The following is a 71,490-nucleotide window of genomic DNA, read 5'->3' as shown; positions in this document are numbered from 1 at the left end:
CTCCTCGAGTCGAGTACCGAGTCCACGAGTCGACTAGCTACTCCTCGTGCCGACTCTACATTTCTCCTCGAGTTTAGTTTACTTCTCGAGTCGAGTACCGAGTCCACGAGTCGACTAGCTACTCCTCGTGCCGACTCTACATTTCTCCTCGGGTTGAGTTCACTCCTCGAGTCGAGTACCGAGTCCACGAGTCAACTAGCTACTCCTCGTGCCGACTCTACATTTCTCCTTGGATTGAGTTCACTCCTCGAGTCGAGTACCGAGTCCACGAGTCGACTAGCTACACCTCGTGCCGACTCTACATTTCTCCTCGGGTTGAGTTCACTCCTCGAGTCGAGTACCACGTCCACGAGTCGACCAGCTACTCCTCGTGCCGACTCTACATTTCTCCTTGGGTTGAGTTCACTCCTCGAGTCGAGTACCGAGTCCTAGAGTCGACTAGCTACTCCTCGTGCCGACTCTACATTTCTCCTCGAGTTGGGTTCACTCCTCGAGTCGAGTACCGAGTCCACGAGCCGACTAGCTACTCCTCGTGCCGACTCTAGATTTCTCCTCGGGTTGAGTTCACTCCTCGAGTCGAGTACCGAGTCCATGAGTCGACTAGCTACTCCTCGTGCCGACTCTACATTTCTCCTCGAGTTTAGTTTACTTCTCGAGTCGAGTACCGAGTCCACGAGTCAACTAGCTACTCCTCGTGCCGACTCTACATTTCTCCTTGGGTTGAGTTCACTCCTCGAGTCGAGTACCGAGTCCTAGAGTCGACTAGCTACTCCTCGTGCCGACTCTACATTTCTCCTCGAGTTGGGTTCACTCCTCGAGTCGAGTACCGAGTCCACGAGCCGACTAGCTACTCCTCGTGCCGACTCTAGATTTCTCCTCGGGGTGAGTTCACTCCTCGAGTCGAGTACCGAGTCCATGAGTCGACTAGCTACTCCTCGTGCCGACTCTACATTTCTCCTCGAGTTTAGTTTACTTCTCGAGTCGAGTACCGAGTCCACGAGTCGACTAGCTACTCCTCGTGCCGACTCTACATTTCTCCTCGGGTTGAGTTCACTCCTCGAGTCGAGGACCGAGTCCACGAGTCGACTAGCTACTCCTCGTGCCGACTCTAGATTTCTCCTCGGGTTGAGTTCACTCCTCGAGTCGAGTACCGAGTCCACGAGTCGACTAGCTACTCCTCGTGCCGACTCTACATTTCTCCTCGACTTGAGTTCACTCCTCGAGTCGAGTACCGAGTCCACGAGTCGACTAGCTACTCCTCGTGCCGACTCTACATTTCTCCTCGAGTTTAGTTTACTTCTCGAGTCGAGTACCGAGTCCACGAGTCGACTAGCTACTCCTCGTGCCGACTCTACATTTCTCCTCGGGTTGAGTTCACTCCTCGAGTCGAGTACCGAGTCCATGAGTCGACTAGCTACTCCTCGTGCCGACTCTACATTTCTCCTCGAGTTTAGTTTACTTCTCGAGTCGAGTACCGAGTCCACGAGTCAACTAGCTACTCCTCGTGCCGACTCTACATTTCTCCTTGGGTTGAGTTCACTCCTCGAGTCGAGTACCGAGTCCACGAGTCGACTAGCTACACCTCGTGCCGACTCTACATTTCTCCTCGGGTTGAGTTCACTCCTCGAGTCGAGTACCAAGTCCACGAGTCGACCAGCTACTCCTCGTGCCGACTCTACATTTCTCCTTGGGTTGAGTTCACTCCTCGAGTCGAGTACCGAGTCCTAGAGTCGACTAGCTACTCCTCGTGCCGACTCTACATTTCTCCTCGAGTTGGGTTCACTCCTCGAGTCGAGTACCGAGTCCACGAGCCGACTAGCTACTCCTCGTGCCGACTCTAGATTTCTCCTCGGGTTGAGTTCACTCCTCGAGTCGAGTACCGAGTCCATGAGTCGACTAGCTACTCCTCGTGCCGACTCTACATTTCTCCTCGAGTTTAGTTTACTTCTCGAGTCGAGTACCGAGTCCACGAGTCAACTAGCTACTCCTCGTGCCGACTCTACATTTCTCCTTGGGTTGAGTTCACTCCTCGAGTCGAGTACCGAGTCCTAGAGTCGACTAGCTACTCCTCGTGCCGACTCTACATTTCTCCTCGAGTTGGGTTCACTCCTCAAGTCGAGTACCGAGTCCACGAGCCGACTAGCTACTCCTCGTGCCGACTCTAGATTTCTCCTCGGGTTGAGTTCACTCCTCGAGTCGAGTACCGAGTCCATGAGTCGACTAGCTACTCCTCGTGCCGACTCTACATTTCTCCTCGAGTTTAGTTTACTTCTCGAGTCGAGTACCGAGTCCACGAGTCGACTAGCTACTCCTCGTGCCGACTCTACATTTCTCCTCGGGTTGAGTTCACTCCTCGAGTCGAGGACCGAGTCCACGAGTCGACTAGCTACTCCTCGTGCCGACTCTAGATTTCTCCTCGGGTTGAGTTCACTCCTCGAGTCGAGTACCGAGTCCACGAGTCGACTAGCTACTCCTCGTGCCGACTCTACATTTCTCCTCGACTTGAGTTCACTCCTCGAGTCGAGTACCGAGTCCACGAGTCGACTAGCTACTCCTCGTGCCGACTCTACATTTCTCCTCGAGTTTAGTTTACTTCTCGAGTCGAGTACCGAGTCCACGAGTCGACTAGCTACTCCTCGTGCCGAATCTACATTTCTCCTCGGGTTGAGTTCACTCCTCGAGTCGAGTACCGAGTCCATGAGTCGACTAGCTACTCCTCGTGCCGACTCTACATTTCTCCTCGAGTTTAGTTTACTTCTCGAGTCGAGTACCGAGTCCACGAGTCAACTAGCTACTCCTCGTGCCGACTCTACATTTCTCCTTGGGTTGAGTTCACTCCTCGAGTCGAGTACCGAGTCCACGAGTCGACTAGCTACACCTCGTGCCGACTCTACATTTCTCCTCGGGTTGAGTTCACTCCTCGAGTCGAGTACCAAGTCCACGAGTCGACCAGCTACTCCTCGTGCCGACTCTACATTTCTCCTTGGGTTGAGTTCACTCCTCGAGTCGAGTACCGAGTCCTAGAGTCGACTAGCTACTCCTCGTGCCGACTCTACATTTCTCCTCGAGTTGGGTTCACTCCTCGAGTCGAGTACCGAGTCCACGAGCCGACTAGCTACTCCTCGTGCCGACTCTAGATTTCTCCTCGGGTTGAGTTCACTCCTCGAGTCGAGTACCGAGTCCATGAGTCGACTAGCTACTCCTCGTGCCGACTCTACATTTCTCCTCGAGTTTAGTTTACTTCTCGAGTCGAGTACCGAGTCCACGAGTCAACTAGCTACTCCTCGTGCCGACTCTACATTTCTCCTTGGGTTGAGTTCACTCCTCGAGTCGAGTACCGAGTCCTAGAGTCGACTAGCTACTCCTCGTGCCGACTCTACATTTCTCCTCGAGTTGGGTTCACTCCTCGAGTCGAGTACCGAGTCCACGAGCCGACTAGCTACTCCTCGTGCCGACTCTAGATTTCTCCTCGGGTTGAGTTCACTCCTCGAGTCGAGTACCGAGTCCATGAGTCGACTAGCTACTCCTCGTGCCGACTCTACATTTCTCCTCGAGTTTAGTTTACTTCTCGAGTCGAGTACCGAGTCCACGAGTCGACTAGCTACTCCTCGTGCCGACTCTACATTTCTCCTCGGGTTGAGTTCACTCCTCGAGTCGAGGACCGAGTCCACGAGTCGACTAGCTACTCCTCGTGCCGACTCTAGATTTCTCCTCGGGTTGAGTTCACTCCTCGAGTCGAGTACCGAGTCCACGAGTCGACTAGCTACTCCTCGTGCCGACTCTACATTTCTCCTCGACTTGAGTTCACTCCTCGAGTCGAGTACCGAGTCCACGAGCCGACTAGCTACTCCTCGTGCCGACTCTAGATTTCTCCTCGGGTTGAGTTCACTCCTCGAGTCGAGTACCGAGTCCATGAGTCGACTAGCTACTCCTCGTGCCGACTCTACATTTCTCCTCGAGTTTAGTTTACTTCTCGAGTCGAGTACCGAGTCCACGAGTCGACTAGCTACTCCTCGTGCCGACTCTACATTTCTCCTCGGGTTGAGTTCACTCCTCGAGTCGAGGACCGAGTCCACGAGTCGACTAGCTACTCCTCGTGCCGACTCTAGATTTCTCCTCGGGTTGAGTTCACTCCTCGAGTCGAGTACCGAGTCCACGAGTCGACTAGCTACTCCTCGTGCCGACTCTACATTTCTCCTCGACTTGAGTTCACTCCTCGAGTCGAGTACCGAGTCCACGAGTCGACTAGCTACTCCTCGTGCCGACTCTACATTTCTCCTCGAGTTTAGTTTACTTCTCGAGTCGAGTACCGAGTCCACGAGTCGACTAGCTACTCCTCGTGCCGACTCTACATTTCTCCTCGGGTTGAGTTCACTCCTCGAGTCGAGTACCGAGTCCATGAGTCGACTAGCTACTCCTCGTGCCGACTCTACATTTCTCCTCGAGTTTAGTTTACTTCTCGAGTCGAGTACCGAGTCCACGAGTCAACTAGCTACTCCTCGTGCCGACTCTACATTTCTCCTTGGGTTGAGTTCACTCCTCGAGTCGAGTACCGAGTCCACGAGTCGACTAGCTACACCTCGTGCCGACTCTACATTTCTCCTCGGGTTGAGTTCACTCCTCGAGTCGAGTACCAAGTCCACGAGTCGACCAGCTACTCCTCGTGCCGACTCTACATTTCTCCTTGGGTTGAGTTCACTCCTCGAGTCGAGTACCGAGTCCTAGAGTCGACTAGCTACTCCTCGTGCCGACTCTACATTTCTCCTCGAGTTGGGTTCACTCCTCGAGTCGAGTACCGAGTCCACGAGCCGACTAGCTACTCCTCGTGCCGACTCTAGATTTCTCCTCGGGTTGAGTTCACTCCTCGAGTCGAGTACCGAGTCCATGAGTCGACTAGCTACTCCTCGTGCCGACTCTACATTTCTCCTCGAGTTTAGTTTACTTCTCGAGTCGAGTACCGAGTCCACGAGTCAACTAGCTACTCCTCGTGCCGACTCTACATTTCTCCTTGGGTTGAGTTCACTCCTCGAGTCGAGTACCGAGTCCTAGAGTCGACTAGCTACTCCTCGTGCCGACTCTACATTTCTCCTCGAGTTGGGTTCACTCCTCGAGTCGAGTACCGAGTCCACGAGCCGACTAGCTACTCCTCGTGCCGACTCTAGATTTCTCCTCGGGTTGAGTTCACTCCTCGAGTCGAGTACCGAGTCCATGAGTCGACTAGCTACTCCTCGTGCCGACTCTACATTTCTCCTCGAGTTTAGTTTACTTCTCGAGTCGAGTACCGAGTCCACGAGTCGACTAGCTACTCCTCGTGCCGACTCTACATTTCTCCTCGGGTTGAGTTCACTCCTCGAGTCGAGGACCGAGTCCACGAGTCGACTAGCTACTCCTCGTGCCGACTCTAGATTTCTCCTCGGGTTGAGTTCACTCCTCGAGTCGAGTACCGAGTCCACGAGTCGACTAGCTACTCCTCGTGCCGACTCTACATTTCTCCTCGACTTGAGTTCACTCCTCGAGTCGAGTACCGAGTCCACGAGTCGACTAGCTACTCCTCGTGCCGACTCTACATTTCTCCTCGAGTTTAGTTTACTTCTCGAGTCGAGTACCGAGTCCACGAGTCGACTAGCTACTCCTCGTGCCGAATCTACATTTCTCCTCGGGTTGAGTTCACTCCTCGAGTCGAGTACCGAGTCCATGAGTCGACTAGCTACTCCTCGTGCCGACTCTACATTTCTCCTCGAGTTTAGTTTACTTCTCGAGTCGAGTACCGAGTCCACGAGTCAACTAGCTACTCCTCGTGCCGACTCTACATTTCTCCTTGGGTTGAGTTCACTCCTCGAGTCGAGTACCGAGTCCACGAGTCGACTAGCTACACCTCGTGCCGACTCTACATTTCTCCTCGGGTTGAGTTCACTCCTCGAGTCGAGTACCAAGTCCACGAGTCGACCAGCTACTCCTCGTGCCGACTCTACATTTCTCCTTGGGTTGAGTTCACTCCTCGAGTCGAGTACCGAGTCCTAGAGTCGACTAGCTACTCCTCGTGCCGACTCTACATTTCTCCTCGAGTTGGGTTCACTCCTCGAGTCGAGTACCGAGTCCACGAGCCGACTAGCTACTCCTCGTGCCGACTCTAGATTTCTCCTCGGGTTGAGTTCACTCCTCGAGTCGAGTACCGAGTCCATGAGTCGACTAGCTACTCCTCGTGCCGACTCTACATTTCTCCTCGAGTTTAGTTTACTTCTCGAGTCGAGTACCGAGTCCACGAGTCAACTAGCTACTCCTCGTGCCGACTCTACATTTCTCCTTGGGTTGAGTTCACTCCTCGAGTCGAGTACCGAGTCCTAGAGTCGACTAGCTACTCCTCGTGCCGACTCTACATTTCTCCTCGAGTTGGGTTCACTCCTCGAGTCGAGTACCGAGTCCACGAGCCGACTAGCTACTCCTCGTGCCGACTCTAGATTTCTCCTCGGGTTGAGTTCACTCCTCGAGTCGAGTACCGAGTCCATGAGTCGACTAGCTACTCCTCGTGCCGACTCTACATTTCTCCTCGAGTTTAGTTTACTTCTCGAGTCGAGTACCGAGTCCACGAGTCGACTAGCTACTCCTCGTGCCGACTCTACATTTCTCCTCGGGTTGAGTTCACTCCTCGAGTCGAGGACCGAGTCCACGAGTCGACTAGCTACTCCTCGTGCCGACTCTAGATTTCTCCTCGGGTTGAGTTCACTCCTCGAGTCGAGTACCGAGTCCACGAGTCGACTAGCTACTCCTCGTGCCGACTCTACATTTCTCCTCGACTTGAGTTCACTCCTCGAGTCGAGTACCGAGTCCACGAGCCGACTAGCTACTCCTCGTGCCGACTCTAGATTTCTCCTCGGGTTGAGTTCACTCCTCGAGTCGAGTACCGAGTCCATGAGTCGACTAGCTACTCCTCGTGCCGACTCTACATTTCTCCTCGAGTTTAGTTTACTTCTCGAGTCGAGTACCGAGTCCACGAGTCAACTAGCTACTCCTCGTGCCGACTCTACATTTCTCCTTGGGTTGAGTTCACTCCTCGAGTCGAGTACCGAGTCCTAGAGTCGACTAGCTACTCCTCGTGCCGACTCTACATTTCTCCTCGAGTTGGGTTCACTCCTCGAGTCGAGTACCGAGTCCACGAGCCGACTAGCTACTCCTCGTGCCGACTCTAGATTTCTCCTCGGGTTGAGTTCACTCCTCGAGTCGAGTACCGAGTCCATGAGTCGACTAGCTACTCCTCGTGCCGACTCTACATTTCTCCTCGAGTTTAGTTTACTTCTCGAGTCGAGTACCGAGTCCACGAGTCGACTAGCTACTCCTCGTGCCGACTCTACATTTCTCCTCGGGTTGAGTTCACTCCTCGAGTCGAGGACCGAGTCCACGAGTCGACTAGCTACTCCTCGTGCCGACTCTAGATTTCTCCTCGGGTTGAGTTCACTCCTCGAGTCGAGTACCGAGTCCACGAGTCGACTAGCTACTCCTCGTGCCGACTCTACATTTCTCCTCGACTTGAGTTCACTCCTCGAGTCGAGTACCGAGTCCACGAGTCGACTAGCTACTCCTCGTGCCGACTCTACATTTCTCCTCGAGTTTAGTTTACTTCTCGAGTCGAGTACCGAGTCCACGAGTCGACTAGCTACTCCTCGTGCCGACTCTACATTTCTCCACGGGTTGAGTTCACTCCTCGAGTCGAGTACCGAGTCCATGAGTCGACTAGCTACTCCTCGTGCCGACTCTACATTTCTCCTCGAGTTTAGTTTACTTCTCGAGTCGAGTACCGAGTCCACGAGTCAACTAGCTACTCCTCGTGCCGACTCTACATTTCTCCTTGGGTTGAGTTCACTCCTCGAGTCGAGTACCGAGTCCACGAGTCGACTAGCTACACCTCGTGCCGACTCTACATTTCTCCTCGGGTTGAGTTCACTCCTCGAGTCGAGTACCAAGTCCACGAGTCGACCAGCTACTCCTCGTGCCGACTCTACATTTCTCCTTGGGTTGAGTTCACTCCTCGAGTCGAGTACCGAGTCCTAGAGTCGACTAGCTACTCCTCGTGCCGACTCTACATTTCTCCTCGAGTTGGGTTCACTCCTCGAGTCGAGTACCGAGTCCACGAGCCGACTAGCTACTCCTCGTGCCGACTCTAGATTTCTCCTCGGGTTGAGTTCACTCCTCGAGTCGAGTACCGAGTCCATGAGTCGACTAGCTACTCCTCGTGCCGACTCTACATTTCTCCTCGAGTTTAGTTTACTTCTCGAGTCGAGTACCGAGTCCACGAGTCAACTAGCTACTCCTCGTGCCGACTCTACATTTCTCCTTGGGTTGAGTTCACTCCTCGAGTCGAGTACCGAGTCCTAGAGTCGACTAGCTACTCCTCGTGCCGACTCTACATTTCTCCTCGAGTTGGGTTCACTCCTCGAGTCGAGTACCGAGTCCACGAGCCGACTAGCTACTCCTCGTGCCGACTCTAGATTTCTCCTCGGGTTGAGTTCACTCCTCGAGTCGAGTACCGAGTCCATGAGTCGACTAGCTACTCCTCGTGCCGACTCTACATTTCTCCTCGAGTTTAGTTTACTTCTCGAGTCGAGTACCGAGTCCACGAGTCGACTAGCTACTCCTCGTGCCGACTCTACATTTCTCCTCGGGTTGAGTTCACTCCTCGAGTCGAGGACCGAGTCCACGAGTCGACTAGCTACTCCTCGTGCCGACTCTAGATTTCTCCTCGGGTTGAGTTCACTCCTCGAGTCGAGTACCGAGTCCACGAGTCGACTAGCTACTCCTCGTGCCGACTCTACATTTCTCCTCGACTTGAGTTCACTCCTCGAGTCGAGTACCGAGTCCACGAGTCGACTAGCTACTCCTCGTGCCGACTCTACATTTCTCCTCGAGTTTAGTTTACTTCTCGAGTCGAGTACCGAGTCCACGAGTCGACTAGCTACTCCTCGTGCCGACTCTACATTTCTCCTCGGGTTGAGTTCACTCCTCGAGTCGAGGACCGAGTCCACGAGTCGACTAGCTACTCCTCGTGCCGACTCTAGATTTCTCCTCGGGTTGAGTTCACTCCTCGAGTCGAGTACCGAGTCCACGAGTCGACTAGCTACTCCTCGTGCCGACTCTACATTTCTCCTTGGGTTGAGTTCACTCCTCGAGTCGAGTACCGAGTCCACGAGTCGACTAGCTACACCTCGTGCCGACTCTACATTTCTCCTCGGGTTGAGTTCACTCCTCGAGTCGAGTACCAAGTCCACGAGTCGACCAGCTACTCCTCGTGCCGACTCTACATTTCTCCTTGGGTTGAGTTCACTCCTCGAGTCGAGTACCGAGTCCTAGAGTCGACTAGCTACTCCTCGTGCCGACTCTACATTTCTCCTCGAGTTGGGTTCACTCCTCGAGTCGAGTACCGAGTCCACGAGCCGACTAGCTACTCCTCGTGCCGACTCTAGATTTCTCCTCGGGTTGAGTTCACTCCTCGAGTCGAGTACCGAGTCCATGAGTCGACTAGCTACTCCTCGTGCCGACTCTACATTTCTCCTCGAGTTTAGTTTACTTCTCGAGTCGAGTACCGAGTCCACGAGTCAACTAGCTACTCCTCGTGCCGACTCTACATTTCTCCTTGGGTTGAGTTCACTCCTCGAGTCGAGTACCGAGTCCTAGAGTCGACTAGCTACTCCTCGTGCCGACTCTACATTTCTCCTCGAGTTGGGTTCACTCCTCGAGTCGAGTACCGAGTCCACGAGCCGACTAGCTACTCCTCGTGCCGACTCTAGATTTCTCCTCGGGTTGAGTTCACTCCTCGAGTCGAGTACCGAGTCCATGAGTCGACTAGCTACTCCTCGTGCCGACTCTACATTTCTCCTCGAGTTTAGTTTACTTCTCGAGTCGAGTACCGAGTCCACGAGTCGACTAGCTACTCCTCGTGCCGACTCTACATTTCTCCTCGGGTTGAGTTCACTCCTCGAGTCGAGGACCGAGTCCACGAGTCGACTAGCTACTCCTCGTGCCGACTCTAGATTTCTCCTCGGGTTGAGTTCACTCCTCGAGTCGAGTACCGAGTCCACGAGTCGACTAGCTACTCCTCGTGCCGACTCTACATTTCTCCTCGACTTGAGTTCACTCCTCGAGTCGAGTACCGAGTCCACGAGTCGACTAGCTACTCCTCGTGCCGACTCTACATTTCTCCTCGAGTTTAGTTTACTTCTCGAGTCGAGTACCGAGTCCACGAGTCGACTAGCTACTCCTCGTGCCGACTCTACATTTCTCCTCGGGTTGAGTTCACTCCTCGAGTCGAGTACCGAGTCCACGAGTCAACTAGCTACTCCTCGTGCCGACTCTACATTTCTCCTTGGATTGAGTTCACTCCTCGAGTCGAGTACCGAGTCCACGAGTCGACTAGCTACACCTCGTGCCGACTCTACATTTCTCCTCGGGTTGAGTTCACTCCTCGAGTCGAGTACCAAGTCCACGAGTCGACCAGCTACTCCTCGTGCCGACTCTACATTTCTCCTTGGGTTGAGTTCACTCCTCGAGTCGAGTACCGAGTCCTAGAGTCGACTAGCTACTCCTCGTGCCGACTCTACATTTCTCCTCGAGTTGGGTTCACTCCTCGAGTCGAGTACCGAGTCCACGAGCCGACTAGCTACTCCTCGTGCCGACTCTAGATTTCTCCTCGGGTTGAGTTCACTCCTCGAGTCGAGTACCGAGTCCATGAGTCGAATAGCTACTCCTCGTGCCGACTCTACATTTCTCCTCGAGTTTAGTTTACTTCTCGAGTCGAGTACCGAGTCCACGAGTCGACTAGCTACTCCTCGTGCCGACTCTACATTTCTCCTCGGGTTGAGTTCACTCCTCGAGTCGAGGACCGAGTCCACGAGTCGACTAGCTACTCCTCGTGCCGACTCTAGATTTCTCCTCGGGTTGAGTTCACTCCTCGAGTCGAGTACCGAGTCCACGAGTCGACTAGCTACTCCTCGTGCCGACTCTACATTTCTCCTCGACTTGAGTTCACTCCTCGAGTCGAGTACCGAGTCCACGAGTCGACTAGCTACTCCTCGTGCCGACTCTACATTTCTCCTCGAGTTTAGTTTACTTCTCGAGTCGAGTACCGAGTCCACGAGTCGACTAGCTACTCCTCGTGCCGACTCTACATTTCTCCTCGGGTTGAGTTCACTCCTCGAGTCGAGTACCGAGTCCACGAGTCAACTAGCTACTCCTCGTGCCGACTCTACATTTCTCCTTGGATTGAGTTCACTCCTCGAGTCGAGTACCGAGTCCACGAGTCGACTAGCTACACCTCGTGCCGACTCTACATTTCTCCTCGGGTTGAGTTCACTCCTCGAGTCGAGTACCAAGTCCACGAGTCGACCAGCTACTCCTCGTGCCGACTCTACATTTCTCCTTGGGTTGAGTTCACTCCTCGAGTCGAGTACCGAGTCCTAGAGTCGACTAGCTACTCCTCGTGCCGACTCTACATTTCTCCTCGAGTTGGGTTCACTCCTCGAGTCGAGTACCGAGTCCACGAGCCGACTAGCTACTCCTCGTGCCGACTCTAGATTTCTCCTCGGGTTGAGTTCACTCCTCGAGTCGAGTACCGAGTCCATGAGTCGACTAGCTACTCCTCGTGCCGACTCTACATTTCTCCTCGAGTTTAGTTTACTTCTCGAGTCGAGTACCGAGTCCACGAGTCAACTAGCTACTCCTCGTGCCGACTCTACATTTCTCCTTGGGTTGAGTTCACTCCTCGAGTCGAGTACCGAGTCCTAGAGTCGACTAGCTACTCCTCGTGCCGACTCTACATTTCTCCTCGAGTTGGGTTCACTCCTCGAGTCGAGTACCGAGTCCACGAGCCGACTAGCTACTCCTCGTGCCGACTCTAGATTTCTCCTCGGGTTGAGTTCACTCCTCGAGTCGAGTACCGAGTCCATGAGTCGACTAGCTACTCCTCGTGCCGACTCTACATTTCTCCTCGAGTTTAGTTTACTTCTCGAGTCGAGTACCGAGTCCACGAGTCGACTAGCTACTCCTCGTGCCGACTCTACATTTCTCCTCGGGTTGAGTTCACTCCTCGAGTCGAGTACCGAGTCCACGAGTCGACTAGCTACTCCTCGTGCCGACTCTAGATTTCTCCTCGGGTTGAGTTCACTCCTCGAGTCGAGTACCGAGTCCACGAGTCGACTAGCTACTCCTCGTGCCGACTCTACATTTCTCCTCGACTTGAGTTCACTCCTCGAGTCGAGTACCGAGTCCACGAGTCGACTAGCTACTCCTCGTGCCGACTCTACATTTCTCCTCGAGTTTAGTTTACTTCTCGAGTCGAGTACCGAGTCCACGAGTCGACTAGCTACTCCTCGTGCCGACTCTACATTTCTCCTCGGGTTGAGTTCACTACTCGAGTCGAGTACCGAGTCCACGAGTCAACTAGCTACTCCTCGTGCCGACTCTACATTTCTCCTTGGATTGAGTTCACTCCTCGAGTCGAGTACCGAGTCCACGAGTCGACTAGCTACACCTCGTGCCGACTCTACATTTCTCCTCGGGTTGAGTTCACTCCTCGAGTCGAGTACCAAGTCCACGAGTCGACCAGCTACTCCTCGTGCCGACTCTACATTTCTCCTCGGGTTGAGTTCACTCCTCGAGTCGAGTACCGAGTCCACGAGTCGACTAGCTACTCCTCGTGCCGACTCTACATTTCTCCTCGAGTTTAGTTTACTTCTCGAGTCGAGTACCGAGTCCACGAGTCGACTAGCTACTCCTCGTGCCGACTCTACATTTCTCCTCGGGTTGAGTTCACTCCTCGAGTCGAGTACCGAGTCCACGAGTCAACTAGCTACTCCTCGTGCCGACTCTACATTTCTCCTCGGGTTGAGTTCACTCCTCGAGTCGAGTACCGAGTCCACGAGTCGACTAGCTACTCCTCGTGCCGACTCTACATTTCTCCTCGAGTTTAGTTTACTTCTCGAGTCGAGTACCGAGTCCACGAGTCGACTAGCTACTCCTCGTGCCGACTCTACATTTCTCCTCGGGTTGAGTTCACTCCTCGAGTCGAGTACCGAGTCCACGAGTCAACTAGCTACTCCTCGTGCCGACTCTACATTTCTCCTTGGATTGAGTTCACTCCTCGAGTCGAGTACCGAGTCCACGAGTCGACTAGCTACACCTCGTGCCGACTCTACATTTCTCCTTGGGTTGAGTTCACTCCTCGAGTCGAGTACCAAGTCCACGAGTCGACCAGCTACTCCTCGTACCGACTCTACATTTCTCCTTGGGTTGAGTTCACTCCTCGAGTCGAGTACCGAGTCCTAGAGTCGACTAGCTACTCCTCGTGCCGACTCTACATTTCTCCTCGAGTTGGGTTCACTCCTCGAGTCGAGTACCGAGTCCACGAGCCGACTAGCTACTCCTCGTGCCGACTCTAGATTTCTCCTCGGGTTGAGTTCACTCCTCGAGTCGAGTACCGAGTCCATGAGTCGACTAGCTACTCCTCGTGCCGACTCTACATTTCTCCTCGAGTTTAGTTTACTTCTCGAGTCGAGTACCGAGTCCACGAGTCAACTAGCTACTCCTCGTGCCGACTCTACATTTCTCCTTGGGTTGAGTTCACTCCTCGAGTCGAGTACCGAGTCCTAGAGTCGACTAGCTACTCCTCGTGCCGACTCTACATTTCTCCTCGAGTTGGGTTCACTCCTCGAGTCGAGTACCGAGTCCACGAGCCGACTAGCTACTCCTCGTGCCGACTCTAGATTTCTCCTCGGGTTGAGTTCACTCCTCGAGTCGAGTACCGAGTCCATGAGTCGACTAGCTACTCCTCGTGCCGACTCTACATTTCTCCTCGAGTTTAGTTTACTTCTCGAGTCGAGTACCGAGTCCACGAGTCGACTAGCTACTCCTCGTGCCGACTCTACATTTCTCCTCGGGTTGAGTTCACTCCTCGAGTCGAGTACCGAGTCCACGAGTCGACTAGCTACTCCTCGTGCCGACTCTAGATTTCTCCTCGGGTTGAGTTCACTCCTCGAGTCGAGTACCGAGTCCACGAGTCGACTAGCTACTCCTCGTGCCGACTCTACATTTCTCCTCGACTTGAGTTCACTCCTCGAGTCGAGTACCGAGTCCACGAGTCGACTAGCTACTCCTCGTGCCGACTCTACATTTCTCCTCGAGTTTAGTTTACTTCTCGAGTCGAGTACCGAGTCCACGAGTCGACTAGCTACTCCTCGTGCCGACTCTACATTTCTCCTCGGGTTGAGTTCACTACTCGAGTCGAGTACCGAGTCCACGAGTCAACTAGCTACTCCTCGTGCCGACTCTACATTTCTCCTTGGATTGAGTTCACTCCTCGAGTCGAGTACCGAGTCCACGAGTCGACTAGCTACACCTCGTGCCGACTCTACATTTCTCCTCGGGTTGAGTTCACTCCTCGAGTCGAGTACCAAGTCCACGAGTCGACCAGCTACTCCTCGTGCCGACTCTACATTTCTCCTTGGGTTGAGTTCACTCCTCGAGTCGAGTACCGAGTCCTAGAGTCGACTAGCTACTCCTCGTGCCGACTCTACATTTCTCCTCGAGTTGGGTTCACTCCTCGAGTCGAGTACCGAGTCCACGAGCCGACTAGCTACTCCTCGTGCCGACTCTAGATTTCTCCTCGGGTTGAGTTCACTCCTCGAGTCGAGTACCGAGTCCATGAGTCGACTAGCTACTCCTCGTGCCGACTCTACATTTCTCCTCGAGTTTAGTTTACTTCTCGAGTCGAGTACCGAGTCCACGAGTCAACTAGCTACTCCTCGTGCCGACTCTACATTTCTCCTTGGGTTGAGTTCACTCCTCGAGTCGAGTACCGAGTCCTAGAGTCGACTAGCTACTCCTCGTGCCGACTCTACATTTCTCCTCGAGTTGGGTTCACTCCTCGAGTCGAGTACCGAGTCCACGAGCCGACTAGCTACTCCTCGTGCCGACTCTAGATTTCTCCTCGGGTTGAGTTCACTCCTCGAGTCGAGTACCGAGTCCATGAGTCGACTAGCTACTCCTCGTGCCGACTCTACATTTCTCCTCGAGTTTAGTTTACTTCTCGAGTCGAGTACCGAGTCCACGAGTCGACTAGCTACTCCTCGTGCCGACTCTACATTTCTCCTCGGGTTGAGTTCACTCCTCGAGTCGAGTACCGAGTCCACGAGTCGACTAGCTACTCCTCGTGCCGACTCTAGATTTCTCCTCGGGTTGAGTTCACTCCTCGAGTCGAGTACCGAGTCCACGAGTCGACTAGCTACTCCTCGTGCCGACTCTACATTTCTCCTCGACTTGAGTTCACTCCTCGAGTCGAGTACCGAGTCCACGAGTCGACTAGCTACTCCTCGTGCCGACTCTACATTTCTCCTCGAGTTTAGTTTACTTCTCGAGTCGAGTACCGAGTCCACGAGTCGACTAGCTACTCCTCGTGCCGACTCTACATTTCTCCTCGGGTTGAGTTCACTACTCGAGTCGAGTACCGAGTCCACGAGTCAACTAGCTACTCCTCGTGCCGACTCTACATTTCTCCTTGGATTGAGTTCACTCCTCGAGTCGAGTACCGAGTCCACGAGTCGACTAGCTACACCTCGTGCCGACTCTACATTTCTCCTCGGGTTGAGTTCACTCCTCGAGTCGAGTACCAAGTCCACGAGTCGACCAGCTACTCCTCGTGCCGACTCTACATTTCTCCTCGGGTTGAGTTCACTCCTCGAGTCGAGTACCGAGTCCACGAGTCGACTAGCTACTCCTCGTGCCGACTCTACATTTCTCCTCGAGTTTAGTTTACTTCTCGAGTCGAGTACCGAGTCCACGAGTCGACTAGCTACTCCTCGTGCCGACTCTACATTTCTCCTCGGGTTGAGTTCACTCCTCGAGTCGAGTACCGAGTCCACGAGTCAACTAGCTACTCCTCGTGCCGACTCTACATTTCTCCTCGGGTTGAGTTCACTCCTCGAGTCGAGTACCGAGTCCACGAGTCGACTAGCTACTCCTCGTGCCGACTCTACATTTCTCCTCGAGTTTAGTTTACTTCTCGAGTCGAGTACCGAGTCCACGAGTCGACTAGCTACTCCTCGTGCCGACTCTACATTTCTCCTCGGGTTGAGTTCACTCCTCGAGTCGAGTACCGAGTCCACGAGTCAACTAGCTACTCCTCGTGCCGACTCTACATTTCTCCTTGGATTGAGTTCACTCCTCGAGTCGAGTACCGAGTCCACGAGTCGACTAGCTACACCTCGTGCCGACTCTACATTTCTCCTTGGGTTGAGTTCACTCCTCGAGTCGAGTACCAAGTCCACGAGTCGACCAGCTACTCCTCGTACCGACTCTACATTTCTCCTTGGGTTGAGTTCACTCCTCGAGTCGAGTACCGAGTCCTAGAGTCGACTAGCTACTCCTCGTGCCGACTCTACATTTCTCCTCGAGTTGGGTTCACTCCTCGAGTCGAGTACCGAGTCCACGAGCCGACTAGCTACTCCTCGTGCCGACTCTAGATTTCTCCTCGGGTTGAGTTCACTCCTCGAGTCGAGTACCGAGTCCATGAGTCGACTAGCTACTCCTCGTGCCGACTCTACATTTCTCCTCGAGTTTAGTTTACTTCTCGAGTCGAGTACCGAGTCCACGAGTCAACTAGCTACTCCTCGTGCCGACTCTACATTTCTCCTTGGGTTGAGTTCACTCCTCGAGTCGAGTACCGAGTCCTAGAGTCGACTAGCTACTCCTCGTGCCGACTCTACATTTCTCCTCGAGTTGGGTTCACTCCTCGAGTCGAGTACCGAGTCCACGAGCCGACTAGCTACTCCTCGTGCCGACTCTAGATTTCTCCTCGGGTTGAGTTCACTCCTCGAGTCGAGTACCGAGTCCATGAGTCGACTAGCTACTCCTCGTGCCGACTCTACATTTCTCCTCGAGTTTAGTTTACTTCTCGAGTCGAGTACCGAGTCCACGAGTCGACTAGCTACTCCTCGTGCCGACTCTACATTTCTCCTCGGGTTGAGTTCACTCCTCGAGTCGAGTACCGAGTCCACGAGTCGACTAGCTACTCCTCGTGCCGACTCTAGATTTCTCCTCGGGTTGAGTTCACTCCTCGAGTCGAGTACCGAGTCCACGAGTCGACTAGCTACTCCTCGTGCCGACTCTACATTTCTCCTCGACTTGAGTTCACTCCTCGAGTCGAGTACCGAGTCCACGAGTCGACTAGCTACTCCTCGTGCCGACTCTACATTTCTCCTCGAGTTTAGTTTACTTCTCGAGTCGAGTACCGAGTCCACGAGTCGACTAGCTACTCCTCGTGCCGACTCTACATTTCTCCTCGGGTTGAGTTCACTACTCGAGTCGAGTACCGAGTCCACGAGTCAACTAGCTACTCCTCGTGCCGACTCTACATTTCTCCTTGGATTGAGTTCACTCCTCGAGTCGAGTACCGAGTCCACGAGTCGACTAGCTACACCTCGTGCCGACTCTACATTTCTCCTCGGGTTGAGTTCACTCCTCGAGTCGAGTACCAAGTCCACGAGTCGACCAGCTACTCCTCGTGCCGACTCTACATTTCTCCTTGGGTTGAGTTCACTCCTCGAGTCGAGTACCGAGTCCTAGAGTCGACTAGCTACTCCTCGTGCCGACTCTACATTTCTCCTCGAGTTGGGTTCACTCCTCGAGTCGAGTACCGAGTCCACGAGCCGACTAGCTACTCCTCGTGCCGACTCTAGATTTCTCCTCGGGTTGAGTTCACTCCTCGAGTCGAGTACCGAGTCCATGAGTCGACTAGCTACTCCTCGTGCCGACTCTACATTTCTCCTCGAGTTTAGTTTACTTCTCGAGTCGAGTACCGAGTCCACGAGTCAACTAGCTACTCCTCGTGCCGACTCTACATTTCTCCTTGGGTTGAGTTCACTCCTCGAGTCGAGTACCGAGTCCTAGAGTCGACTAGCTACTCCTCGTGCCGACTCTACATTTCTCCTCGAGTTGGGTTCACTCCTCGAGTCGAGTACCGAGTCCACGAGCCGACTAGCTACTCCTCGTGCCGACTCTAGATTTCTCCTCGGGTTGAGTTCACTCCTCGAGTCGAGTACCGAGTCCATGAGTCGACTAGCTACTCCTCGTGCCGACTCTACATTTCTCCTCGAGTTTAGTTTACTTCTCGAGTCGAGTACCGAGTCCACGAGTCGACTAGCTACTCCTCGTGCCGACTCTACATTTCTCCTCGGGTTGAGTTCACTCCTCGAGTCGAGTACCGAGTCCACGAGTCGACTAGCTACTCCTCGTGCCGACTCTAGATTTCTCCTCGGGTTGAGTTCACTCCTCGAGTCGAGTACCGAGTCCACGAGTCGACTAGCTACTCCTCGTGCCGACTCTACATTTCTCCTCGACTTGAGTTCACTCCTCGAGTCGAGTACCGAGTCCACGAGTCGACTAGCTACTCCTCGTGCCGACTCTACATTTCTCCTCGGGTTGAGTTCACTCCTCGAGTCAAGTACCGAGTCCTAGAGTCGACTCGCTACTCCTCGTGCCGACTCTACATTTCTCCTCGAGTTGAGTTCACTCCTCGAGTCGAGTACCGAGTCCACGAGTCGACTAGCTACTCCTCGTGCCGACTCTAGATTTCTCCTCGGGTTGAGTTCACTCCTCGAGTCGAGTACCGAGTCCACGAGTCGACTAGCTACTCCTCATGCCGACTCTACATTTCTCCTCGAGTTGAGTTCACTCCTCGAGTCGAGTACCGAGTCCACGAGTCGACTAGCTACTCCTCGTGCCGACTCTACATTTCTCCTCGAGTTGAGTTTAATCCTCGAGTGGGGTACCGAGTCAACGAGTCGACTAGCTACTCCTCGTGCCGACTCTACAGTTCTCCTTGGGTTGAGTTCACTCCTCGAGTCGAGTACCGAGTCCACGAGCCGACTAGCTACTCCTCGTGCCGACTCTAGATTTCTCCTCGGGTTGAGTTCACTCCTCGAGTCGAGTACCGAGTCCACGAGTCGACTAGCTACTCCTCGTGCCGACTCTACATTTCTCCTCGAGTTTAGTTTACTTCTCGAGTCGAGTACCGAGTCCACGAGTCGACTAGCTACTCCTCGTGCCGACTCTACATTTCTCCTCGGGTTGAGTTCACTCCTCGAGTCGAGTACCGAGTCCTAGAGTCGACTAGCTACTCCTCGTGCCGACTCTACATTTCTCCTCGAGTTGAGTTCACTCCTCGAGTCGAGTACCGAGTCCACGAGCCGACTAGCTACTCCTCGTGCCGACTCTACATTACTCCTCGAGTCAAGTACCGAGTTCACGAGTCGACTAGCTACTCCTAATTCCGACTCTACATTTCTCCTCGAGTTGAGTTCACTCCTGGAGTCGAGTGCCGAGTCCACGAGTCGACTAGCTACTCCTCGTGCCGACTCTACATTTCTCCTCGAGTTGAGTTTACTTCTCGAGTCGAGTATCGAGTCCACGAGTCGACTAGCTACTTCTCGTGCCAACTCTACATTTCTCCTCGGGTTAAGTTCACTCCTCGAGTAGAGTACCGAGTCCACGAGTCGACTAGCTACTCCTCGTGCTGACTCTACATTTCTCCTCGAGTTGAGTTTACTCCTCGAGTCGAGTACCGAGTCCAAGAGTCGACTAGCTACTCCTCGTGCCGACTCTACATTTCTCCTCGGGTTGAGTTCACTCCTCGAGTCGAGTACCGAGTCCACGAGTCGACTAGCTACTCCTCGTGCCGACTCTACATTTCTCCTCGAGTTGAGTTCACTCCTCGAGTCGAGTACCGAGTCCACGAGTCAACTAGCTACTCCTCGTGCCGACTCTACATTTCTCCTTGGGTTGAGTACACTCCTCGAGTCGAGTACCGAGTCCTAGAGTCGACTAGCTACTCCTCGTGCCGACTCTACATTTCTCCTCGAGTTGGGTTCACTCCTCGAGTCGAGTACCGAGTCCACGAGCCGACTAGCTACTCCTCGTGCCGACTCTAGATTTCTCCTCGGGTTGAGTTCACTCCTCGAGTCGAGTACCGAATCCACGAGTCGACTAGCAACTCCTCGTGCCGACTCTACATTTCTCCTCGAGTTTAGTTTACTTCTCGAGTCGAGTACCGAGTCCACGAGTCGACTAGCTACTCCTCGTGCCGACTCTACATTTCTCCTCGGGTTGAGTTCACTCCTCGAGTCGAGTACCGAGTCCACGAGTCGACTAGCTACTCCTCGTGCCGACTCTAGATTTCTCCTCGGGTTGAGTTCACTCCTCGAGTCGAGTACCGAGTCCACGAGTCGACTAGCTACTCCTCGTGCCGACTCTACATTTCTCCTCGAGTTGAGTTCACTCCTCGAGTCGAGTACCGAGTCCACGAGTCGACTAGCTACTCCTCGTGCCGACTCTACATTTCTCCTCGAGTTGAGTTTAATCCTCGAGTGGGGTATAGAGTCAACGAGTCGACTAGCTACTCCTCGTGCCGACTCTACAGTTCTCCTTGGGTTGAGTTCACTCCTCGAGTCGAGTACCGAGTCCACGAGCCGACTAGCTACTCCTCGTGCCGACTCTAGATTTCTCCTCGGGTTGAGTTCACTCCTCGAGTCGAGTACCGAGTCCACGAGTCGACTAGCTACTCCTCGTGCCGACTCTACATTTCTCCTCGAGTTTAGTTTACTTCTCGAGTCGAGTACCGAGTCCACGAGTCGACTAGCTACTCCTCGTGCCGACTCTACATTTCTCCTCGGGTTGAGTTCACTCCTCGAGTCGAGTACCGAGTCCACGAGTCGACTAGCTACTCCTCGTGCCGACTCTAGATTTCTCCTCGGTTTGAGTTCACTCCTCGAGTCGAGTACCGAGTCCACGAGTCGACTAGCTACTCCTCGTGCCGACTCTACATTTCTCCTCGAGTTTAGTTTACTTCTCGAGTCGAGTACCAAGTCCACGAGTCGACTAGCTACTCCTCGTGCCGACTCTACATTTCTCCTCGGGTTGAGTTCACTCCTCGAATCGAGTACCGAGTCCACGAGTCAACTAGCTACTCCTCGTGCCGACTCTACATTTCTCCTTGGGTTGAGTTCACTCCTCGAGTCGAGTACCGAGTCCACGAGTCGACTAGCTACACCTCGTGCCGACTCTACATTTCTCCTCGGGTTGAGTTCACTCCTCGAGTCGAGTACCAAGTCCACGAGTCGACCAGCTACTCCTCGTGCCGACTCTACATTTCTCCTTGGGTTGAGTTCACTCCTCGAGTCGAGTACCGAGTCCTAGAGTCGACTAGCTACTCCTCGTGCCGACTCTACATTTCTCCTCGAGTTGGGTTCACTCCTCGAGTCGAGTACCGAGTCCACGAGCCGACTAGCTACTCCTCGTGCCGACTCTAGATTTCTCCTCGGGTTGAGTTCACTCCTCGAGTCGAGTACCGAGTCCATGAGTCGACTAGCTACTCCTCGTGCCGACTCTACATTTCTCCTCGAGTTTAGTTTACTTCTCGAGTCGAGTACCGAGTCCACGAGTCAACTAGCTACTCCTCATGCCGACTCTACATTTCTCCTTGGGTTGAGTTCACTCCTCGAGTCGAGTACCGAGTCCTAGAGTCGACTAGCTACTCCTCGTGCCGACTCTACATTTCTCCTCGAGTTGGGTTCACTCCTCGAGTCGAGTACCGAGTCCACGAGCCGACTAGCTACTCCTCGTGCCGACTCTAGATTTCTCCTCGGGTTGAGTTCACTCCTCGAGTCGAGTACCGAGTCCATGAGTCGACTAGCTACTCCTCGTGCCGACTCTACATTTCTCCTCGAGTTTAGTTTACTTCTCGAGTCGAGTACCGAGTCCACGAGTCGACTAGCTACTCCTCGTGCCGACTCTACATTTCTCCTCGGGTTGAGTTCACTCCTCGAGTCGAGTACCGAGTCCACGAGTCGACTAGCTACTCCTCGTGCCGACTCTAGATTTCTCCTCGGGTTGAGTTCACTCCTCGAGTCGAGTACCGAGTCCACGAGTCGACTAGCTACTCCTCGTGCCGACTCTACATTTCTCCTCGACTTGAGTTCACTCCTCGAGTCGAGTACCGAGTCCACGAATCGACTAGCTACTCCTCGTGCCGACTCTACATTTCTCCTCGGGTTGAGTTCACTCCTCGAGTCGAGTACCGAGTCCTAGAGTCGACTCGCTACTCCTCGTGCCGACTCTACATTTCTCCTCGAGTTGAGTTCACTCCTCGAGTCGAGTACCGAGTCCACGAGCCGACTAGCTACTCCTCGTGCCGACTCTACATTACTCCTCGAGTCAAGTACCGAGTTCACGAGTCGACTAGCTACTCCTCGTTCCGACTCTACACTTCTCCTCGAGTTGAGTTCACTCCTCGAGTCGAGTACCGAGTCCACGAGTCGACTAGCTACTCCTCGTGCCGACTCTACATTTCTCCTCGAGTTGAGTTTACTTCTCGAGTCGAGTACCGAGTCCACGAGTCGACTAGCTACTTCTCGTGCCAACTCTACATTTCTCCTCGGGTTAAGTTCACTCCTCGACTAGAGTACCGAGTCCACGAGTCGACTAGCTACTCCTCGTGCCGACTCTACATTTCTCCTCGAGTTGAGTTTACTCCTCGAGTCGAGTACCGAGTCCAAGAGTCGACTAGCTACTCCTCGTGCCGACTCTACATTTCTCCTCGGGTTAAGTTCACTCCTCGAGTCGAGTAACGAGTCCACGAGTCGACTAGCTTCTCCTCGTGCCGACTCTACATTTCTCCTCGAGTTGAGTTCACTCCTCGAGTCGAGTACCGAGTCCACGAGTCGACTAGCAACTCCTCGTGCCGACTCTACATTTCTCCTCGAGTTTAGTTTACTTCTCGAGTCGAGTACCGAGTCCACGAGTCGACTAGCTACTCCTCGTGCCGACTCTACATTTCTCCTCGGGTTGAGTTCACTCCTCGAGTCGAGTACCGAGTCCACGAGTCGACTAGCTACTCCTCGTGCCGACTCTAGATTTCTCCTCGGGTTGAGTTCACTCCTCGAGTCGAGTACCGAGTCCACGAGTCGACTAGCTACTCCTCGTGCCGACTCTATATTTCTCCTCGAGTTGAGTTCACTCCTCGAGTCGAGTACCGAGTCCACGAGTCGACTAGCTACTCCTCGTGCCGACTCTACATTTCTCCTCGAGTTGAGTTTAATCCTCGAGTGGGGTACCGAGTCAACGAGTCGACTAGCTACTCCTCGTGCCGACTCTACAGTTCTCCTTGGGTTGAGTTCACTCCTCGAGTCGAGTACCGAGTCCACGAGCCGACTAGCTACTCCTCGTGCCGACTCTAGATTTCTCCTCGGGTTGAGTTCACTCCTCGAGTCGAGTACCGAGTCCACGAGTCGACTAGCTACTCCTCGTGCCGACTCTACATTTCTCCTCGAGTTTAGTTTACTTCTCGAGTCGAGTACCGAGTCCACGAGTCAACTAGCTACTCCTCGTGCCGACTCTACATTTCTCCTCGGGTTGAGTTCACTCCTCGAGTCGAGTACCGAGTCCATGAGTCGACTAGCTACTCCTCGTGCCGACTCTACATTTCTCCTCGAGTTTAGTTTACTTCTCGAGTCGAGTACCGAGTCCACGAGTCAACTAGCTACTCCTCATGCCGACTCTACATTTCTCCTTGGGTTGAGTTCACTCCTCGAGTCGAGTACCGAGTCCTAGAGTCGACTAGCTACTCCTCGTGCCGACTCTACATTTCTCCTCGAGTTGGGTTCACTCCTCGAGTCGAGTACCGAGTCCACGAGCCGACTAGCTACTCCTCGTGCCGACTCTAGATTTCTCCTCGGGTTGAGTTCACTCCTCGAGTCGAGTACCGAGTCCATGAGTCGACTAGCTACTCCTCGTGCCGACTCTACATTTCTCCTCGAGTTTAGTTTACTTCTCGAGTCGAGTACCGAGTCCACGAGTCGACTAGCTACTCCTCGTGCCGACTCTACATTTCTCCTCGGGTTGAGTTCACTCCTCGAGTCGAGTACCGAGTCCACGAGTCGACTAGCTACTCCTCGTGCCGACTCTAGATTTCTCCTCGGGTTGAGTTCACTCCTCGAGTCGAGTACCGAGTCCACGAGTCGACTAGCTACTCCTCGTGCCGACTCTACATTTCTCCTCGACTTGAGTTCACTCCTCGAGTCGAGTACCGAGTCCACGAATCGACTAGCTACTCCTCGTGCCGACTCTACATTTCTCCTCGGGTTGAGTTCACTCCTCGAGTCGAGTACCGAGTCCTAGAGTCGACTCGCTACTCCTCGTGCCGACTCTACATTTCTCCTCGAGTTGAGTTCACTCCTCGAGTCGAGTACCGAGTCCACGAGCCGACTAGCTACTCCTCGTGCCGACTCTACATTACTCCTCGAGTCAAGTACCGAGTTCACGAGTCGACTAGCTACTCCTCGTTCCGACTCTACACTTCTCCTCGAGTTGAGTTCACTCCTCGAGTCGAGTACCGAGTCCACGAGTCGACTAGCTACTCCTCGTGCCGACTCTACATTTCTCCTCGAGTTGAGTTTACTTCTCGAGTCGAGTACCGAGTCCACGAGTCGACTAGCTACTTCTCGTGCCAACTCTACATTTCTCCTCGGGTTAAGTTCACTCCTCGACTAGAGTACCGAGTCCACGAGTCGACTAGCTACTCCTCGTGCCGACTCTACATTTCTCCTCGAGTTGAGTTTACTCCTCGAGTCGAGTACCGAGTCCAAGAGTCGACTAGCTACTCCTCGTGCCGACTCTACATTTCTCCTCGGGTTAAGTTCACTCCTCGAGTCGAGTAACGAGTCCACGAGTCGACTAGCTTCTCCTCGTGCCGACTCTACATTTCTCCTCGAGTTGAGTTCACTCCTCGAGTCGAGTACCGAGTCCACGAGTCGACTAGCAACTCCTCGTGCCGACTCTACATTTCTCCTCGAGTTTAGTTTACTTCTCGAGTCGAGTACCGAGTCCACGAGTCGACTAGCTACTCCTCGTGCCGACTCTACATTTCTCCTCGGGTTGAGTTCACTCCTCGAGTCGAGTACCGAGTCCACGAGTCGACTAGCTACTCCTCGTGCCGACTCTAGATTTCTCCTCGGGTTGAGTTCACTCCTCGAGTCGAGTACCGAGTCCACGAGTCGACTAGCTACTCCTCGTGCCGACTCTATATTTCTCCTCGAGTTGAGTTCACTCCTCGAGTCGAGTACCGAGTCCACGAGTCGACTAGCTACTCCTCGTGCCGACTCTACATTTCTCCTCGAGTTGAGTTTAATCCTCGAGTGGGGTACCGAGTCAACGAGTCGACTAGCTACTCCTCGTGCCGACTCTACAGTTCTCCTTGGGTTGAGTTCACTCCTCGAGTCGAGTACCGAGTCCACGAGCCGACTAGCTACTCCTCGTGCCGACTCTAGATTTCTCCTCGGGTTGAGTTCACTCCTCGAGTCGAGTACCGAGTCCACGAGTCGACTAGCTACTCCTCGTGCCGACTCTACATTTCTCCTCGAGTTTAGTTTACTTCTCGAGTCGAGTACCGAGTCCACGAGTCAACTAGCTACTCCTCGTGCCGACTCTACATTTCTCCTCGGGTTGAGTTCACTCCTCGAGTCGAGTACCGAGTCCATGAGTCGACTAGCTACTCCTCGTGCCGACTCTACATTTCTCCTCGAGTTTAGTTTACTTCTCGAGTCGAGTACCGAGTCCACGAGTCAACTAGCTACTCCTCATGCCGACTCTACATTTCTCCTTGGGTTGAGTTCACTCCTCGAGTCGAGTACCGAGTCCTAGAGTCGACTAGCTACTCCTCGTGCCGACTCTACATTTCTCCTCGAGTTGGGTTCACTCCTCGAGTCGAGTACCGAGTCCACGAGCCGACTAGCTACTCCTCGTGCCGACTCTAGATTTCTCCTCGGGTTGAGTTCACTCCTCGAGTCGAGTACCGAGTCCATGAGTCGACTAGCTACTCCTCGTGCCGACTCTACATTTCTCCTCGAGTTTAGTTTACTTCTCGAGTCGAGTACCGAGTCCACGAGTCGACTAGCTACTCCTCGTGCCGACTCTACATTTCTCCTCGGGTTGAGTTCACTCCTCGAGTCGAGTACCGAGTCCACGAGTCGACTAGCTACTCCTCGTGCCGACTCTAGATTTCTCCTCGGGTTGAGTTCACTCCTCGAGTCGAGTACCGAGTCCACGAGTCGACTAGCTACTCCTCGTGCCGACTCTACATTTCTCCTCGACTTGAGTTCACTCCTCGAGTCGAGTACCGAGTCCACGAATCGACTAGCTACTCCTCGTGCCGACTCTACATTTCTCCTCGGGTTGAGTTCACTCCTCGAGTCGAGTACCGAGTCCTAGAGTCGACTCGCTACTCCTCGTGCCGACTCTACATTTCTCCTCGAGTTGAGTTCACTCCTCGAGTCGAGTACCGAGTCCACGAGCCGACTAGCTACTCCTCGTGCCGACTCTACATTACTCCTCGAGTCAAGTACCGAGTTCACGAGTCGACTAGCTACTCCTCGTTCCGACTCTACACTTCTCCTCGAGTTGAGTTCACTCCTCGAGTCGAGTACCGAGTCCACGAGTCGACTAGCTACTCCTCGTGCCGACTCTACATTTCTCCTCGAGTTGAGTTTACTTCTCGAGTCGAGTACCGAGTCCACGAGTCGACTAGCTACTTCTCGTGCCAACTCTACATTTCTCCTCGGGTTAAGTTCACTCCTCGAGTAGAGTACCGAGTCCACGAGTCGACTAGCTACTCCTCGTGCCGACTCTACATTTCTCCTCGAGTTGAGTTTACTCCTCGAGTCGAGTACCGAGTCCAAGAGTCGACTAGCTACTCCTCGTGCCGACTCTACATTTCTCCTCGGGTTAAGTTCACTCCTCGAGTCGAGTAACGAGTCCACGAGTCGACTAGCTTCTCCTCGTGCCGACTCTACATTTCTCCTCGAGTTGAGTTCACTCCTCGAGTCGAGTACCGAGTCCACGAGTCGACTAGCAACTCCTCGTGCCGACTCTACATTTCTCCTCGAGTTTAGTTTACTTCTCGAGTCGAGTACCGAGTCCACGAGTCGACTAGCTACTCCTCGTGCCGACTCTACATTTCTCCTCGGGTTGAGTTCACTCCTCGAGTCGAGTACCGAGTCCACGAGTCGACTAGCTACTCCTCGTGCCGACTCTAGATTTCTCCTCGGGTTGAGTTCACTCCTCGAGTCGAGTACCGAGTCCACGAGTCGACTAGCTACTCCTCGTGCCGACTCTATATTTCTCCTCGAGTTGAGTTCACTCCTCGAGTCGAGTACCGAGTCCACGAGTCGACTAGCTACTCCTCGTGCCGACTCTACATTTCTCCTCGAGTTGAGTTTAATCCTCGAGTGGGGTACCGAGTCAACGAGTCGACTAGCTACTCCTCGTGCCGACTCTACAGTTCTCCTTGGGTTGAGTTCACTCCTCGAGTCGAGTACCGAGTCCACGAGCCGACTAGCTACTCCTCGTGCCGACTCTAGATTTCTCCTCGGGTTGAGTTCACTCCTCGAGTCGAGTACCGAGTCCACGAGTCGACTAGCTACTCCTCGTGCCGACTCTACATTTCTCCTCGAGTTTAGTTTACTTCTCGAGTCGAGTACCGAGTCCACGAGTCAACTAGCTACTCCTCGTGCCGACTCTACATTTCTCCTCGGGTTGAGTTCACTCCTCGAGTCGAGTACCGAGTCCACGAGTCGACTAGCTACTCCTCGTGCCGACTCTAGATTTCTCCTCGGGTTGAGTTCACTCCTCGAGTCGAGTACCGAGTCCACGAGTCGACTAGCTACTCCTCGTGCCGACTCTACATTACTCCTCGAGTCAAGTACCGAGTTCACGAGTCGACTAGCTACTCCTCGTTCCGACTCTACACTTCTCCTCGAGTTGAGTTCACTCCTCGAGTCGAGTACCGAGTCCACGAGTCGACTAGCTACTCCTCGTGCCGACTCTACATTTCTCCTCGAGTTGAGTTTACTTCTCGAGTCGAGTACCGAGTCCACGAGTCGACTAGCTACTTCTCGTGCCAACTCTACATTTCTCCTCGGGTTAAGTTCACTCCTCGAGTAGAGTACCGAGTCCACGAGTCGACTAGCTACTCCTCGTGCCGACTCTACATTTCTCCTCGAGTTGAGTTTACTCCTCGAGTCGAGTACCGAGTCCAAGAGTCGACTAGCTACTCCTCGTGCCGACTCTACATTTCTCCTCGGGTTAAGTTCACTCCTCGAGTCGAGTAACGAGTCCACGAGTCGACTAGCTTCTCCTCGTGCCGACTCTACATTTCTCCTCGAGTTGAGTTCACTCCTCGAGTCGAGTACCGAGTCCACGAGTCGACTAGCAACTCCTCGTGCCGACTCTACATTTCTCCTCGAGTTTAGTTTACTTCTCGAGTCGAGTACCGAGTCCACGAGTCGACTAGCTACTCCTCGTGCCGACTCTACATTTCTCCTCGGGTTGAGTTCACTCCTCGAGTCGAGTACCGAGTCCACGAGTCGACTAGCTACTCCTCGTGCCGACTCTAGATTTCTCCTCGGGTTGAGTTCACTCCTCGAGTCGAGTACCGAGTCCACGAGTCGACTAGCTACTCCTCGTGCCGACTCTATATTTCTCCTCGAGTTGAGTTCACTCCTCGAGTCGAGTACCGAGTCCACGAGTCGACTAGCTACTCCTCGTGCCGACTCTACATTTCTCCTCGAGTTGAGTTTAAACCTCGAGTGGGGTACCGAGTCAACGAGTCGACTAGCTACTCCTCGTGCCGACTCTACAGTTCTCCTTGGGTTGAGTTCACTCCTCGAGTCGAGTACCGAGTCCACGAGCCGACTAGCTACTCCTCGTGCCGACTCTAGATTTCTCCTCGGGTTGAGTTCACTCCTCGAGTCGATTACCGAGTCCACGAGTCGACTAGCTACTCCTCGTGCCGACTCTACATTTCTCCTCGAGTTTAGTTTACTTCTCGAGTCGAGTACCGAGTCCACGAGTCAACTAGCTACTCCTCGTGCCGACTCTACATTTCTCCTCGGGTTGAGTTCACTCCTCGAGTCGAGTACCGAGTCCACGAGTCGACTAGCTACTCCTCGTGCCGACTCTAGATTTCTCCTCGGGTTGAGTTCACTCCTCGAGTCGAGTACCGAGTCCTAGAGTCGACTAGCTACTCCTCGTGCCGACTCTACATTTCTCCTCGAGTTGGGTTCACTCCTCGAGTCGAGTACCGAGTCCACGAGCCGACTAGCTACTCCTCGTGCCGACTCTAGATTTCTCCTCGGGTTGAGTTCACTCCTCGAGTCGAGTACCGAGTCCATGAGTCGACTAGCTACTCCTCGTGCCGACTCTACATTTCTCCTCGAGTTTAGTTTACTTCTCGAGTCGAGTACCGAGTCCACGAGTCGACTAGCTACTCCTCGTGCCGACTCTACATTTCTCCTCGGGTTGAGTTCACTCCTCGAGTCGAGTACCGAGTCCACGAGTCGACTAGCTACTCCTCGTGCCGACTCTAGATTTCTCCTCGGGTTGAGTTCACTCCTCGAGTCGAGTACCGAGTCCACGAGTCGACTAGCTACTCCTCGTGCCGACTCTACATTTCTCCTCGACTTGAGTTCACTCCTCGAGTCGAGTACCGAGTCCACGAGTCGACTAGCTACTCCTCGTGCCGACTCTACATTTCTCCTCGGGTTGAGTTCACTCCTCGAGTCGAGTACCGAGTCCTAGAGTCAACTCGCTACTCCTCGTGCCGACTCTACATTTCTCCTCGAGTTGAGTTCACTCCTCGAGTCGAGTACCGAGTCCACGAGCCGACTAGCTACTCCTCGTGCCGACTCTACATTACTCCTCGAGTCAAGTACCGAGTTCACGAGTCGACTAGCTACTCCTCGTTCCGACTCTACACTTCTCCTCGAGTTGAGTTCACTCCTCGAGTCGAGTACCGAGTCCACGAGTCGACTAGCTACTCCTCGTGCCGACTCTACATTTCTCCTCGAGTTGAGTTTACTTCTCGAGTCGAGTACCGAGTCCACGAGTCGACTAGCTACTTCTCGTGCCAACTCTACATTTCTCCTCGGGTTAAGTTCACTCCTCGAGTAGAGTACCGAGTCCACGAGTCGACTAGCTACTCCTCGTGCCGACTCTACATTTCTCCTCGAGTTGAGTTTACTCCTCGAGTCGAGTACCGAGTCCAAGAGTCGACTAGCTACTCCTCGTGCCGACTCTACATTTCTTCTCGGGTTAAGTTCACTCCTCGAGTCGAGTAACGAGTCCACGAGTCGACTAGCTTCTCCTCGTGCCGACTCTACATTTCTCCTCGAGTTGAGTTCACTCCTCGAGTCGAGTACCGAGTCCACGAGTCGACTAGCAACTCCTCGTGCCGACTCTACATTTCTCCTCGAGTTTAGTTTACTTCTCGAGTCGAGTACCGAGTCCACGAGTCGACTAGCTACTCCTCGTGCCGACTCTACATTTCTCCTCGGGTTGAGTTCACTCCTCGAGTCGAGTACCGAGTCCACGAGTCGACTAGCTACTCCTCGTGCCGACTCTAGATTTCTCCTCGGGTTGAGTTCACTCCTCGAGTCGAGTACCGAGTCCACGAGTCGACTAGCTACTCCTCGTGCCGACTCTATTTTCTCCTCGAGTTGAGTTCACTCCTCGAGTCGAGTACCGAGTCCATGAGTCGACTAGCTACTCCTCGTGCCGACTCTACATTTCTCCTCGAGTTGAGTTTAATCCTCGAGTGGGGTACCGAGTCAACGAGTCGACTAGCTACTCCTCGTGCCGACTCTACAGTTCTCCTTGGGTTGAGTTCACTCCTCGAGTCGAGTACCGAGTCCACGAGCCGACTAGCTACTCCTCGTGCCGACTCTAGATTTCTCCTCGGGTTGAGTTCACTCCTCGAGTCGAGTACCGAGTCCACGAGTCGACTAGCTACTCCTCGTGCCGACTCTACATTTCTCCTCGAGTTTAGTTTACTTCTCGAGTCGAGTACCGAGTCCACGAGTCAACTAGCTACTCCTCGTGCCGACTCTACATTTCTCCTCGGGTTGAGTTCACTCCTCGAGTCGAGTACCGAGTCCACGAGTCGACTAGCTACTCCTCGTGCCGACTCTAGATTTCTCCTCGGGTTGAGTTCACTCCTCGAGTCGAGTACCGAGTCCACGAGTCGACTAGCTACTCCTCGTGCCGACTCTACATTTCTCCTCGACTTGAGTTCACTCCTCGAGTCGAGTACCGAGTCCACGAGTCGACTAGCTACTCCTCGTGCCGACTCTACATTTCTCCTCGGGTTGAGTTCACTCCTCGAGTCGAGTACCGAGTCCTAGAGTCGACTCGCTACTCCTCGTGCCGACTCTACATTTCTCCTCGAGTTGAGTTCACTCCTCGAGTCGAGTACCGAGTCCACGAGCCGACTAGCTACTCCTCGTGCCGACTCTACATTACTCCTCGAGTCAAGTACCGAGTTCACGAGTCGACTAGCTACTCCTCGTTCCGACTCTACACTTCTCCTCGAGTTGAGTTCACTCCTCGAGTCGAGTACCGAGTCCACGAGTCGACTAGCTACTCCTCGTGCCGACTCTACATTTCTCCTCGAGTTGAGTTTACTTCTCGAGTCGAGTACCGAGTCCACGAGTCGACTAGCTACTTCTCGTGCCAACTCTACATTTCTCATCGGGTTAAGTTCACTCCTCGAGTAGAGTACCGAGTCCACGAGTCGACTAGCTACTCCTCGTGCCGACTCTACATTTCTCCTCGAGTTGAGTTTACTCCTCGAGTCGAGTACCGAGTCCAAGAGTCGACTAGCTACTCCTCGTGCCGACTCTACATTTCTCCTCGGGTTGAGTTCACTCCTCGAGTCGAGTACCGAGTCCACGAGTCGACTAGCTTCTCCTCGTGCCGACTCTAGATTTCTCCTCGAGTTGAGTTCACTCCTCGAGTCGAGTACCGAGTCCACGAGTCGACTAGCAACTCCTCGTGCCGACTCTACATTTCTCCTCGAGTTTAGTTTACTTCTCGAGTCGAGTACCGAGTCCACGAGTCGACTAGCTACTCCTCGTGCCGACTCTACATTTCTCCTCGGGTTGAGTTCACTCCTCGAGTCGAGTACCGAGTCCACGAGTCGACTAGCTACTCCTCGTGCCGACTCTAGATTTCTCCTCGGCTTGAGTTCACTCCTCGAGTCGAGTACCGAGTCCACGAGTCGACTAGCTACTCCTCGTGCCGACTCTATATTTCTCCTCGAGTTGAGTTCACTCCTCGAGTCGAGTACCGAGTCCACGATTCGACTAGCTACTTCTCGTGCCGACTCTACATTTCTCCTCGAGTTGAGTTTAATCCTCTAGTGGGGTACCGAGTCAACGAGTCGACTAGCTACTCCTCGTGCCGACTCTACAGTTCTCCTTGGGTTGAGTTCACTCCTCGAGTCGAGTACCGAGTCCACGAGCCGACTAGCTACTCCTCGTGCCGACTCTAGATTTCTCCTCGGGTTGAGTTCACTCCTCGAGTCGAGTACCGAGTCCACGAGTCGACTAGCTACTCCTCGTGCCCACTCTACATTTCTCCTCGAGTTTAGTTTACTTCTCGAGTCGAGTACCGAGTCCACGAGTCGACTAGCTACTCCTCGTGCCGACTCTACATTTCTCCTCGACTTGAGTTCACTCCTCGAGTCGAGTACCGAGTCCACGAGTCGACTAGCTACTCCTCGTGCCGACTCTACATTTCTCCTCGGGTTGAGTTCACTCCTCGAGTCGAGTACCGAGTCCTAGAGTCGACTCGCTACTCCTCGTGCCGACTCTACATTTCTCCTCGAGTTGAGTTCACTCCTCGAGTCGAGTACCGAGTCCACGAGTCGACTAGCTTCTCCTCGTGCCGACTCTAGATTTCTCCTCGAGTTGAGTTCACTCCTCGAGTCGAGTACCGAGTCCACGAGTCGACTAGCAACTCCTCGTGCCGACTCTACATTTCTCCTCGAGTTTAGTTTACTTCTCGAGTCGAGTACCGAGTCCACGAGTCGACTAGCTACTCCTCGTGCCGACTCTACATTTCTCCTCGGGTTGAGTTCACTCCTCGAGTCGAGTACCGAGTCCACGAGTCGACTAGCTACTCCTCGTGCCGACTCTAGATTTCTCCTCGGCTTGAGTTCACTCCTCGAGTCGAGTACCGAGTCCACGAGTCGACTAGCTACTCCTCGTGCCGACTCTATATTTCTCCTCGAGTTGAGTTCACTCCTCGAGTCGAGTACCGAGTCCACGATTCGACTAGCTACTTCTCGTGCCGACTCTACATTTCTCCTCGAGTTGAGTTTAATCCTCTAGTGGGGTACCGAGTCAACGAGTCGACTAGCTACTCCTCGTGCCGACTCTACAGTTCTCCTTGGGTTGAGTTCACTCCTCGAGTCGAGTACCGAGTCCACGAGCCGACTAGCTACTCCTCGTGCCGACTCTAGATTTCTCCTCGGGTTGAGTTCACTCCTCGAGTCGAGTACCGAGTCCACGAGTCGACTAGCTACTCCTCGTGCCGACTCTACATTTCTCCTCGAGTTTAGTTTACTTCTCGAGTCGAGTACCGAGTCCACGAGTCGACTAGCTACTCCTCGTGCCGACTCTACATTTCTCCTCGACTTGAGTTCACTCCTCGAGTCGAGTACCGAGTCCACGAGTCGACTAGCTACTCCTCGTGCCGACTCTACATTTCTCCTCGGGTTGAGTTCACTCCTCGAGTCGAGTACCGAGTCCTAGAGTCGACTCGCTACTCCTCGTGCCGACTCTACATTTCTCCTCGAGTTGAGTTCACTCCTCGAGTCGAGTACCGAGTCCACGAGCCGACTAGCTACTCCTCGTGCCGACTCTACATTACTCCTCGAGTCAAGTACCGAGTTCACGAGTCGACTAGCTACTCCTCGTTCCGACTCTACACTTCTCCTCGAGTTGAGTTCACTCCTCGAGTCGAGTACCGAGTCCACGAGTCGACTAGCTACTCCTCGTGCCGACTCTACATTTCTCCTCGAGTTGAGTTTACTTCTCGAGTCGAGTACCGAGTCCACGAGTCGACTAGCTACTTCTCGTGCCAACTCTACATTTCTCCTCGGGTTAAGTTCACTCCTCGAGTAGAGTACCGAGTCCACGAGTCGACTAGCTACTCCTCGTGCCGACTCTACATTTCTCCTCGAGTTGAGTTTACTCCTCGAGTCGAGTACCGAGTCCAAGAGTCGACTAGCTACTCCTCGTGCCGACTCTACATTTCTCCTCGGGTTGAGTTCACTCCTCGAGTCGAGTACCGAGTCCACGAGTCGACTAGCTTCTCCTCGTGCCGACTCTAGATTTCTCCTCGAGTTGAGTTCACTCCTCGAGTCGAGTACCGAGTCCACGAGTCGACTAGCAACTCCTCGTGCCGACTCTACATTTCTCCTCGAGTTTAGTTTACTTCTCGAGTCGAGTACCGAGTCCACGAGTCGACTAGCTACTCCTCGTGCCGACTCTACATTTCTCCTCGGGTTGAGTTCACTCCTCGAGTCGAGTACCGAGTCCACGAGTCGACTAGCTACTCCTCGTGCCGACTCTAGATTTCTCCTCGGCTTGAGTTCACTCCTCGAGTCGAGTACCGAGTCCACGAGTCGACTAGCTACTCCTCGTGCCGACTCTATATTTCTCCTCGAGTTGAGTTCACTCCTCGAGTCGAGTACCGAGTCCACGATTCGACTAGCTACTCCTCGTGCCGACTCTACATTTCTCCTCGAGTTGAGTTTAATCCTCTAGTGGGGTACCGAGTCAACGAGTCGACTAGCTACTCCTCGTGCCGACTCTACAGTTCTCCTTGGGTTGAGTTCACTCCTCGAGTCGAGTACCGAGTCCACGAGCCGACTAGCTACTCCTCGTGCCGACTCTAGATTTCTCCTCGGGTTGAGTTCACTCCTCGAGTCGAGTACCGAGTCCACGAGTCGACTAGCTACTCCTCGTGCCGACTCTACATTTCTCCTCGAGTTTAGTTTACTTCTCGAGTCGAGTACCGAGTCCACGAGTCGACTAGCTACTCCTCGTGCCGACTCTACATTTCTCCTCGGGTTGAGTTCACTCCTCGAGTCGAGTACCGAGTCCTAGAGTCGACTAGCTACTCCTCGTGCCGACTCTACATTTCTCCTCGAGTTGAGTTCACTCCTCGAGTCGAGTACCGAGTCCACGAGCCGACTAGCTACTCCTCCTGCCGACTCTACATTACTCCTCGAGTCAAGTACCGAGTTCACGAGTCGACTAGCTACTCCTCGTTCCGACTCTACACTTCTCCTCGAGTTGAGTTCACTCCTCGAGTCGAGTACCGAGTCCACGAGTCGACTAGCTACTCCTCGTGCCGACTCTAGATTTCTCCTCGGCTTGAGTTCACTCCTCGAGTCGAGTACCGAGTCCACGAGTCGACTAGCTACTCCTCGTGCCGACTCTACATTTCTCCTCGAGTTGAGTTCACTCCTCGAGTCGAGTACCGAGTCCACGAGCCGACTAGCTACTCCTCGTGCCGACTCTACATTACTCCTCGAGTCAAGTACCGAGTTCACGAGTCGACTAGCTACTCCTCGTGCCGACTCTAGATTTCTCCTCGGGTTGAGTTCACTCCTCGAGTCGAGTACCGAGTCCACGAGTCGACTAGCTACTCCTCGTGCCGACTCTACATTTCTCCTCGACTTGAGTTCACTCCTCGAGTCGAGTACCGAGTCCACGAGTCGACTAGCTACTCCTCGTGCCGACTCTACATTTCTCCTCGGGTTGAGTTCACTCCTCGAGTCGAGTACCGAGTCCTAGAGTCGACTAGCTACTCCTCGTGCCGACTCTAGATTTCTCCTCGGCTTGAGTTCACTCCTCGAGTCGAGTACCGAGTCCACGAGTCGACTAGCTACTCCTCGTGCCGACTCTACATTTCTCCTCGGGTTGAGTTCACTCCTCGAGTCAAGTACCGAGTCCTAGAGTCGACTCGCTACTCCTCGTGCCGACTCTACATTTCTCCTCGAGTTGAGTTCACTCCTCGAGTCGAGTACCGAGTCCACGAGCCGACTAGCTACTCCTCGTGCCGACTCTACATTACTCCTCGAGTCAAGTACCGAGTTCACGAGTCGACTAGCTACTCCTCGTTCCGACTCTACACTTCTCCTCGAGTTGAGTTCACTCCTCGAGTCGAGTACCGAGTCCACGAGTCGACTAGCTACTCCTCGTGCCGACTCTACATTTCTCCTCGAGTTGAGTTTACTTCTCGAGTCGAGTACCGAGTCCACGAGTCGACTAGCTACTTCTCGTGCCAACTCTACATTTCTCCTCGGGTTAAGTTCACTCCTCGAGTAGAGTACCGAGTCCACGAGTCGACTAGCTACTCCTCGTGCCGACTCTACATTTCTCCTCGAGTTGAGTTTACTCCTCGAGTCGAGTACCGAGTCCAAGAGTCGACTAGCTACTCCTCGTGCCGACTCTACATTTCTCCTCGGGTTGAGTTCACTCCTCGAGTCGAGTACCGAGTCCACGAGTCGACTAGCTTCTCCTCGTGCCGACTCTAGATTTCTCCTCGAGTTGAGTTCACTCCTCGAGTCGAGTACCGAGTCCACGAGTCGACTAGCAACTCCTCGTGCCGACTCTACATTTCTCCTCGAGTTTAGTTTACTTCTCGAGTCGAGTACCGAGTCCACGAGTCGACTAGCTACTCCTCGTGCCGACTCTACATTTCTCCTCGGGTTGAGTTCACTCCTCGAGTCGAGTACCGAGTCCACGAGTCGACTAGCTACTCCTCGTGCCGACTCTAGATTTCTCCTCGGCTTGAGTTCACTCCTCGAGTCGAGTACCGAGTCCACGAGTCGACTAGCTACTCCTCGTGCCGACTCTATATTTCTCCTCGAGTTGAGTTCACTCCTCGAGTCGAGTACCGAGTCCACGATTCGACTAGCTACTCCTCGTGCCGACTCTACATTTCTCCTCGAGTTGAGTTTAATCCTCTAGTGGGGTACCGAGTCAACGAGTCGACTAGCTACTCCTCGTGCCGACTCTACAGTTCTCCTTGGGTTGAGTTCACTCCTCGAGTCGAGTACCGAGTCCACGAGCCGACTAGCTACTCCTCGTGCCGACTCTAGATTTCTCCTCGGGTTGAGTTCACTCCTCGAGTCGAGTACCGAGTCCACGAGTCGACTAGCTACTCCTCGTGCCGACTCTACATTTCTCCTCGAGTTTAGTTTACTTCTCGAGTCGAGTACCGAGTCCACGAGTCGACTAGCTACTCCTCGTGCCGACTCTACATTTCTCCTCGGGTTGAGTTCACTCCTCGAGTCGAGTACCGAGTCCTAGAGTCGACTAGCTACTCCTCGTGCCGACTCTACATTTCTCCTCGAGTTGAGTTCACTCCTCGAGTCGAGTACCGAGTCCACGAGTCGACTAGCTACTCCTCGTGCCGACTCTACATTACTCCTCGAGTCAAGTACCGAGTTCACGAGTCGACTAGCTACTCCTCGTTCCGACTCTACACTTCTCCTCGAGTTGAGTTCACTCCTCGAGTCGAGTACCGAGTCCACGAGTCGACTAGCTACTCCTCGTGCCGACTCTAGATTTCTCCTCGGCTTGAGTTCACTCCTCGAGTCGAGTACCGAGTCCACGAGTCGACTAGCTACTCCTCGTGCCGACTCTACATTTCTCCTCGAGTTGAGTTCACTCCTCGAGTCGAGTACCGAGTCCACGAGCCGACTAGCTACTCCTCGTGCCGACTCTACATTACTCCTCGAGTCAAGTACCGAGTTCACGAGTCGACTAGCTACTCCTCGTGCCGACTCTAGATTTCTCCTCGGGTTGAGTTCACTCCTCGAGTCGAGTACCGAGTCCACGAGTCGACTAGCTACTCCTCGTGCCGACTCTACATTTCTCCTCGACTTGAGTTCACTCCTCGAGTCGAGTACCGAGTCCACGAGTCGACTAGCTACTCCTCGTGCCGACTCTACATTTCTCCTCGGGTTGAGTTCACTCCTCGAGTCGAGTACCGAGTCCTAGAGTCGACTAGCTACTCCTCGTGCCGACTCTAGATTTCTCCTCGGCTTGAGTTCACTCCTCGAGTCGAGTACCGAGTCCACGAGTCGACTAGCTACTCCTCGTGCCGACTCTATATTTCTCCTCGAGTTGAGTTCACTCCTCGAGTCGAGTACCGAGTCCACGATTCGACTAGCTACTCCTCGTGCCGACTCTACATTTCTCCTCGAGTTGAGTTTAATCCTCTAGTGGGGTACCGAGTCAACGAGTCGACTAGCTACTCCTCGTGCCGACTCTACAGTTCTCCTTGGGTTGAGTTCACTCCTCGAGTCGAGTACCGAGTCCACGAGCCGACTAGCTACTCCTCGTGCCGACTCTAGATTTCTCCTCGGGTTGAGTTCACTCCTCGAGTCGAGTACCGAGTCCACGAGTCGACTAGCTACTCCTCGTGCCGACTCTACATTTCTCCTCGAGTTTAGTTTACTTCTCGAGTCGAGTACCGAGTCCACGAGTCGACTAGCTACTCCTCGTGCCGACTCTACATTTCTCCTCGGGTTGAGTTCACTCCTCGAGTCGAGTACCGAGTCCTAGAGTCGACTAGCTACTCCTCGTGCCGACTCTACATTTCTCCTCGAGTTGAGTTCACTCCTCGAGTCGAGTACCGAGTCCACAAGCCGACTAGCTACTCCTCGTGCCGACTCTACATTACTCCTCGAGTCAAGTACCGAGTTCACGAGTCGACTAGCTACTCCTCATTCCGACTCTACATTTCTCCTCGAGTTTAGTTCACTCCTGGAGTCGAGTACCGAGTCCACGAGTCGACTAGCTACTCCTCGTGCCGACTCTACATTTCTCCTCGAGTTGAGTTTACTTCTCGAGTCGAGTACCGAGTCCACGAGTCGACTAGCTACTTCTCGTGCCAACTCTACATTTCTCCTCGGGTTAAGTTCACTCCTCGAGTAGAGTACCGAGTCCACGAGTCGACTAGCTACTCCTCGTGCCGACTCTACATTTCTCCTCGAGTTGAGTTTACTCGTCGAGTCGAGTACCGAGTCCAAGAGTCGACTAGCTACTCCTCATGCCGACTCTACATTTCTCCTCGGGTTGAGTTCACTCCTCGAGTCGAGTACCGAGTCCACGAGTCGACTAGGTACTCCTCGTGCCGACTCTACATTTCTCCTCGAGTTGAGTTTAATCCTCGAGTGGGGTACCGAGTCAACGAGTCGACTAGCTACTCCTCGTGCCGACTCTACAGTTCTCCTTGGGTTGAGTTCACTCCTCGAGTCGAGTACCGAGTCCACGAGCCGACTAGCTACTCCTCGTGCCGACTCTAGATTTCTCCTCGGGTTGAGTTCACTCCTCGAGTCGAGTGCCGAGTCCACGAGTCGACTAGCTACTCCTCGTGCCGACTCTACATTTCTCCTCGAGTTTAGTTTACTTCTCGAGTCGAGTACCGAGTCCACGAGTCGACTAGCTACTCCTCGTGCCGACTCTACATTTCTCCTCGGGTTGAGTTCACTCCTCGAGTCGAGTACCGAGTCCTAGAGTCGACTAGCTACTCCTCGTGCCGACTCTACATTTCTCCTCGAGTTGAGTTCACTCCTCGAGTCGAGTACCGAGTCCACGAGCCGACTAGCTACTCCTCATTCCGACTCTACATTTCTCCTCGAGTTGAGTTCACTCCTGGAGTCGAGTACCGAGTCCACGAGTCGACTAGCTACTCCTCGTGCCGACTCTACATTTCTCCTCGAGTTGAGTTTACTTCTCGAGTCGAGTACCGAGTCCACGAGTCGACTAGCTACTCCTCGTGCCAACTCTACATTTCTCCTCGGGTTAAGTTCACTCCTCGAGTAGAGTACCGAGTCCACGAGTCGACTAGCTACTCCTCGTGCCAACTCTACATTTCTCCTCGAGTTGAGTTTACTCCTCGAGTCGAGTACCGAGTCCAAGAGTCGACTAGCTACTCCTCGTGCCGACTCTACATTTCTCCTCGGGTTGAGTTCACTCCTCGAGTCGAGTACCGAGTCCACAAGCCGACTAGCTACTCCTCGTGCCGACTCTACATTACTCCTCGAGTCAAGTACCGAGTTCACGAGTCGACTAGCTACTCCTCATTCCGACTCTACATTTCTCCTCGAGTTTAGTTCACTCCTGGAGTCGAGTACCGAGTCCACGAGTCGACTAGCTACTCCTCGTGCCGACTCTACATTTCTCCTCGAGTTGAGTTTACTTCTCGAGTCGAGTACCGAGTCCACGAGTCGACTAGCTACTTCTCGTGCCAACTCTACATTTCTCCTCGGGTTAAGTTCACTCCTCGAGTAGAGTACCGAGTCCACGAGTCGACTAGCTACTCCTCGTGCCGACTCTACATTTCTCCTCGAGTTGAGTTTACTCGTCGAGTCGAGTACCGAGTCCAAGAGTCGACTAGCTACTCCTCATGCCGACTCTACATTTCTCCTCGGGTTGAGTTCACTCCTCGAGTCGAGTACCGAGTCCACGAGTCGACTAGCTACTCCTCGTGCCGACTCTACATTTCTCCTCGAGTTGAGTTTAATCCTCGAGTGGGGTACCGAGTCAACGAGTCGACTAGCTACTCCTCGTGCCGACTCTACAGTTCTCCTTGGGTTGAGTTCACTCCTCGAGTCGAGTACCGAGTCCACGAGCCGACTAGCTACTCCTCGTGCCGACTCTAGATTTCTCCTCGGGTTGAGTTCACTCCTCGAGTCGAGTGCCGAGTCCACGAGTCGACTAGCTACTCCTCGTGCCGACTCTACATTTCTCCTCGAGTTTAGTTTACTTCTCGAGTCGAGTACCGAGTCCACGAGTCGACTAGCTACTCCTCGTGCCGACTCTACATTTCTCCTCGGGTTGAGTTCACTCCTCGAGTCGAGTACCGAGTCCTAGAGTCGACTAGCTACTCCTCGTGCCGACTCTACATTTCTCCTCGAGTTGAGTTCACTCCTCGAGTCGAGTACCGAGTCCACGAGCCGACTAGCTACTCCTCATTCCGACTCTACATTTCTCCTCGAGTTGAGTTCACTCCTGGAGTCGAGTACCGAGTCCACGAGTCGACTAGCTACTCCTCGTGCCGACTCTACATTTCTCCTCGAGTTGAGTTTACTTCTCGAGTCGAGTACCGAGTCCACGAGTCGACTAGCTACTCCTCGTGCCAACTCTACATTTCTCCTCGGGTTAAGTTCACTCCTCGAGTAGAGTACCGAGTCCACGAGTCGACTAGCTACTCCTCGTGCCAACTCTACATTTCTCCTCGAGTTGAGTTTACTCCTCGAGTCGAGTACCGAGTCCAAGAGTCGACTAGCTACTCCTCGTGCCGACTCTACATTTCTCCTCGGGTTGAGTTCACTCCTCGAGTCGAGTACCGAGTCCACGAGTCGACTAGCTACTCCTCGTGCCGACTCTACATTTCTCCTCGAGTTGAGTTCACTCCTCGAGTCGAGTACCGAGTCCACGAGTCAACTAGCTACTCCTCGTGCCGACTCTACATTTCTCCTTGGGTTGAGTTCACTCCTCGAGTCGAGTACCGAGTCCTAGAGTCGACTAGCTACTCCTCGTGCCGACTCTACATTTCTCCTCGAGTTGGGTTCACTCCTCGAGTCGAGTACCGAGTCCACGAGCCGACTAGCTACTCCTCGTGCCGACTCTAGATTTCTCCTCGGGTTGAGTTCACTCCTCGAGTCGAGTACCGAGTCCACGAGTCGACTAGCAACTCCTCGTGCCGACTCTACATTTCTCCTCGAGTTTAGTTTACTTCTCGAGTCGAGTACCGAGTCCACGAGTCGACTAGCAACTCCTCGTGCCGACTCTACATTTCTCCTCGAGTTTAGTTTACTTCTCGAGTCGAGTACCGAGTCCACGAGTCGACTAGCTACTCCTCGTGCCGACTCTACATTTCTCCTCGGGTTGAGTTCACTCCTCGAGTCGAGTACCGAGTCCACGAGTCGACTAGCTACTCCTCGTGCCGACTCTAGATTTCTCCTCGGGTTGAGTTCACTCCTCGAGTCGAGTACCGAGTCCACGAGTCGACTAGCTACTCCTCGTGCCGACTCTATATTTCTCCTCGAGTTGAGTTCACTCCTCGAGTCGAGTACCGACTCCACGAGTCGACTAGCTACTCCTCGTGCCGACTCTACATTTCTCCTCGGGTTGAGTTCACTCCTCGAGTCGAGTACCGAGTCCTAGAGTCGACTAGCTACTCCTCGTGCCGACTCTACATTTCTCCTCGAGTTGAGTTCACTCCTCGAGTCGAGTACCGAGTCCACGAGCCGACTAGCTACTCCTCGTGCCGATTCTACATTACTCCTCGAGTCAAGTACCGAGTTCACGAGTCGACTAGCTACTCCTCATTCCGACTCTACATTTCTCCTCGAGTTGAGTTCACTCCTGGAGTCGAGTACCGAGTCCACGAGTCGACTAGCTACTCCTCGTGCCGACTCTACATTTCTCCTCGGGTTAAGTTCACTCCTCGAGTAGAGTACCGAGTCCACGAGTCGACTAGCTACTCCTCGTGCCAACTCTACATTTCTCCTCGAGTTGAGTTTACTCCTCGAGTCGAGTACCGAGTCCAAGAGTCGACTAGCTACTCCTCGTGCCGACTCTACATTTCTCCTCGGGTTGAGTTCACTCCTCGAGTCGAGTACCGAGTCCACGAGTCGACTAGCTACTCCTCGTGCCGACTCTACATTTCTCCTCGAGTTGAGTTCACTCCTCGAGTCGAGTACCGAGTCCACGATTCGACTAGCTACTCCTCGTGCCGACTCTACATTTCTCCTTGAGTTGAGTTCACTCCTCGAGTCGAGTACCGAGTCCTAGAGTCAACTAGCTACTCCTCGTGCCGACTCTACATTTCTCCTCGAGTTGGGTTCACTCCTCGAGTCGAGTACCGAGTCCACGAGCCGACTAGCTACTCCTCGTGCCGACTCTAGATTTCTCCTCGGTTTGAGTTCACTCCTCGAGTCGAGTACCGAGTCCACGAGTCGACTAGCTACTCCTCGTGCCGACTCTACATTTCTCCTCGAGTTTAGTTTACTTCTCGAGACGAGTACCGAGTCCACGAGTCGACTAGCTACTCCTCGTGCCGACTCTACATTTCTCCTCGACTTGAGTTCACTCCTCGAGTCGAGTACCGAGTCCACGAGTCGACTAGCTACTCCTCGTGCCGACTCTACATTTCTCCTTGGGTTGAGTTCACTCCTCGAGTCGAGTACCGAGTCCACGAGTCGACTCGCTACTCCTCGTGCCGACTCTACATTTCTCCTCGGGTTGAGTTCACTCCTCGAGTCGAGTACCAAGTCCACGAGTCGACCAGCTACTCCTCGTGCCGACTCTACATTTCTCCTCGAGTTGAGTTCACTCCTCGAGTCGAGTACCGAGTCCACGAGTCGACTAGCTACTCCTCGTGCCGACTCTAGATTTCTCCTCGAGTTGAGTTTAATCCTCGAGTCGAGTACCGAGTCAACGAGTCGACTAGCTACTCCTCGTGCCGACTCTACATTTCTCCTTGGGTTGAGTTCACTCCTCGAGTCGAGTACCGAGTCCACGAGTCGACTAGCAACTCCTCGTGCCGACTCTACATTTCTCCTCGAGTTTAGTTTACTTCTCGAGTCGAGTACCGAGTCCACGAGTCAACTAGCAACTCCTCGTGCCGACTCTACATTTCTCCTCGAGTTTAGTTTACTTCTCGAGTCGAGTACCGAGTCCACGAGTCGACTAGCTACTCCTCGTGCCGACTCTACATTTCTCCTCGGGTTGAGTTCACTCCTCGAGTCGAGTACCGAGTCCACGAGTCGACTAGCTACTCCTCGTGCCGACTCTAGATTTCTCCTCGGGTTGAGTTCACTCCTCGAGTCGAGTACCGAGTCCACGAGTCGACTAGCTACTCCTCGTGCCGACTCTATATTTCTCCTCGAGTTGAGTTCACTCCTCGAGTCGAGTACCGACTCCACGAGTCGACTGGCTACTCCTCGTGCCGACTCTACATTTCTCCTCGGGTTGAGTTCACTCCTCGAGTCGAGTACATTTCTCCTCGAGTTGAGTTCACTCCTCGAGTCGAGTACCGACTCCACGAGTCGACTAGCTACTCCTCGTGCCGACTCTACATTTCTCCTCGAGTTGAGTTTAATCCTCGAGTGGGGTACCGAGTCAACGAGTCGACTAGCTACTCCTCGTGCCGACTCTACAGTTCTCCTTGGGTTGAGTTCACTCCTCGAGTCGAGTACCGAGTCCACGAGCCGACTAGCTACTCCTCGTGCCGACTCTAGATTTCTCCTCGGGTTGAGTTCACTCCTCGAGTCGAGTACCGAGTCCACGAGTCGACTAGCTACTCCTCGTGCCGACTCTACATTTCTCCTCGAGTTTAGTTTACTTCTCGAGTCGAGTACCGAGTCCACGAGTCGACTAGCTACTCCTCGTGCCGACTCTACATTTCTCCTCGGGTTGAGTTCACTCCTCGAGTCGAGTACCGAGTCCACGAGTCGACTAGCTACTCCTCGTGCCGACTCTAGATTTCTCCTCGGTTTGAGTTCACTCCTCGAGTCGAGTACCGAGTCCACGAGTCGACTAGCTACTCCTCGTGCCGACTCTACATTTCTCCTCGAGTTGAGTTCACTCCTCGAGTCGAGTACCGAGTCCACGAGCCGACTAGCTACTCCTCATTCCGACTCTACATTTCTCCTCGAGTTGAGTTCACTCCTGGAGTCGAGTACCGAGTCCACGAGTCGACTAGCTACTCCTCGTGCCGACTCTACATTTCTCCTCGAGTTGAGTTTACTTCTCGAGTCGAGTACCGAGTCCACGAGTCGACTAGCTACTCCTCGTGCCAACTCTACATTTCTCCTCGGGTTAAGTTCACTCCTCGAGTAGAGTACCGAGTCCACGAGTCGACTAGCTACTCCTCGTGCCAACTCTACATTTCTCCTCGAGTTGAGTTTACTCCTCGAGTCGAGTACCGAGTCCAAGAGTCGACTAGCTACTCCTCGTGCCGACTCTACATTTCTCCTCGGGTTGAGTTCACTCCTCGAGTCGAGTACCGAGTCCACGAGTCGACTAGCTACTCCTCGTGCCGACTCTACATTTCTCCTCGAGTTGAGTTCACTCCTCGAGTCGAGTACCGAGTCCACGAGTCAACTAGCTACTCCTCGTGCCGACTCTACATTTCTCCTTGGGTTGAGTTCACTCCTCGAGTCGAGTACCGAGTCCTAGAGTCGACTAGCTACTCCTCGTGCCGACTCTACATTTCTCCTCGAGTTGGGTTCACTCCTCGAGTCGAGTACCGAGTCCACGAGCCGACTAGCTACTCCTCGTGCCGACTCTAGATTTCTCCTCGGGTTGAGTTCACTCCTCGAGTCGAGTACCGAGTCCACGAGTCGACTAGCAACTCCTCGTGCCGACTCTACATTTCTCCTCGAGTTTAGTTTACTTCTCGAGTCGAGTACCGAGTCCACGAGTCGACTAGCAACTCCTCGTGCCGACTCTACATTTCTCCTCGAGTTTAGTTTACTTCTCGAGTCGAGTACCGAGTCCACGAGTCGACTAGCTACTCCTCGTGCCGACTCTACATTTCTCCTCGGGTTGAGTTCACTCCTCGAGTCGAGTACCGAGTCCACGAGTCGACTAGCTACTCCTCGTGCCGACTCTAGATTTCTCCTCGGGTTGAGTTCACTCCTCGAGTCGAGTACCGAGTCCACGAGTCGACTAGCTACTCCTCGTGCCGACTCTATATTTCTCCTCGAGTTGAGTTCACTCCTCGAGTCGAGTACCGACTCCACGAGTCGACTAGCTACTCCTCGTGCCGACTCTACATTTCTCCTCGGGTTGAGTTCACTCCTCGAGTCGAGTACCGAGTCCTAGAGTCGACTAGCTACTCCTCGTGCCGACTCTACATTTCTCCTCGAGTTGAGTTCACTCCTCGAGTCGAGTACCGAGTCCACGAGCCGACTAGCTACTCCTCGTGCCGATTCTACATTACTCCTCGAGTCAAGTACCGAGTTCACGAGTCGACTAGCTACTCCTCATTCCGACTCTACATTTCTCCTCGAGTTGAGTTCACTCCTGGAGTCGAGTACCGAGTCCACGAGTCGACTAGCTACTCCTCGTGCCGACTCTACATTTCTCCTCGGGTTAAGTTCACTCCTCGAGTAGAGTACCGAGTCCACGAGTCGACTAGCTACTCCTCGTGCCAACTCTACATTTCTCCTCGAGTTGAGTTTACTCCTCGAGTCGAGTACCGAGTCCAAGAGTCGACTAGCTACTCCTCGTGCCGACTCTACATTTCTCCTCGGGTTGAGTTCACTCCTCGAGTCGAGTACCGAGTCCACGAGTCGACTAGCTACTCCTCGTGCCGACTCTACATTTCTCCTCGAGTTGAGTTCACTCCTCGAGTCGAGTACCGAGTCCACGATTCGACTAGCTACTCCTCGTGCCGACTCTACATTTCTCCTTGAGTTGAGTTCACTCCTCGAGTCGAGTACCGAGTCCTAGAGTCAACTAGCTACTCCTCGTGCCGACTCTACATTTCTCCTCGAGTTGGGTTCACTCCTCGAGTCGAGTACCGAGTCCACGAGCCGACTAGCTACTCCTCGTGCCGACTCTAGATTTCTCCTCGGTTTGAGTTCACTCCTCGAGTCGAGTACCGAGTCCACGAGTCGACTAGCTACTCCTCGTGCCGACTCTACATTTCTCCTCGAGTTTAGTTTACTTCTCGAGACGAGTACCGAGTCCACGAGTCGACTAGCTACTCCTCGTGCCGACTCTACATTTCTCCTCGACTTGAGTTCACTCCTCGAGTCGAGTACCGAGTCCACGAGTCGACTAGCTACTCCTCGTGCCGACTCTACATTTCTCCTTGGGTTGAGTTCACTCCTCGAGTCGAGTACCGAGTCCACGAGTCGACTCGCTACTCCTCGTGCCGACTCTACATTTCTCCTCGGGTTGAGTTCACTCCTCGAGTCGAGTACCAAGTCCACGAGTCGACCAGCTACTCCTCGTGCCGACTCTACATTTCTCCTCGAGTTGAGTTCACTCCTCGAGTCGAGTACCGAGTCCACGAGTCGACTAGCTACTCCTCGTGCCGACTCTAGATTTCTCCTCGAGTCGAGTACCGAGTCAACGAGTCGACTAGCTACTCCTCGTGCCGACTCTACATTTCTCCTTGGGTTGAGTTCACTCCTCGAGTCGAGTACCGAGTCCACGAGTCGACTAGCAACTCCTCGTGCCGACTCTACATTTCTCCTCGAGTTTAGTTTACTTCTCGAGTCGAGTACCGAGTCCACGAGTCAACTAGCAACTCCTCGTGCCGACTCTACATTTCTCCTCGAGTTTAGTTTACTTCTCGAGTCGAGTACCGAGTCCACGAGTCGACTAGCTACTCCTCGTGCCGACTCTACATTTCTCCTCGGGTTGAGTTCACTCCTCGAGTCGAGTACCGAGTCCACGAGTCGACTAGCTACTCCTCGTGCCGACTCTAGATTTCTCCTCGGGTTGAGTTCACTCCTCGAGTCGAGTACCGAGTCCACGAGTCGACTAGCTACTCCTCGTGCCGACTCTATATTTCTCCTCGAGTTGAGTTCACTCCTCGAGTCGAGTACCGACTCCACGAGTCGACTGGCTACTCCTCGTGCCGACTCTACATTTCTCCTCGGGTTGAGTTCACTCCTCGAGTCGAGTACATTTCTCCTCGAGTTGAGTTCACTCCTCGAGTCGAGTACCGACTCCACGAGTCGACTAGCTACTCCTCGTGCCGACTCTACATTTCTCCTCGAGTTGAGTTTAATCCTCGAGTGGGGTACCGAGTCAACGAGTCGACTAGCTACTCCTCGTGCCGACTCTACAGTTCTCCTTGGGTTGAGTTCACTCCTCGAGTCGAGTACCGAGTCCACGAGCCGACTAGCTACTCCTCGTGCCGACTCTAGATTTCTCCTCGGGTTGAGTTCACTCCTCGAGTCGAGTACCGAGTCCACGAGTCGACTAGCTACTCCTCGTGCCGACTCTACATTTCTCCTCGAGTTTAGTTTACTTCTCGAGTCGAGTACCGAGTCCACGAGTCGACTAGCTACTCCTCGTGCCGACTCTACATTTCTCCTCGGGTTGAGTTCACTCCTCGAGTCGAGTACCGAGTCCACGAGTCGACTAGCTACTCCTCGTGCCGACTCTAGATTTCTCCTCGGTTTGAGTTCACTCCTCGAGTCGAGTACCGAGTCCACGAGTCGACTAGCTACTCCTCGTGCCGACTCTACATTTCTCCTCGAGTTTAGTTTACTTCTCGAGTCGAGTACCGAGTCCACGAGTCGACTAGCTACTCCTCGTGCCGACTCTACATTTCTCCTCGGGTTGAGTTCACTCCTCGAGTCGAGTACCGAGTCCACGAGTCGACTAGCTACTCCTCGTGCCGACTCTACATTTCTCCTTGGGTTGAGTTCACTCCTCGAGTCGAGTACCGAGTCCACGAGTCGACTAGCTACTCCTCGTGCCAACTCTACATTTCTCCTTGGGTTGAGTTCACTCCTCGAGTCGAGTACCGAGTCCACGAGTCGACTAGCTACACCTCGTGCCGACTCTACATTTCTACTCGGGTTGAGTTCACTCCTCGAGTCGAGTACCAAGTCCACGAGTCGACCAGCTACTCCTCGTGCCGACTCTACATTTCTCCTCAAGTTGAGTTCACTCCTCGAGTCGAGTACCGAGTCCACGAGTCGACTAGCTACTCCTCGTGTCGACTCTAGATTTCTCCTCGGTTTGAATTCACTCCTCGAGTCGAGTACCGAGTCCACGAGTCGACTAGCTACTCCTCGTGCCGACTCTACATTTCTCCTCGAGTTGAGTTCACTCCTCGAGTCGAGTACCGAGTCCACGAGTCAACTAGCTACTCCTCGTGCCGACTCTACATTTCTCCTTGGGTTGAGTTCACTCCTCGAGTCGAGTACCGAGTCCTAGAGTCGACTAGCTACTCCTCGTGCTGACTCTACATTTCTCCTCGAGTTGGGTTCACTCCTCAAGTCGAGTACCGAGTCCACGACCCGACTAGCTACTCCTCGTGCCGACTCTAGATTTCTCCTCGGGTTGAGTTCACTCCTCGAGTCGAGTACCGAGTCCACGAGTCGACTAGCAACTCCTCGTGCCGACTCTACATTTCTCCTCGAGTTTAGTTTACTTCTCGAGTCGAGTACCGAGTCCACGAGTCGACTAGCTACTCCTCGTGCCGACTCTACATTTCTCCTCGGGTTGAGTTCACTCCTCGAGTCGAGTACCGAGTCCTAGAGTCGACTAGCTACTCCTCGTGCCGACTCTACATTTCTCCTCGAGTTGAGTTCACTCCTCGAGTCGAGTACCGAGTCCACGAGTCGACTAGCTACTCCTCGTGCCGACTCTACATTTCTCCTCGAGTTGAGTTTAATCCTCGAGTGGGGTACCGAGTCAACGAGTCGACTAGCTACTCCTCGTGCCGACTCTACAGTTCTCCTTGGGTTGAGTCCACTCCTCGAGTCGAGTACCGAGTCCACGAGCCGACTAGCTACTCCTCGTGCCGACTCTAGATTTCTCCTCGGGTTGAGTTCACTCCTCGAGTCGAGTACCGAGTCCACGAGTCGACTAGCTACTCCTCGTGCCGACTCTACATTTCTCCTCGAGTTTAGTTTACTTCTCGACTCGAGTACCGAGTCCACGAGTCGACTAGCTACTCCTCGTGCCGACTCTACATTTCTCCTCGGGTTGAGTTCACTCCTCGAGTCGAGTCCTAGAGTCGACTAGCTACTCCTCGTGCCGACTCTACATTTCTCCTCGAGTTGAGTTCACTCCTCGAGTCGAGTACCGAGTCCACGAGCCGACTAGCTACTCCTCGTGCCGACTCTACATTACTCCTCGAGTCAAGTACCGAGTTCACGAGTCGACTAGCTACTCCTCATTCCGACTCTACATTTCTCCTCGAGTTGAGTTCACTCCTGGAGTCGAGTACCGAGTCCACGAGTCGACTAGCTACTCCTCGTGCCGACTCTACATTTCTCCTCGAGTTGAGTTTACTTCTCGAGTCGAGTACCGAGTCCACGAGTCGACTAGCTACTTCTCGTGCCAACTCTACATTTCTCCTCGGGTTAAGTTCACTCCTTGAGTAGAGTACCGAGTCCACGAGTCGACTAGCTACTCCTCGTGCCGACTCTACATTTCTCCTCGAGTTGAGTTTACTCCTCGAGTCGAGTACCGAGTCCAAAAGTCGACTAGCTACTCCTCGTGCAGACTCTACATTTCTCCTCGGGTTGAGTTCACTCCTCGAGTCGAGTACCGAGTCCACGAGTCGACTAGCTACTCCTCGTGCCGACTCTACATTTCTCCTCGAGTTGAGTTCACTCCTCGAGTCGAGTACCGAGTCCACGAGTCAACTAGCTACTCCTCGTGCCGACTCTACATTTCTCCTTGGGTTGAGTTCACTCCTCGAGTCGAGTACCGAGTCCTAGAGTCGACTAGCTACTCCTCGTGCCGACTCTACATTTCTCCTCGAGTTGGGTTCACTCCTCGAGTCGAGTACCGAGTCCACGAGCCGACTAGCTACTCCTCGTGCCGACTCTAGATTTCTCCTCGGGTTGAGTTCACTCCTCGAGTCGAGTACCGAGTCCACGAGTCGACTAGCAACTCCCCGTGCCGACTCTACATTTCTCCTCGAGTTTAGTTTACTTCTCGAGTCGAGTACCGAGTCCACGAGTCGACTAGCTACTCCTCGTGCCGACTCTACATTTCTCCTCGGGTTGAGTTCACTCCTCGAGTCGAGTACCGAGTCCACGAGTCGACTAGCTACTCCTCGTGCCGACTCTAGATTTCTCCTCGGGTTGAGTTCACTCCTCGAGTCGAGTACCGAGTCCACGAGTCGACTAGCTACTCCTCGTGCCGACTCTACATTTCTCCTCGAGTTGAGTTCACTCCTCGAGTCGAGTACCGAGTCCACGAGTCGACTAGCTACTCCTCGTGCCGACTCTACATTTCTCCTCGAGTTGAGTTTAATCCTCGAGTGGGGTACCGAGTCAACGAGTCGACTAGCTACTCCTCGTGCCGACTCTACAGTTCTCCTTGGGTTGAGTTCACTCCTCGAGTCGAGTACCGAGTCCACGAGCCGACTAGCTACTCCTCGTGCCGACTCTAGATTTCTCCTCGTGTTGAGTTCACTCCTCGAGTCGAGTACCGAGTCCACGAGTCGACTAGCTACTCCTCGTGCCGACTCTACATTTCTCCTCGAGTTTAGTTTACTTCTCGAGTCGAGTACCGAGTCCACGAGTCGACTAGCTACTCCTCGTGCCGACTCTACATTTCTCCTCGGGTTGAGTTCACTCCTCGAGTCGAGTACCGAGTCCACGAGTCGACTAGCTACTCCTCGTGCCGACTCTAGATTTCTCCTCGGTTTGAGTTCACTCCTCGAGTCGAGTACCGAGTCCACGAGTCGACTAGCTACTCCTCGTGCCGACTCTACATTTCTCCTCGAGTTTAGTTTACTTCTCGAGTCGAGTACCGAGTCCACGAGTCGACTAGCTACTCCTCGTGCCGACTCTACATTTCTCCTCGGGTTGAGTTCACTCCTCGAGTCGAGTACCGAGTCCACGAGTCGACTAGCTACTCCTCGTGCCGACTCTACATTTCTCCTTGGGTTGAGTTCACTCCTCGAGTCGAGTACCGAGTCCACGAGTCGACTAGCTACACCTCGTGCCGACTCTACATTTCTCCTCGGGTTGAGTTCACTCCTCGAGTCGAGTACCAAGTCCACGAGTCGACCAGCTACTCCTCGTGCCGACTCTACATTTCTCCTCAAGTTGAGTTCACTCCTCGAGTCGAGTACCGAGTCCACGAGTCGACTAGCTACTCCTCGTGCCGACTCTAGATTTCTCCTCGGTTTGAGTTCACTCCTCGAGTCGAGTACCGAGTCCACGAGTCGACTAGCTACTCCTCGTGCCGACTCTACATTTCTCCTCGAGTTGAGTTCACTCCTCGAGTCGAGTACTGAGTCCACGAGTCAACTAGCTACTCCTCGTGCCGACTCTACATTTCTCCTTGGGTTGAGTTCACTCCTCGAGTCGAGTACCGAGTCCTAGAGTCGACTAGCTACTCCTCGTGCCGACTCTACATTTCTCCTGGAGTTGGGTTCACTCCTCGAGTCGAGTACCGAGTCCACGAGCCGACTAGCTACTCCTCGTGCCGACTCTAGATTTCTCCTCGGGTTGAGTTCACTCCTCGAGTCGAGTACCGAGTCCACGAGTCGACTAGCAACTCCTCGTGCCGACTCTACATTTCTCCTCGAGTTTAGTTTACTTCTCGAGTCGAGTACCGAGTCCACGAGTCGAATAGCTACTCCTCGTGCCGACTCTACATTTCTCCTCGGGTTGAGTTCACTCCTCGAGTCGAGTACCGAGTCCACGAGTCGACTAGCTACTCCTCGTGCCGACTCTAGATTTCTCCTCGGGTTGAGTTCACTCCTCGAGTCGAGTACCGAGTCCACGAGTCGACTAGCTACTCCTCGTGCCGACTCTACATTTCTCCTCGAGTTGAGTTCACTCCTCGAGTCGAGTACCGAGTCCACGAGTCGACTAGCTACTCCTCGTGCCGACTCTACATTTCTCCTCGAGTTGAGTTTAATCCTCGAGTGGGGTACCGAGTCAACGAGTCGACTAGCTACTCCTCGTGCCGACTCTACAGTTCTCCTTGGGTTGAGTTCACTCCTCGAGTCGAGTACCGAGTCCACGAGCCGACTAGCTACTCCTCGTGCCGACTCTACATTTCTCCTCGGGTTGAGTTCACTCCTCGAGTCGAGTACCGAGTCCACGAGTCGACTAGCTACTCCTCGTGCCGACTCTACATTTCTCCTCGAGTTTAGTTTACTTCTCGAGTCGAGTACCGAGTCCACGAGTCGACTAGCTACTCCTCGTGTCGACTCTACATTTCTCCTCGGGTTGAGTTCACTCCTCGAGTCGAGTACCGAGTCCACGAGTCGACTAGCTACTCCTCGTGCCGACTCTAGATTTCTCCTCGGTTTGAGTTCACTCCTCGAGTCGAGTACCGAGTCCACGAGTCGACTAGCTACTCCTCGTGCCGACTCTACATTTCTCCTTGGGTTGAGTTCACTCCTCGAGTCGAGTACCGAGTCCACGAGCCGACTAGCTACTCCTCGTGCCGACTCTACATTTCTCCTCGGGTTGAGTTCACTCCTCGAGTCGAGTACCGAGTCAACGAGTCGACTAGCTACTCCTCGTGCCGACTCTACAGTTCTCCTTGGGTTGAGTTCACTCCTCGAGTCGAGTACCGAGTCCACGAGTCGACTAGCTACTCCTCGTGCCGACTCTACATTTCTCCTCGGGTTGAGTTCACTCCTCGAGTCGAGTACCGAGTCCACGAGTCGACTAGCTACTCCTCGTGCCGACTCTACATTTCTCCTTGGGTTGAGTTCACTCCTCGAGTCGAGTACCGAGTCCACGAAACGACTAGCTACACCTCGTGCCGACTCTACATTTCTCCTCGGGTTGAGTTCACTCCTCGAGTCGAGTACCAAGTCCACGAGTCGACCAGCTACTCCTCGTGCCGACTCTACATTTCTCCTCGAGTTGAGTTTAATCCTCGAGTGGGGTACCGAGTCAACGAGTCGACTAGCTACTCCTCGTGCCGACTCTACAGTTCTCCTTGGGTTGAGTTCACTCCTCGAGTCGAGTACCGAGTCCACGAGCCGACTAGCTACTCCTCGTGCCGACTCTACATTTCTCCTCGGGTTGAGTTCACTCCTCGAGTCGAGTACCGAGTCAACGAGTCGACTAGCTACTCCTCGTGCCGACTCTACAGTTCTCCTTGGGTTGAGTTCACTCCTCGAGTCGAGTACCGAGTCCACGAGTCGACTAGCTACTCCTCGTGCCGACTCTACATTTCTCCTCGGGTTGAGTTCACTCCTCGAGTCGAGTACCGAGTCCACGAGTCGACTAGCTACTCCTCGTGCCGACTCTACATTTCTCCTTGGGTTGAGTTCACTCCTCGAGTCGAGTACCGAGTCCACGAAATGACTAGCTACACCTCGTGCCGACTCTACATTTCTCCTCGGGTTGAGTTCACTCCTCGAGTCGAGTACCAAGTCCACGAGTCGACCAGCTACTCCTCGTGCCGACTCTACATTTCTCCTCGAGTTGAGTTTAATCCTCGAGTGGGGTACCGAGTCAACGAGTCGACTAGCTACTCCTCGTGCCGACTCTACAGTTCTCCTTGGGTTGGGTTCACTCCTCGAGTCGAGTACCGAGTCCACGAGCCGACTAGCTACTCCTCGTGCCGACTCTACATTTCTCCTCGGGTTGAGTTCACTCCTCGAGTCGAGTACCGAGTCAACGAGTCGACTAGCTACTCCACGTGCCGACTCTACAGTTCTCCTTGGGTTGAGTTCACTCCTCGAGTCGAGTACCGAGTCCACGAGTCGACTAGCTACTCCTCGTGCCGACTCTACATTTCTCCTCGGGTTGAGTTCACTCCTCGAGTCGAGTACCGAGTCCACGAGTCGACTAGCTACTCCTCGTGCCGACTCTACATTTCTCCTTGGGTTGAGTTCACTCCTCGAGTCGAGTACCGAGTCCACGAAACGACTAGCTACACCTCGTGCCGACTCTACATTTCTCCTCGGGTTGAGTTCACTCCTCGAGTCGAGTACCAAGTCCACGAGTCGACCAGCTACTCCTCGTGCCGACTCTACATTTCTCCTCAAGTTGAGTTCACTCCTCGAGTCGAGTACTGAGTCCACGAGTCGACTAGCTACTCCTCATGCCGACTCTACATTTCTCCTCGAGTTGAGTTCACTCCTCGAGTCGAGTACCAAGTCCACGAGCCGACTAGCTACTCCTCGTGCCGACTCTACATTTCTCCTCGGGTTGAGTTCACTCCTCGAGTCGAGTACCGAGTCAACGAGTCGACTAGCTACTCCACGTGCCGACTCTACAGTTCTCCTTGGGTTGAGTTCACTCCTCGAGTCGAGTACCGAGTCCACGAGTCGACTAGCTACTCCTCGTGCCGACTCTACATTTCTCCTCGGGTTGAGTTCACTCCTCGAGTCGAGTACCGAGTCCACGAGTCGACTAGCTACTCCTCGTGCCGACTCTACATTTCTCCTTGGGTTGAGTTCACTCCTCGAGTCGAGTACCGAGTCCACGAAACGACTAGCTACACCTCGTGCCGACTCTACATTTCTCCTTGGGTTGAGTTCACTCCTCGAGTCGAGTACCAAGTCCACGAGTCGACCAGCTACTCCTCGTGCCGACTCTACATTTCTCCTCAAGTTGAGTTCACTCCTCGAGTCGAGTACTGAGTCCACGAGTCGACTAGCTACTCCTCATGCCGACTCTACATTTCTCCTCGAGTTGAGTTCACTCCTCGAGTCGAGTACCGAGTCCACGAGTCGACTAGCTACTCCTCGTGCCGACTCTACATTTCTCCTCGAGTTGAGTTTAATCCTCGAGTGGGGTACCGAGTCAACGAGTCGACTAGCTACTCCTCGTGCCGACTCTACAGTTCTCCTTGGGTTGAGTTCACTCCTCGAGTCGAGTACCGAGTCCACGAGCCGACTAGCTACTCCTCGTGCCGACTCTACATTTCTCCTCGGGTTGAGTTCACTCCTCGAGTCGAGTACCGAGTCCACGAGTCGACTAGCTACTCCTCGTGCCGACTCTAGATTTCTCCTCGGGTTGAGTTCACTCCTCGAGTCGAGTACCGAGTCCACGAGTCGACTAGCTACTCCTCGTGCCGACTCTACATTTCTCCTCGAGTTGAGTTCACTCCTCGAGTCGAGTACCGAGTCCACGAGTCGACTAGCTACTCCTCGTGCCGACTCTACATTTCTCCTCGAGTTGAGTTTAATCCTCGAGTGGGGTACCGAGTCAACGAGTCGACTAGCTACTCCTCGTGCCGACTCTACAGTTCTCCTTGGGTTGAGTTCACTCCTCGAGTCGAGTACCGAGTCCACGAGCCGACTAGCTACTCCTCGTGCCGACTCTACATTTCTCCTCGGGTTGAGTTCACTCCTCGAGTCGAGTACCGAGTCCACGAGTCGACTAGCTACTCCTCGTGCCGACTCTACATTTCTCCTCGAGTTTAGTTTACTTCTCGAGTCGAGTACCGAGTCCACGAGTCGACTAGCTACTCCTCGTGTCGACTCTACATTTCTCCTCGGGTTGAGTTCACTCCTCGAGTCGAGTACCGAGTCCACGAGTCGACTAGCTACTCCTCGTGCCGACTCTAGATTTCTCCTCGGTTTGAGTTCACTCCTCGAGTCGAGTACCGAGTCCACGAGTCGACTAGCTACTCCTCGTGCCGACTCTACATTTCTCCTTGGGTTGAGTTCACTCCTCGAGTCGAGTACCGAGTCCACGAGCCGACTAGCTACTCCTCGTGCCGACTCTACATTTCTCCTCGGGTTGAGTTCACTCCTCGAGTCGAGTACCGAGTCAACGAGTCGACTAGCTACTCCTCGTGCCGACTCTACAGTTCTCCTTGGGTTGAGTTCACTCCTCGAGTCGAGTACCGAGTCCACGAGTCGACTAGCTACTCCTCGTGCCGACTCTACATTTCTCCTCGGGTTGAGTTCACTCCTCGAGTCGAGTACCGAGTCCACGAGTCGACTAGCTACTCCTCGTGCCGACTCTACATTTCTCCTTGGGTTGAGTTCACTCCTCGAGTCGAGTACCGAGTCCACGAAACGACTAGCTACACCTCGTGCCGACTCTACATTTCTCCTCGGGTTGAGTTCACTCCTCGAGTCGAGTACCAAGTCCACGAGTCGACCAGCTACTCCTCGTGCCGACTCTACATTTCTCCTCGAGTTGAGTTTAATCCTCGAGTGGGGTACCGAGTCAACGAGTCGACTAGCTACTCCTCGTGCCGACTCTACAGTTCTCCTTGGGTTGAGTTCACTCCTCGAGTCGAGTACCGAGTCCACGAGCCGACTAGCTACTCCTCGTGCCGACTCTACATTTCTCCTCGGGTTGAGTTCACTCCTCGAGTCGAGTACCGAGTCAACGAGTCGACTAGCTACTCCTCGTGCCGACTCTACAGTTCTCCTTGGGTTGAGTTCACTCCTCGAGTCGAGTACCGAGTCCACGAGTCGACTAGCTACTCCTCGTGCCGACTCTACATTTCTCCTCGGGTTGAGTTCACTCCTCGAGTCGAGTACCGAGTCCACGAGTCGACTAGCTACTCCTCGTGCCGACTCTACATTTCTCCTTGGGTTGAGTTCACTCCTCGAGTCGAGTACCGAGTCCACGAAATGACTAGCTACACCTCGTGCCGACTCTACATTTCTCCTCGGGTTGAGTTCACTCCTCGAGTCGAGTACCAAGTCCACGAGTCGACCAGCTACTCCTCGTGCCGACTCTACATTTCTCCTCGAGTTGAGTTTAATCCTCGAGTGGGGTACCGAGTCAACGAGTCGACTAGCTACTCCTCGTGCCGACTCTACAGTTCTCCTTGGGTTGGGTTCACTCCTCGAGTCGAGTACCGAGTCCACGAGCCGACTAGCTACTCCTCGTGCCGACTCTACATTTCTCCTCGGGTTGAGTTCACTCCTCGAGTCGAGTACCGAGTCAACGAGTCGACTAGCTACTCCACGTGCCGACTCTACAGTTCTCCTTGGGTTGAGTTCACTCCTCGAGTCGAGTACCGAGTCCACGAGTCGACTAGCTACTCCTCGTGCCGACTCTACATTTCTCCTCGGGTTGAGTTCACTCCTCGAGTCGAGTACCGAGTCCACGAGTCGACTAGCTACTCCTCGTGCCGACTCTACATTTCTCCTTGGGTTGAGTTCACTCCTCGAGTCGAGTACCGAGTCCACGAAACGACTAGCTACACCTCGTGCCGACTCTACATTTCTCCTCGGGTTGAGTTCACTCCTCGAGTCGAGTACCAAGTCCACGAGTCGACCAGCTACTCCTCGTGCCGACTCTACATTTCTCCTCAAGTTGAGTTCACTCCTCGAGTCGAGTACTGAGTCCACGAGTCGACTAGCTACTCCTCATGCCGACTCTACATTTCTCCTCGAGTTGAGTTCACTCCTCGAGTCGAGTACCAAGTCCACGAGCCGACTAGCTACTCCTCGTGCCGACTCTACATTTCTCCTCGGGTTGAGTTCACTCCTCGAGTCGAGTACCGAGTCAACGAGTCGACTAGCTACTCCACGTGCCGACTCTACAGTTCTCCTTGGGTTGAGTTCACTCCTCGAGTCGAGTACCGAGTCCACGAGTCGACTAGCTACTCCTCGTGCCGACTCTACATTTCTCCTCGGGTTGAGTTCACTCCTCGAGTCGAGTACCGAGTCCACGAGTCGACTAGCTACTCCTCGTGCCGACTCTACATTTCTCCTTGGGTTGAGTTCACTCCTCGAGTCGAGTACCGAGTCCACGAAACGACTAGCTACACCTCGTGCCGACTCTACATTTCTCCTTGGGTTGAGTTCACTCCTCGAGTCGAGTACCAAGTCCACGAGTCGACCAGCTACTCCTCGTGCCGACTCTACATTTCTCCTCAAGTTGAGTTCACTCCTCGAGTCGAGTACTGAGTCCACGAGTCGACTAGCTACTCCTCATGCCGACTCTACATTTCTCCTCGAGTTGAGTTCACTCCTCGAGTCGAGTACCGAGTCCACGAGTCGACTAGCTACTCCTCGTGCCGACTCTACATTTCTCCTCGAGTTGAGTTTAATCCTCGAGTGGGGTACCGAGTCAACGAGTCGACTAGCTACTCCTCGTGCCGACTCTACAGTTCTCCTTGGGTTGAGTTCACTCCTCGAGTCGAGTACCGAGTCCACGAGCCGACTAGCTACTCCTCGTGCCGACTCTACATTTCTCCTCGGGTTGAGTTCACTCCTCGAGTCGAGTACCGAGTCCACGAGTCGACTAGCTACTCCTCGTGCCGACTCTACATTTCTCCTCGAGTTTAGTTTACTTCTCGAGTCGAGTACCGAGTCCACGAGTCGACTAGCTACTCCTCGTGCCGACTCTACATTTCTCCTCGGGTTGAGTTCACTCCTCGAGTCGAGTACCGAGTCCACGAGTCGACTAGCTACTCCTCGTGCCGACTCTAGATTTCTCCTCGGTTTGAGTTCACTCCTCGAGTCGAGTACCGAGTCCACGAGTCGACTAGCTACTCCTCGTGCCGACTCTACATTTCTCCTTGGGTTGAGTTCACTCCTCGAGTCGAGTACCGAGTCCACGAGCCGACTAGCTACTCCTCGTGCCGACTCTACATTTCTCCTCGGGTTGAGTTCACTCCTCGAGTCGAGTACCGAGTCAACGAGTCGACTAGCTACTCCTCGTGCCGACTCTACAGTTCTCCTTGGGTTGAGTTCACTCCTCGAGTCGAGTACCGAGTCCACGAGTCGACTAGCTACTCCTCGTGCCGACTCTACATTTCTCCTCGGGTTGAGTTCACTCCTCGAGTCGAGTACCGAGTCCACGAGTCGACTAGCTACTCCTCGTGCCGACTCTACATTTCTCCTTGGGTTGAGTTCACTCCTCGAGTCGAGTACCGAGTCCACGAAACGACTAGCTACACCTCGTGCCGACTCTACATTTCTCCTCGGGTTGAGTTCACTCCTCGAGTCGAGTACCAAGTCCACGAGTCGACCAGCTACTCCTCGTGCCGACTCTACATTTCTCCTCAAGTTGAGTTCACTCCTCGAGTCGAGTACTGAGTCCACGAGTCGACTAGCTACTCCTCATGCCGACTCTACATTTCTCCTCGAGTTGAGTTCACTCCTCGAGTCGAGTACCAAGTCCACGAGCCGACTAGCTACTCCTCGTGCCGACTCTACATTTCTCCTCGGGTTGAGTTCACTCCTCGAGTCGAGTACCGAGTCAACGAGTCGACTAGCTACTCCACGTGCCGACTCTACAGTTCTCCTTGGGTTGAGTTCACTCCTCGAGTCGAGTACCGAGTCCACGAGTCGACTAGCTACTCCTCGTGCCGACTCTACATTTCTCCTCGGGTTGAGTTCACTCCTCGAGTCGAGTACCGAGTCCACGAGTCGACTAGCTACTCCTCGTGCCGACTCTACATTTCTCCTTGGGTTGAGTTCACTCCTCGAGTCGAGTACCGAGTCCACGAAACGACTAGCTACACCTCGTGCCGACTCTACATTTCTCCTCGGGTTGAGTTCACTCCTCGAGTCGAGTACCAAGTCCACGAGTCGACCAGCTACTCCTCGTGCCGACTCTACATTTCTCCTCAAGTTGAGTTCACTCCTCGAGTCGAGTACTGAGTCCACGAGTCGACTAGCTACTCCTCATGCCGACTCTACATTTCTCCTCGAGTTGAGTTCACTCCTCGAGTCGAGTACCGAGTCCACGAGTCGACTAGCTACTCCTCGTGCCGACTCTACATTTCTCCTCGAGTTGAGTTTAATCCTCGAGTGGGGTACCGAGTCAACGAGTCGACTAGCTACTCCTCGTGCCGACTCTACAGTTCTCCTTGGGTTGAGTTCACTCCTCGAGTCGAGTACCGAGTCCACGAGCCGACTAGCTACTCCTCGTGCCGACTCTACATTTCTCCTCGGGTTGAGTTCACTCCTCGAGTCGAGTACCGAGTCCACGAGTCGACTAGCTACTCCTCGTGCCGACTCTACATTTCTCCTCGAGTTTAGTTTACTTCTCGAGTCGAGTACCGAGTCCACGAGTCGACTAGCTACTCCTCGTGCCGACTCTACATTTCTCCTCGGGTTGAGTTCACTCCTCGAGTCGAGTACCGAGTCCACGAGTCGACTAGCTACTCCTCGTGCCGACTCTAGATTTCTCCTCGGTTTGAGTTCACTCCTCGAGTCGAGTACCGAGTCCACGAGTCGACTAGCTACTCCTCGTGCCGACTCTACATTTCTCCTTGGGTTGAGTTCACTCCTCGAGTCGAGTACCGAGTCCACGAGCCGACTAGCTACTCCTCGTGCCGACTCTACATTTCTCCTCGGGTTGAGTTCACTCCTCGAGTCGAGTACCGAGTCAACGAGTCGACTAGCTACTCCTCGTGCCGACTCTACAGTTCTCCTTGGGTTGAGTTCACTCCTCGAGTCGAGTACCGAGTCCACGAGTCGACTAGCTACTCCTCGTGCCGACTCTACATTTCTCCTCGGGTTGAGTTCACTCCTCGAGTCGAGTACCGAGTCCACGAGTCGACTAGCTACTCCTCGTGCCGACTCTACATTTCTCCTTGGGTTGAGTTCACTCCTCGAGTCGAGTACCGAGTCCATGAAACGACTAGCTACACCTCGTGCCGACTCTACATTTCTCCTCGGGTTGAGTTCACTCCTCGAGTCGAGTACCAAGTCCACGAGTCGACCAGCTACTCCTCGTGCCGACTCTACATTTCTCCTCGAGTTGAGTTTAATCCTCGAGTGGGGTACCGAGTCAACGAGTCGACTAGCTACTCCTCGTGCCGACTCTACAGTTCTCCTTGGGTTGAGTTCACTCCTCGAGTCGAGTACCGAGTCCACGAGCCGACTAGCTACTCCTCGTGCCGACTCTACATTTCTCCTCGGGTTGAGTTCACTCCTCGAGTCGAGTACCGAGTCAACGAGTCGACTAGCTACTCCTCGTGCCGACTCTACAGTTCTCCTTGGGTTGAGTTCACTCCTCGAGTCGAGTACCGAGTCCACGAGTCGACTAGCTACTCCTCGTGCCGACTCTACATTTCTCCTCGGGTTGAGTTCACTCCTCGAGTCGAGTACCGAGTCCACGAGTCGACTAGCTACTCCTCGTGCCGACTCTACATTTCTCCTTGGGTTGAGTTCACTCCTCGAGTCGAGTACCGAGTCCACGAAACGACTAGCTACACCTCGTGCCGACTCTACATTTCTCCTCGGGTTGAGTTCACTCCTCGAGTCGAGTACCAAGTCCACGAGTCGACCAGCTACTCCTCGTGCCGACTCTACATTTCTCCTCAAGTTGAGTTCACTCCTCGAGTCGAGTACTGAGTCCACGAGTCGACTAGCTACTCCTCATGCCGACTCTACATTTCTCCTCGAGTTGAGTTCACTCCTCGAGTCGAGTACCGAGTCCACGAGTCAACTAGCTACTCCTCGTGCCGACTCTACATTTCTCCTCGGGTTGAGTTCACTCCTCGAGTCGAGTACCGAGTCCTAGAGTCGACTAGCTACTCCTCGTGCCGACTCTACATTTCTCCTCGAGTTGAGTTCACTCCTCGAGTCGAGTACCGAGTCCACGAGCCGACTAGCTACTCCTCGTGCCGACTCTACATTTCTCCTTGGGTTGAGTTCACTCCTCGAGTCGAGTACCGAGTCCACGAAACGACTAGCTACACCTCGTGCCGACTCTACATTTCTCCTCGGGTTGAGTTCACTCCTCGAGTCGAGTACCAAGTCCACGAGTCGACCAGCTACTCCTCGTGCCGACTCTACATTTCTCCTCGAGTTGAGTTTAATCCTCGAGTGGGGTACCGAGTCAACGAGTCGACTAGCTACTCCTCGTGCCGACTCTACAGTTCTCCTTGGGTTGGGTTCACTCCTCGAGTCGAGTACCGAGTCCACGAGCCGACTAGCTACTCCTCGTGCCGACTCTACATTTCTCCTCGGGTTGAGTTCACTCCTCGAGTCGAGTACCGAGTCAACGAGTCGACTAGCTACTCCACGTGCCGACTCTACAGTTCTCCTTGGGTTGAGTTCACTCCTCGAGTCGAGTACCGAGTCCACGAGTCGACTAGCTACTCCTCGTGCCGACTCTACATTTCTCCTCGGGTTGAGTTCACTCCTCGAGTCGAGTACCGAGTCCACGAGTCGACTAGCTACTCCTCGTGCCGACTCTACATTTCTCCTTGGGTTGAGTTCACTCCTCGAGTCGAGTACCGAGTCCACGAAACGACTAGCTACACCTCGTGCCGACTCTACATTTCTCCTCGGGTTGAGTTCACTCCTCGAGTCGAGTACCAAGTCCACGAGTCGACCAGCTACTCCTCGTGCCGACTCTACATTTCTCCTCAAGTTGAGTTCACTCCTCGAGTCGAGTACTGAGTCCACGAGTCGACTAGCTACTCCTCATGCCGACTCTACATTTCTCCTCGAGTTGAGTTCACTCCTCGAGTCGAGTACCGAGTCCACGAGTCGACTAGCTACTCCTCGTGCCGACTCTACATTTCTCCTCGAGTTGAGTTTAATCCTCGAGTGGGGTACCGAGTCAACGAGTCGACTAGCTACTCCTCGTGCCGACTCTACAGTTCTCCTTGGGTTGAGTTCACTCCTCGAGTCGAGTACCGAGTCCACGAGCCGACTAGCTACTCCTCGTGCCGACTCTACATTTCTCCTCGGGTTGAGTTCACTCCTCGAGTCGAGTACCGAGTCCACGAGTCGACTAGCTACTCCTCGTGCCGACTCTACATTTCTCCTCGAGTTTAGTTTACTTCTCGAGTCGAGTACCGAGTCCACGAGTCGACTAGCTACTCCTCGTGCCGACTCTACATTTCTCCTCGGGTTGAGTTCACTCCTCGAGTCGAGTACCGAGTCCACGAGTCGACTAGCTACTCCTCGTGCCGACTCTAGATTTCTCCTCGGTTTGAGTTCACTCCTCGAGTCGAGTACCGAGTCCACGAGTCGACTAGCTACTCCTCGTGCCGACTCTACATTTCTCCTTGGGTTGAGTTCACTCCTCGAGTCGAGTACCGAGTCCACGAGCCGACTAGCTACTCCTCGTGCCGACTCTACATTTCTCCTCGGGTTGAGTTCACTCCTCGAGTCGAGTACCGAGTCAACGAGTCGACTAGCTACTCCTCGTGCCGACTCTACAGTTCTCCTTGGGTTGAGTTCACTCCTCGAGTCGAGTACCGAGTCCACGAGTCGACTAGCTACTCCTCGTGCCGACTCTACATTTCTCCTCGGGTTGAGTTCACTCCTCGAGTCGAGTACCGAGTCCACGAGTCGACTAGCTACTCCTCGTGCCGACTCTACATTTCTCCTTGGGTTGAGTTCACTCCTCGAGTCGAGTACCGAGTCCACGAAACGACTAGCTACACCTCGTGCCGACTCTACATTTCTCCTCGGGTTGAGTTCACTCCTCGAGTCGAGTACCAAGTCCACGAGTCGACCAGCTACTCCTCGTGCCGACTCTACATTTCTCCTCGAGTTGAGTTTAATCCTCGAGTGGGGTACCGAGTCAACGAGTCGACTAGCTACTCCTCGTGCCGACTCTACAGTTCTCCTTGGGTTGAGTTCACTCCTCGAGTCGAGTACCGAGTCCACGAGCCGACTAGCTACTCCTCGTGCCGACTCTACATTTCTCCTCGGGTTGAGTTCACTCCTCGAGTCGAGTACCGAGTCAACGAGTCGACTAGCTACTCCTCGTGCCGACTCTACAGTTCTCCTTGGGTTGAGTTCACTCCTCGAGTCGAGTACCGAGTCCACGAGTCGACTAGCTACTCCTCGTGCCGACTCTACATTTCTCCTCGGGTTGAGTTCACTCCTCGAGTCGAGTACCGAGTCCACGAGTCGACTAGCTACTCCTCGTGCCGACTCTACATTTCTCCTTGGGTTGAGTTCACTCCTCGAGTCGAGTACCGAGTCCACGAAACGACTAGCTACACCTCGTGCCGACTCTACATTTCTCCTCGGGTTGAGTTCACTCCTCGAGTCGAGTACCAAGTCCACGAGTCGACCAGCTACTCCTCGTGCCGACTCTACATTTCTCCTCAAGTTGAGTTCACTCCTCGAGTCGAGTACTGAGTCCACGAGTCGACTAGCTACTCCTCATGCCGACTCTACATTTCTCCTCGAGTTGAGTTCACTCCTCGAGTCGAGTACCGAGTCCACGAGTCAACTAGCTACTCCTCGTGCCGACTCTACATTTCTCCTCGGGTTGAGTTCACTCCTCGAGTCGAGTACCGAGTCCTAGAGTCGACTAGCTACTCCTCGTGCCGACTCTACATTTCTCCTCGAGTTGAGTTCACTCCTCGAGTCGAGTACCGAGTCCACGAGCCGACTAGCTACTCCTCGTGCCGACTCTAGATTTCTCCTCGGGTTGAGTTCACTCCTCGAGTCGAGTACCGAGTCCACGAGTCGACTAGCTACTCCTCGTGCCGACTCTACATTTCTCCTCGAGTTTAGTTTACTTCTCGAGTCGAGTACCGAGTCCACGAGTCGACTAGCTACTCCTCGTGCCGACTCTACATTTCTCCTCGGGTTGAGTTCACTCCTCGAGTCAAGTACCGAGTCCACGAGTCGACTAGCTACTCCTCGTGCCGACTCTAGATTTCTCCTCGGGTTGAGTTCACTCCTCGAGTCGAGTACCGAGTCCACGAGTCGACTAGCTACTCCTCGTGCCGACTCTACATTTCTCCTCGAGTTTAGTTTACTTCTCTAGTCGAGTACCGAGTCCACGAGTCGACTAGCTACTCCTCGTCCCGACTCTACATTTCTCCTCGGGTTGAGTTCACTCCTCGAGTCGAGTACCGAGTCCACGACTCGACTAGCTACTCCTCGTGCCGACTCTACATTTCTCCTCGAGTTGAGTTCACTCCTCGAGTCGAGTACCGAGTCCACGAGTCGACTAGCTACTCCTCGTGCTGACTCTACATTTCTCCTCGAGTTGAGTTTACTCCTCGAGTCGAGTACCGAGTCAACGAGTCGACTAGCTACTCCTCATGCCGACTCTACATTTCTCCTTGGGTTGAGTTCACTCCTCGAGTCGAGTACCGAGTCCACGAGTCGACTAGCTACTCCTCGTGCCGACTCTAGATTTCTCCGAGGGTTGAGTTCACTCCTCGAGTCGAGTACCGAGTCCACGAGTCGACTAGCTACTCCTCGTGCCGACTCTACATTTCTCCTCGAGTTTAGTTTACTTCTCGAGTCGAGTACCGAGTCCACGAGTCGACTAGCTACTCCTCGTGCCGACTCTACATTTATCCTCGGGTTGAGTTCACTCCTCGACTCGAGTACCGAGTCCACGAGCCGACTAGCTACTCCTCGTGCCGACTCTAGATTTCTCCTCGGGTTGAGTTCACTCCTCGAGTCGAGTACCGAGTCCACGAGTCGACTAGCTACTCCTCGTGCCGACTCTACATTTCTCCTCAAGTTGAGTTCACTCCTCGAGTCGAGTACCGAGTCCACGAGTCGACTAGCTACTCCTCGTGCCGACTCTACATTTCTCCTCGGGTTGAGTTCACTCCTCGAGTCGAGTACCGAGTCCTAGAGTCGTCTAGCTACTCCTCGTGCCGACTCTACATTTCTCCTCGAGTTTAGTTTACTTCTCGAGTCGAGTACCGAGTCCACGAGTCGACTAGCTACCCCTCGTGCCGACTCTACATTTCTCCTCGGGTTGAGTTCACTCCTCGAGTCGAGTACCGAGTCCACGAGTCGACTAGCTACTCCTCGTGCCGACTCTAGATTTCTCCTCGGGTTGAGTTCACTCCTCTAGTCGAGTACCGAGTCCACGAGTCGACTAGCTACTCCTCGTGCCGACTCTACATTTCTCCTCGAGTTTAGTTTACTTCTCGAGTCGAGTACCGAGTCCACGAGTTGACTAGCTACTCCTCGTGCCGACTCTACATTTCTCCTCGGGTTGAGTTCACTCCTTGAGTCGAGTACCGAGTCCACGAGTCGACTAGCTACTCCTCGTGCCGACTCTACATTTCTCCTTGGGTTGAGTTCACTCCTCGAGTCGAGTACCGAGTCAACGAGTCGACTAGCTACACCTCGTGCCGACTCTACATTTCTCCTCGGGTTGAGTTCACTCCTCGAGTCGAGTATCAAGTCCACGAGTCGACCAGCTACTCCTCGTGCCGACTCTACATTTCTCCTCAAGTTGAGTTCACTCCTCGAGTCGAGTACCGAGTCCACGAGTCGACTAGCTACTCCTCGTGCCGACTCTACATTTCTCCTCGAGTTTAGTTTACTTCTCGAGTCGAGTACCGAGTCCACGAGTCGACTAGCTACTCCTCGTGCCGACTCTACATTTCTCCTCGGGTTGAGTTCACTCCTCGAGTCAAGTACCGAGTCCACGAGTCGACTAGCTACTCCTCGTGCCGACTCTAGATTTCTCCTCGGGTTGAGTTCACTCCTCGAGTCGAGTACCGAGTCCACGAGTCGACTAGCTACTCCTCGTGCCGACTCTACATTTCTCCTCGAGTTTAGTTTACTTCTCTAGTCGAGTACCGAGTCCACGAGTCGACTAGCTACTCCTCGTCCCGACTCTACATTTCTCCTCGGGTTGAGTTCACTCCTCGAGTCGAGTACCGAGTCCACGACTCGACTAGCTACTCCTCGTGCCGACTCTACATTTCTCCTCGAGTTGAGTTCACTCCTCGAGTCGAGTACCGAGTCCACGAGTCGACTAGCTACTCCTCGTGCTGACTCTACATTTCTCCTCGAGTTGAGTTTACTCCTCGAGTCGAGTACCGAGTCCACGAGCCGACTAGCTACTCCTCGTGCCGACTCTACATTTCTCCTCGGGTTGAGTTCACTCCTCGAGTCGAGTACCGAGTCAACGAGTCGACTAGCTACTCCTCGTGCCGACTCTACAGTTCTCCTTGGGTTGAGTTCACTCCTCGAGTCGAGTACCGAGTCCACGAGTCGACTAGCTACTCCTCGTGCCGACTCTACATTTCTCCTCGGGTTGAGTTCACTCCTCGAGTCGAGTACCGAGTCCACGAGCCGACTAGCTACTCCTCGTGCCGACTCTACATTTCTCCTCGGGTTGAGTTCACTCCTCGAGTCGAGTACCGAGTCAACGAGTCGACTAGCTACTCCTCGTGCCGACTCTACAGTTCTCCTTGGGTTGAGTTCACTCCTCGAGTCGAGTACCGAGTCCACGAGTCGACTAGCTACTCCTCGTGCCGACTCTACATTTCTCCTCGGGTTGAGTTCACTCCTCGAGTCGAGTACCGAGTCCACGAGTCGACTAGCTACTCCTCGTGCCGACTCTACATTTCTCCTCGGGTTGAGTTCACTCCTCGAGTCGAGTACCGAGTCCACGAGTCGACTAGCTACTCCTCGTGCCGACTCTACAGTTCTCCTTGGGTTGAGTTCACTCCTCGAGTCGAGTACCGAGTCCACGAGCCGACTAGCTACTCCTCGTGCCGACTCTACATTTCTCCTCGGGTTGAGTTCACTCCTCGAGTCGAGTACGGAGTCAACGAGTCGACTAGCTACTCCTCGTGCCGACTCTACATTTCTCCTCGAGTTGAGTTTACTCCTCGAGTCGAGTACCGAGTCCACGAGCCGACTAGCTACTCCTCGTGCCGACTCTACATTTCTCCTCGGGTTGAGTTCACTCCTCGAGTCGAGTACCGAGTCAACGAGTCGACTAGCTACTCCTCGTGCCGACTCTACAGTTCTCCTTGGGTTGAGTTCACTCCTCGAGTCAAGTACCGAGTCCACGAGTCGACTAGCTACTCCTCGTGCCGACTCTACATTTCTCCTCGGGTTGAGTTCACTCCTCGAGTCGAGTACCGAGTCCACGAGCCGACTAGCTACTCCTCGTGCCGACTCTACATTTCTCCTCGGGTTGAGTTCACTCCTCGAGTCGAGTACCGAGTCAACGAGTCGACTAGCTACTCCTCGTGCCGACTCTACAGTTCTCCTTGGGTTGAGTTCACTCCTCGAGTCGAGTACCGAGTCCACGAGTCGACTAGCTACTCCTCGTGCCGACTCTACATTTCTCCTCGGGTTGAGTTCACTCCTCGAGTCGAGTACCGAGTCCACGAGTCGACTAGCTACTCCTCGTGCCGACTCTACATTTCTCCTTGGGTTGAGTTCACTCCTCGAGTCGAGTACCGAGTCCACGAAACGACTAGCTACACCTCGTGCCGACTCTACATTTCTCCTCGGGTTGAGTTCACTCCTCGAGTCGAGTACCAAGTCCACGAGTCGACCAGCTACTCCTCGTGCCGACTCTACATTTCTCCTCGAGTTGAGTTTAATCCTCGAGTGGGGTACCGAGTCAACGAGTCGACTAGCTACTCCTCGTGCCGACTCTACAGTTCTCCTTGGGTTGAGTTCACTCCTCGAGTCGAGTACCGAGTCCACGAGCCGACTAGCTACTCCTCGTGCCGACTCTACATTTCTCCTCGGGTTGAGTTCACTCCTCGAGTCGAGTACCGAGTCAACGAGTCGACTAGCTACTCCTCGTGCCGACTCTACAGTTCTCCTTGGGTTGAGTTCACTCCTCGAGTCGAGTACCGAGTCCACGAGTCGACTAGCTACTCCTCGTGCCGACTCTACATTTCTCCTCGGGTTGAGTTCACTCCTCGAGTCGAGTACCGAGTCCACGAGTCGACTAGCTACTCCTCGTGCCGACTCTACATTTCTCCTTGGGTTGAGTTCACTCCTCGAGTCGAGTACCGAGTCCACGAAACGACTAGCTACACCTCGTGCCGACTCTACATTTCTCCTCGGGTTGAGTTCACTCCTCGAGTCGAGTACCAAGTCCACGAGTCGACCAGCTACTCCTCGTGCCGACTCTACATTTCTCCTCAAGTTGAGTTCACTCCTCGAGTCGAGTACTGAGTCCACGAGTCGACTAGCTACTCCTCATGCCGACTCTACATTTCTCCTCGAGTTGAGTTCACTCCTCGAGTCGAGTACCGAGTCCACGAGTCAACTAGCTACTCCTCGTGCCGACTCTACATTTCTCCTCGGGTTGAGTTCACTCCTCGAGTCGAGTACCGAGTCCTAGAGTCGACTAGCTACTCCTCGTGCCGACTCTACATTTCTCCTCGAGTTGAGTTCACTCCTCGAGTCGAGTACCGAGTCCACGAGCCGACTAGCTACTCCTCGTGCCGACTCTAGATTTCTCCTCGGGTTGAGTTCACTCCTCGAGTCGAGTACCGAGTCCACGAGTCGACTAGCTACTCCTCGTGCCGACTCTACATTTCTCCTCGAGTTTAGTTTACTTCTCGAGTCGAGTACCGAGTCCACGAGTCGACTAGCTACTCCTCGTGCCGACTCTACATTTCTCCTCGGGTTGAGTTCACTCCTCGAGTCAAGTACCGAGTCCACGAGTCGACTAGCTACTCCTCGTGCCGACTCTAGATTTCTCCTCGGGTTGAGTTCACTCCTCGAGTCGAGTACCGAGTCCACGAGTCGACTAGCTACTCCTCGTGCCGACTCTACATTTCTCCTCGAGTTTAGTTTACTTCTCTAGTCGAGTACCGAGTCCACGAGTCGACTAGCTACTCCTCGTCCCGACTCTACATTTCTCCTCGGGTTGAGTTCACTCCTCGAGTCGAGTACCGAGTCCACGACTCGACTAGCTACTCCTCGTGCCGACTCTACATTTCTCCTCGAGTTGAGTTCACTCCTCGAGTCGAGTACCGAGTCCACGAGTCGACTAGCTACTCCTCGTGCTGACTCTACATTTCTCCTCGAGTTGAGTTTACTCCTCGAGTCGAGTACCGAGTCAACGAGTCGACTAGCTACTCCTCGTGCCGACTCTACATTTCTCCTTGGGTTGAGTTCACTCCTCGAGTCGAGTACCGAGTCCACGAGTCGACTAGCTACTCCTCGTGCCGACTCTAGATTTCTCCGAGGGTTGAGTTCACTCCTCGAGTCGAGTACCGAGTCCACGAGTCGACTAGCTACTCCTCGTGCCGACTCTACATTTCTCCTCGAGTTTAGTTTACTTCTCGAGTCGAGTACCGAGTCCACGAGTCGACTAGCTACTCCTCGTGCCGACTCTACATTTATCCTCGGGTTGAGTTCACTCCTCGACTCGAGTACCGAGTCCACGAGCCGACTAGCTACTCCTCGTGCCGACTCTAGATTTCTCCTCGGGTTGAGTTCACTCCTCGAGTCGAGTACCGAGTCCACGAGTCGACTAGCTACTCCTCGTGCCGACTCTACATTTCTCCTCAAGTTGAGTTCACTCCTCGAGTCGAGTACCGAGTCCACGAGTCGACTAGCTACTCCTCGTGCCGACTCTACATTTCTCCTCGGGTTGAGTTCACTCCTCGAGTCGAGTACCGAGTCCTAGAGTCGTCTAGCTACTCCTCGTGCCGACTCTACATTTCTCCTCGAGTTTAGTTTACTTCTCGAGTCGAGTACCGAGTCCACGAGTCGACTAGCTACCCCTCGTGCCGACTCTACATTTCTCCTCGGGTTGAGTTCACTCCTCGAGTCGAGTACCGAGTCCACGAGTCGACTAGCTACTCCTCGTGCCGACTCTAGATTTCTCCTCGGGTTGAGTTCACTCCTCTAGTCGAGTACCGAGTCCACGAGTCGACTAGCTACTCCTCGTGCCGACTCTACATTTCTCCTCGAGTTTAGTTTACTTCTCGAGTCGAGTACCGAGTCCACGAGTTGACTAGCTACTCCTCGTGCCGACTCTACATTTCTCCTCGGGTTGAGTTCACTCCTTGAGTCGAGTACCGAGTCCACGAGTCGACTAGCTACTCCTCGTGCCGACTCTACATTTCTCCTTGGGTTGAGTTCACTCCTCGAGTCGAGTACCGAGTCAACGAGTCGACGAGCTACACCTCGTGCCGACTCTACATTTCTCCTCGGGTTGAGTTCACTCCTCGAGTCGAGTATCAAGTCCACGAGTCGACCAGCTACTCCTCGTGCCGACTCTACATTTCTCCTCAAGTTGAG

Source organism: Urtica dioica, chromosome 2 (assembly GCF_054948205.1).
Source record: "Urtica dioica subsp. dioica isolate 48M chromosome 2, U.dioica_male_clone48M_v1_H2, whole genome shotgun sequence".
Taxonomy (NCBI): Eukaryota; Viridiplantae; Streptophyta; class Magnoliopsida; order Rosales; family Urticaceae; genus Urtica; species Urtica dioica.
Note: the sequence above shows the minus strand (reverse complement) of the source record.